Source organism: Vicugna pacos, chromosome 1, assembly GCF_048564905.1.
Source record: "Vicugna pacos chromosome 1, VicPac4, whole genome shotgun sequence".
Classification (NCBI taxonomy): domain Eukaryota; kingdom Metazoa; phylum Chordata; class Mammalia; order Artiodactyla; family Camelidae; genus Vicugna; species Vicugna pacos.
Genome location: NC_132987.1, coordinates 105,580,065 through 105,652,153, shown reverse-complemented (window position 1 = coordinate 105,652,153; position 72,089 = coordinate 105,580,065). Strand labels below are relative to the sequence as shown.

Genomic DNA, 72,089 nt, shown 5'->3' with positions numbered 1-72,089 from the left:
TATTCTCCCAATTAAGGGAACACAACCATTTATAACAACATGTCTTTGTCCAAAGCCCCCTTGTGGAACAAAATATTCCTGTCCAATTACCCCTTCATTATGTCACGAGATATATTTAGCAAATTTCCTTTCCAAGTCGTCTTCTGGCATGAGATAGACCAGTCTAATTGTGTTCTATGGCACAAAACAACTCTGCTTGCCTGTATTAAAAGGAAGTTTGAATTTCCATCTTATTCAGACTAGCCATACCAAGTCCTAAAAGTCTATGATGGATTTACCCCTGATCTCATAAGGAACCTTTGGTTGGAGTCATAGGAAAAGATTTTTGATGTAAGAATCAACACCTGCTTGTATCAGGTGATAGAAGTTAAGAAAGATGGCTAGAAGCAGACAGCATGGATTCTCGCACTCAGATTCTGTACAACCATGGGTTTCCACTTGCTTCTGAATAGAACTCTCCTATAAACATATAAGGAATATTGAAGGTTCTAGTGCAGGGTCTCAAATAACCCTATTTCTGACACGTTAGTGGCATTCCATATATTATTCATGATATCCAGGACCATGGCTAATTATGGCAGATGGCAGAAAAGTATTAGTTATCATGAAACAAAGCTATTTTGAAGTTACATAACCAAGCAGAGAAATAGTGTAAATCCTTGCATATGATGCTACGGTTATAAAAATAGATTAAAATCAGTAAAGTGTTATGTGTTTTATGAAGATCATTTTGTCAGTTGATCAGGGAGATAAACTGAAAGATCTAAGGCTGATGATGAGAAAACAGTTAGCAATCAACCGGAGAAATCCAGCTAAGAAATGGTGAAGATTTGAATCCCTGTACAGCAGTGGTATTTTAGAGGGGTAATTGATAATAAAGAAGGAAAATTATCAGAATTTTGTGATTCAGGGAAAGATGAGACATTGGACAAAAAAGGAAGGAAGTGACTACAATAAGTAATAATAGTTTTTGGAAATTTGGTGACCTGAGTAATCATTATCCGACGTAGAGTTTATAAGAGGTAAAGAATATTTTCCCATTGATATATTACCAAGGATCATTTTAACTTAGATTGCAAAAATCAACTTGAAAATTTAATTGCTGCTCATAATCTGAATTGCAGTGGTGGCAAATGGAAGTTGGTAATGTATATGGTCTGAAAAACATTTTACCTATTACAACTAATTTTTTTCTTATTGTTCTAACCACATGAATGAACAGCTTAATGTACCAAAAAAAGAAAAACACAATATTGAAAGAAACATCATCTGGGCCGTGATTCTAATAAGAATTGGATAGTTGTTTTGTCTATAGCTTTTAAATTAAAAATCTAATATATTTTCATCTACATTTAAGTGCGATTCCTAGGTAAAATTGCCCATAGTGATGTAACCAGCTGATTTGGGGCATACACATGTGTGTGCGCACGCACGCACACACACACACACACACACACACACACTTACATTTCAGGAAGTATTTAGCCTTACATCTGGAAATTGCTTATGGAAGATATAAGTCAGGCCTCTGTCATATAGATGGAAACAACTGTGAAAAACAAATTATCTAAACACAATCTTACAATCATAGGAAAAGACTGAAACTAACATTCTCATTTTGTGAGATCTGGGCAACACTAGGTTACCTTGATTTTGTTAGTACATAATAACAATTAGTATCTTTATTCATAAGTTAGCTCCTACTTCTCTCAGCTGGCCACAGGGCCTCTTTAAAGCTATATAATCATTTCAGAAATGAAAATAATTAGGCAAATTCAATTTAATTACTCTTGGACATACACCTTCTGCAAGAATCAGAATTAAAAATAAAACACCTTGAGGTGATAGCAGAGCCCAACAGGAAGAAAAAAGACTCCTCAAGAACTCAGCCAATAAAATGTCATGTTTGTTTCCTATACCCCCACCCAGTTCCTTTCTCCTCTAAAAAAGTTCTCCTTTCCTGCTGAGCTGGGACTTCTGTGTGGCTTGCCATGTTGGCCGACCTCGAATTAATCCATCTTTGCTGGAGAATTTCTAACAGTTTTTTTTTTTTTTAAGATCAACCGGTTTTTAATACTGCTATTATAAGTAGCACATTGAAAATTGTCTAAAGGCTAAGCGTTCTAAGTAGTTTATTATATGATGATTCCCAGAATATCTTTAGGAGGCAATTTTTTTGAATGTGGAATGGAAGGAAGACGTAATTGACTTCAAGGACTGTAAGTAGCCATTGGGGAGCTAGATTTCAAACCCAATGATAATATACTTATTTTCTTTATTTGGGATATTTCTAATATTTTATTGATAGAAAATATTTCTGATTTTGGTGTTGTGACACTTGATATTAATGATTTTAAAATTTACTTGCAAAATAGGCCTCAAGGATTTTATATGGCTGTTTAATTGTTCCTTCAAACAATTAAAATAAATGGGAATCCTGCCTCTTGTGATATGGCTGACATAGTGTTGATATCCTACAAGTTTTGTTTCATCTACTATAATGATGCCCAGGCCCATTCCCAGAAATTTGATTCAGTTTGTTTGGAGTGAGGCTTATGCACTGGTCTGTGTGTGTGTATGAGGGGCCGAGGCAGGGCTGGGTGTTAGGTGATAAATGGTACAGGTATTATTTTTAAATCCAGAAAGTTATTTATATACTTATTAACATATATGTTATATATACATATTAAATTATATATAATATATATACATAAACTACATGTGATATATAGTGTATACAGTTGATAATATAGTTTAGTTACATAGTTATAACTATAAATATATAGTTAAGTAGTTAAATATCTAGATATTAATTCAGCCAGGATTGGGAACCACTGATTTATAGGTTTATTTGAATATTTATTATACTGTTTATATTCTGGCAACAGGATAATGGCAATAAATAAGTAAGAGATAACATATCTGAGAGTGACATTGGTGATTTGTATATTAAAAACATGTATATTTATAAGAAACTCTCATATGTCTTCCCAAAGTGGTTATATATTCTTAAAATTCAACCAGCAATTTGTGAGAAAAAAATATTCCATATATGTGCTAAAAATAGGTACCCTCAGTCTTTCAAATACTATATGCGTGTTGAGTGTAGTGGAATCTTTTTGAACTTTAACTGACATTTTTCTTAAAATGAAATTAATGAGAATACTTTTCACATGCTTATATTTCTACATATTTAGTGAAATGTGTTTTCAAAATATTTTCCTGTATTTCAAGTTCTTTGTCTACTTATTACTGAGCCATTGTGTTTTTGTGTATTTTTGATACAAATTTGTCACACATATGTACTTCAATTACTCTCTCCACAGTAAAGGACATTATGTTTATTGTCTAGTATAATGTATACAATACATCCTTCAAGAGTAAAGGACTGACGTGTTTCGGGCCCATTAGTAAGATTCAGATTCCTTAAGTTCAGTGTTCCTGGGCAGCTACTTAGAATGTATTTAGATCTCTCCATCAACCGTCTCTTCCGGCCTCAGTGATTTCCAACAAAAATTTGCCTGAAAAACAAACATACTCCAGTCTTAGGTTTTAGAAGATTCCAGTACTAGTTGAAGAGGTCCGTCCTGCATTATAACCCCCTACTTATGTCATTATGTAAGAAAATGGGGGGAAATTCTCCCAGTGATAAGAATGTCAGAAGTGGATCTTGCTGAGTACTTTCCTTGGTGTAGAATGTGAGCAGAGACAAAATACACATTGATTTGTACACAGTGGGTAATGGTTGGGTGTATGATCATGGATTTGTTGACTCGTAGATCTGTAACAGGTTTATATTGATAGTAGAATTGAAATTTCAAGCGTATTTTATGTCCTACTTGAATAAACACCAAAGTTAACCACCACAGAGGAGCATCTTGATAATCAGGAGGACCATGCATCCAGTTGTTTGTATGATTGTCAGCTTCCTTCCCTAGCCATACCTTACTTGTTTATTGTCATAACTAGCCATGACATATTTCTGAGTACCACATCTGGCACGATAGATACCAGTACTGAGCTACCAATTTGCTATTTTCCCAAGAAAGAACAATCTGGCTACCTGGTAGCAAACTGGTTACACTGATTTTTTTTTTCCCCCAAAATTGGCAGAGCAGCAATTTTTTTTCTTTATTAGATAAGTGAATTAATCTAAATATTGATTTTCTTCCTTACTACTGAAGTTCCTGTCTACACTGTCACATGTGGATTTCGTGATTATCTTATTCACTGACCTGCTACCTCACACAACACTGCTTTTGACAAGTCAATTGTATAGCAAAGGAGGCAATGAGTAATCCCTCAAGGAAGTTTGTGGTCTTACCTATTAATTAGTAAGAGTTGTAACAGAATATTAAAATATCAGTTACAATGCCAGCCAGGTATTAATAGCTTACACGTTTAGGCACTCATCCAGAAAGTATATAGAGCACTTGGAATCTGCAATGAAAATATAGTACTTTATTCAAAGCCAGAACTCAGAACAAGAGAAGCAAGAAAGAATGCTATCTCAATACGACCCCTAATTACACTCTCAATTATCCTTAAATCTCCCCTCTCCAGGTTTACCCTATTGTGATTTAGAGGTATTGTTTCTCGAGGGTAGTCGTGTTTCTACCATGGAACACAGTAATTGTCCTACTTAACTAGAGATTGATGCCATCTCCTTTCCATTTTGATCTCTGCGTGCCATCTGGCCATTTCAGGTTCTGAAACATTCGCCATTGAAACATAACTGGTAACCATGGTGATTAATCTTTATTATGATGATGAAGAAGAGATGACACTGCTCTGGGGTAAGGGGTGTATGTTTGGAAGACCGCAGATTCTCAAGGGCACCCAGACTTGGCTCCAGTGATGGGTGGATTTTGTCTCTTCCCTTTTGAGGAAAAGGGTGACCATCTGTTTACTTGTGCAGTGGTACTTGCACCATACAAAGTGTAGGCATGTTTTTGGTTATTATTGTTTCTGTACTTTTGTATCTAAGAGGGTGTATTTGAAAGCTGAATATCCAAAGGAACAGATTGTGTGGAATGTTTTCTTTTTGTATTAAAATCTACCGTTGCCCCTCTAGTATCTTGCTGTTTAGCAAGGACTGGAAACCTAGCGGCTACATTTCCCAGACTCCCTTGACTGCAGGATTCCAAATTGAAAACACGCATGTGAGGTTTGAAATTGGAAGAAAAGCACAGTTACTATTCTGCACCTGCAGAAATGGATCAGTTCTTGGGTAGATGAAAGAAATGTTTGCAGTGGCTTCTAGGACATCTGCAATGAGTCACCTTATGTGATGCAGGCAGCTAGACCACTGGAGGTAGCTTCTCATGACTTCTGTACTACCAGACTTCCTTCCTCCTGTTGGTCTTCATGGTATCTGCTCCGCATCCCTTTGCAATGGTTTTGAAAGCAACACATTTCTTCAGCAGATCCCATTTTAATAAAATACCTACAGTGTTTTCTGTTCTCATAACAAAGCCCTGATTTACACATCAATCATCAATCTATTTTAGGGAATTAATATTTGCCTTTTGATTTATGCCTCAGTTCTTTTTAGATTGCTTAGCAGACACAAATATTCTTAATTCTGATGATCTCTAAACTATAATTTAAATTAAAATAAAAATATAAACAACAAATAAAAGCCTGTCTAACCTGCAGCATTTGGTGAGTGGCGTGCTGAGTTCTATGCACAAAAATTTCTATATATCACTGATTTTCAAACTCTTGAGTAGATTAGAATCACCTGGAAGACTAAATAAAAGAGATTTCTGGGCCTCACTCTCAGATTCAATATCCATAGGTTTGGGGTGGGCTATAAGAATTTGGATTTCTCACAAGCCCCAGGTAATGTTCATGCTACTGATTCATGGACCATATTTGGGACCCACTGCCCTCTTTTTATTTTAATACTTCACTGATTTCTCTTCTTTTGCAAATAAGTAATATATCACTTTAAAATTTTCATCAGGCTTTATATTATATTTTTTCTTTTCTAATTTAGACTTACTACTTGTCACTAATTTCACAAGGTCTACTCAGCTAGCTTATTTGCCCAAACCTCATGGTCTCTGATAAATCTCTTCATTACCAACCAGTTATTTTATAAAACAATCTTGTACGCATTCGAAAATATGAAACTTTCATGTTAATATGAATTTTAAAATGATTCATGATGAAAAAAATCTAAGCGCAAGAGAAGAAAATACAAAACTCAGTACACTGGAATTTGATACAACATTGTAAAATGATTATAAATCAATAAAAATGTTAAGAAAAAAACTCAGTTTGGAAACCATGTGCGTGTCAGTTTTCAAATCTGGCTCTAATATTTGACACTCTCCCTGTAAATCTGGAATTCTGGAAGCCTAATCAAGTACTTAAATGGGTCAATTCAGTGCAACAGTCAGTAAAATTGATTAGGTGGTCCTACGAGGAACTAATTAATCCTGTGAATGTACAGTCTGTCCTAGAGCAGTTCATAGTCCTTTAAGGAACTTCTCTAATTGATACTTTAATTAATAGGTTTTATTTCATTTCAATGTGGAACAAAACAAACCGATCAACTTTGTTGATCAGAGGCAATACGATATGGCATTCAAAACATAATCTTTGACACTCCCATCCACCAGTTGCCCTTTGGCCCATTATCACACACACAGTAAAGTTAGTTAATGTATCTATTTCAGTTCTCTTGTCTACATGATAATGATTTTAATAATTAATAAGCATTAATCTGTATGCTATGATTCTATAAAGTGAGTAGATATGAAATGCTTAGAGGATTCAATAAGTAGGAGTTGCTAGACAAAACCCAACCTGATCTGCTAAGAGTATACATTTAAAATATCATCTATATTGTATAGTTTATTTTCAGATTATAAGAAGGAAATACAGAAATGTAATAGTGGAGCCCGCATGCTGTATTAGGTTGTAAACATTTTATCTCAAGTAGTATTATTACCTTTTTTAATTACAGGATTTGTCAAATGTAGTCATCACATGTTTCACATAAATTAAATATTTTCTGAATCTATTTAAAAAAATCAGACATCTGGGAAAATGGAGCCTGGATGCTGAGTTCACACCTGGCTGCATTCACCTGAAACAACTCTCTCCCTAAGAGGTCCTCAATTCTCCACTGCATCATTTGTGATCAGCATCAGACCTTTCCACGAATATCTCAGCTTCCTATGTATCTGCATTTTGGAAATGTGGTGAGAGAAGGGGAAATGTTTTGGGCTTGGTTCTATAAAAGCAAAGTCTGAGGTGAAGATCCAAGTGCATATGATTTTCTGGGAGAGGATTTTTCAAGACATGCGTACAAGGGAGGAGTTAGGCCGAATGGGAAAGCAGGAGACAGCTGAGCAAGGATTTAGTCTTAGATAAAGCCTAGCCTTGGCCTTACCCACAGAGGGAACCCCCTAGAGCATCAGTTGTACCACAAGGTTATCCCTGCTAAAGGTCTGATCCAGCCCTTGTAACCACACATTAAGAGCCATTGACTGAGGGCTGTTGGTGGGAGTGGAACTTCCCTGGTGAGGCAGCTCCGTTCAGCAGAGGACAGTTCTCCAAAGAGGCACCTACGAGATTTAGCAGATGACAAGATGAGAAAAAACAAACTGCTGGGATTATGGTTTGCTTCCAGATTGCTTTATTGCAGTCTTTTGTGGTGATGAAGTTTTGGTATAGTATTGAAGAGCACGAACAGAAGCAAATGCCTGAATTAAAATTCAGACTCTAACACTTATGGATTGTTTGGGGCAAGTTAATTAACCTTTTGTGTCATACATTTTTAAATCTGAAAAGACAGTTGACACTGGAATAATATCTTTATCATAGGGTACTTGTAAAGGTTAAATAAGATCATAAATGTTAAGAATTCCAAACTCTGTTTGACCTGAATTAAACAGTACATGAATGTAATCCATTATCATTATTTTTAATTCTTTATGAAATTATGTGGGAAGATAGGCAGATAACCAGAAAGTATATTAGATGCTCTCTCTCCCCAAAATAGGAGACTACTGAGGATGCTTTTTTTGCAACCTGTTTCTATAAGCTGTATCAGGTGACTTTAAACATAACTATAATAATTTTGTATACATAGATATAATAATTCTGATCAATTTCCCACAGATGTTAACTTTGATTATTTTATATTTCAGCAATTGTTAACAATGTTGCAATAAAATGTTATTTGTAATTATTTTAGAAATATTAATTTTTATTGTTAAATACTTAGAAGTAGAATTTCTTTGTCAAAACATTTTAAAATTTAGATGACTTTTGTCAGATAGTCTTCTGGAATATTTAATAATATTTTACTATAAATAACTGTATCAGAATACTTGTTTCTCCTCAAAATACACACTTTTCCTCCCAGATACACACACACTATATATATATATATATACATATATATATGTATGTATATATATATTTCTTTTTGCAAATCTGGTGTGTTTAAAATATATTTGACATTTTAGTGTTGTTCTTGATCTTTTATTTTTACCATAGTAATATTAAATATTTCCGGCCTTATATTCTGTTGTATAAATTGGTAAGCTTTCTAGTTCTATTGTCTATAAGTATAACTAGTCATTCTCAGTCTATTAATTTATAAAAAATTCTGTATGTTCATATATTAACTGTCATCCATCCATGTTGTAATGCCTCCCCCCACCAAAATATATATATGTATATTTTGGCTTTTCTTGTTCCCTTTTCCCTATATATATATCAGAGTCTACTTGTTAGGTTTTTTTATTAAGACTGAGTTGAATCAGAATAATTTTGTGGCAGTGAGCATAATTCTAATACTGAGTTTTCCAAACCATATACGTGATGTATGATCTCTCTACAACTTGCTTATTTATTCATGTTTTAATATTTTATGAGGGCTATTGAATGATCTCATTTTGTTTTTATTTTTAAATAATTTTGGAAAACTTTATTATCTCTCATGAAACTACTTTTACCACATTCTCTACTGTTTTTTTAGTGGCAATCCAATTCCATATATACTAAGCCTTCCATAACCTTCTCAGTCTCCTCATGTCTGTATCACCATTAAGAATAAGCTCAAATATTACCTTTAGAAAACATCCCTCCTACCCTTATTTATATAAGCCCTCTTCTTAAGCTTCCTAAAATTGTTTTCTTGTTTATTTTCTTGCTTAATAGTTCAAAGCTGTAATCCAGGATCAATTCTATGAGGACAAAGATGGAGCTTGTTTTGTTTTTCAGTGTGTCCTGAGAGCCTAAGAAAGTAACACCTACATGCACTAAATAAACATAGGTTGGGTAAAAAATATATAATCATTAATATTGTTAAAGGGTAAGCTAATTTTAGATCAAACAGGCAGTAAAATGCAGTTTCTTCCAAAAGACCTTTCAAATCCCAGCTCTGCCACTTAATAAATTTGTGCCATTAACAACCCTGTGTTCGGGCTTCAGCTTCTTTATGTGTGAAGTGAGGGTTAAATAATAATTACAGCATATATTGTAGAAAATACTGTATTAACTTCTGTTCATATTATTATTTAATACAATCTGCCACAAAAGTAAAGTTTAACTTAATTCTGGCGAACATGATAATAATATTACATAAGCATATGCTGAGACAAAGTTGTGATTTAATAAGTGTAGAGATATGATGAAAGTTGACTTTCCTGCTCTTAGAGTTACAGATTCTTTTTTTTTTTTGAAATGATTAGTTTTAACCATTTCATTCACTTCTTACACAGGCATAGTTTGTTTTATTGTGCTTCACGGATACAGTGTTTTTTTAATTGAAGGTTTGCAGCAACCTTATGTCAAGCAAGTCTGTTGGCACCATTTTTCCAACAGTATTTGCTCACTTCCTGTCTCTGTGTCACATTTTGGTAATTCTTGCAATGTTTCAAATTTTATTATTATTACATTTGTTTCAGTGATCTATGTTCAGTGATCTTGGATGTTACTGCTTTAATTTGCTGAAGGCTCAGATGATGGTTAGCAAGTTTTAGCAATAAAGCATTTTTAAATCAAGGTATGTACATGATTTTCTTAGGCATAATGGTGTTGTACACTTAGTAGACAACAGTATAACATAAATATAACTTGCATATACACTGGGAAACTAAAAAATTCACATTACTTGCTTTACTGTGATATTTGCTTTATTGTAGTCTGGAACCAAACACACCATATCTCTGAGGTATATCTGTATCTATTCCAGATAATAAAATAAAGGATTAGGACTATTTTTTTAAATTAATCTTGGCAGTTTCATGGGCTTTTATTTTCACAAGTGTGTGATTTTGTGATGGACAGCTCAATCACATGTTGTATGCCTTCATTTATTTTTATGCCACAAACATTATCATTCTAAGCTAGCTTTTTAATAGTGTTCCAAGACTAATTTGTGAGATTAGAATAATAGTATTTAGAACTTTGAAACTGTGTTTTAAACAAAAAGCCATATTAACATTATCTATATCTGTAGAGTTCAAATTTCATAAAGCAAGATCTAAGTTGGTATTACAATTAGATTCTCCTTCAGTGTTTTTGTTGTTTTTGGCCGTTGAAAAAAAAAATGAATGTAGCACAATAGAGATGTGGAAAAAAGTATTTGATTACTATCATACAAGTTATTAACAATGTCAGAATAGTAGCCATGAAAACTATGCCTCAGGGAAAAGTGAGTCAGTAATGGGATTTATCAGCTCAATAGGCATGTAAAGCCTATTTGTTTTAATGGCATATTTTAACACAAACAAGGAAACATATTTTGTGGCAATAATCTTAATTAATTTGTTTTTGGTCAAGCTGTATTCCTTCCCAAATTTAAAAACAACAGCAATCAGAATACTTAAAATTAATTATGACGGTTTATATGATTCACTACTCATTTTAAAATGCCAACCATCTTAATCACTGAATCATTTTGTGCAACTCTAGTCATGCTGAGAAATTTCATTTATAACAATTTGGAGAGCCTTATAACATTCATTAAATACACTGTATATGTGGCCCTGTACGTTTATATATGCTCTTGCTAATAACTATTATTTGAATCTAAGAGAACACTATTTTGATTAAATTGCTCCGTGCCTATCAGCAATCATTTAATCATAAAGATCTATCAGTGGAAAATTTTTTCGATTTGGAAAATCAACAGTTCAGCATCAGTTTAAACTATGTCAGACAACAGGAAGTTAACAGATTTATTATCAGTTATTATAAGGATATAGATTTCAGTGGAATGAATACAATCTCTTTCAGATAGTCATTCAGTAAAAGATAGTTCAACCAACCATAATCCATACAATCACAGTCTTATTGGCAGACTAAATACTGAAATCTGACACTAATTGAGATGAAGTTTTACACTTATTTCATCTCCTATTGCCTGGAGCTTATCTCCACCTTTATCCAGCTAAATTTTAAACTCCATCATGATAAATATGAGTTTCCCTTTTCCTTTTGATACCCTCATATAGCTCCTTACATTGAAATTGTGTTTTCTAAAGCACTTGGTTTTATTTTTATTGTTTTAATAGATTAATTCACATCGTCTTTGCTAGTTCCCTTAAGTTGTAACCAAGGTTATTAAATCACTAGTTGAAAATCCTACCTTTGTTATCCTAAAACTTCAATAACCAATTTTCAAATGATAATCTCTTGCTCCCACTTTGAATTAATGGATATCATCACCCCTTAAAAAGAGAAATGGAAAAATTCCATCAGTAGACCACAGTAACAGTATGCAGACTTCCGCTCTGCTTTATTTTTTCAAACCCTTTGAATCCCCTGATCCCCAGTTTCGGAGTGTGCAGTCTTCTGCGGTGCCTTCTATTTTCTTCCTCTCCCTAGTCCGTCAAATCCGGAAAGGCAAAACTGAGAACTAGTGAGAGGTTTCATTTCATGTGCATTTCCTCTAGGAGTATCTCTGCCATTGTCACTCTCATAAATCCCCATTTTCTCATGGGAGAAAAGATTTTCTCTTCCATAAAGCATGTTCAGCCCTTCACAGGCTTCAGATTTTCAAGTATCTCAGGCTTCTCTGATACGGCCTTTTGCCAGTGTCAGGCCCATGGTTCTATTTTTGCACAACTTTTGAGATTTCGTAGAGAATGAAGCTGAGAGGTGAGAAGGTTTCTTCTCCATGCACCCAAAAATAATGGTATCTGGAACTCTCTAAGCATCCTTTGTCTACCGTGGAATGCTGGAGCCAGCTGGCACTAGCCTACAAGTGGTAAGAGCCAATTTTCAAATGTTACGGAATTTTGTGAGCCAGTCAAACTGGGAGTATTTACTCCATGTGAATCACTACCCCTGCCTTTCAAACTAGTTGTTGAATCTGCACTGACTTTTCGGCTGTATGAGAGGCTACCTGGGGCAAGAAACTTAACGTTCCTGGAAGTTCTTTTATCTAGCTGAGAGCGTATACTAGAAAACACCAAAATTCTTTAAATAGGTCTTAACAAGGAATTTTAGTTTTACTTTTATCTTTAACTACTGCACTGTGGGCAGCTCTTACTTGGAGATTTTTTTTTTCGTAGACTGGGAAGAACAGTTTTATTTTTTAATCCAGTTGGTCCTGCCTGCAACTAAGAAAAGCCAGCTACCGTTTCCTTCATTTTGCCAGAACTGTCTTTAGCAAGGTACATAATCAACTTGGTAACGTTTCTGTTTGTCCAAGTTATGCACCAGGCAAACATTTTTGCTACCTTTTTTTTTTTTACCCATTGTGTGGCACATGTTAGCTTTTGATCTAACTTTGAATGCTGTTGTTCTCACTATTCTGTCCGCCTGTAACTATGATCAGTGTGCTGCCCTTTCCAACTCCACCTGCTGCACAATCCCAAAGTCACTGACACAGATTTTATTCTGAGAACAGCACCAATTTCAATTATCCATTGCTGTATAACAAATCAACTCAAAACCGTCATGACTTGGAAAAGAAGTGGTTTATTAGTTCTCATGATTCTGTGAGAAGCTAGCTGGGTGATTCTCTGTTGGTTCTATCTGGGCCCAGACAGGTGGCCAGATGAAAGTTTCAAGATGGCTTTACTTACAACTTCTGTAGTTTGTGCTGCCAGCCAACAAGGTGTGTCTTGGTTCTCTTCCACATAGCCTTTATTCTCTTGTACGTGATTCAGCAAACATTTTCTGTGACGGGCCAGGTAGTAAATATTTCAGGTTTTGTGGGGCACAGGATCTCTGGGTCATCAGATCTCAATCCTACCATTGTGGTGTGAAAACAGCTATAGAAAATATGTAAACAAATTGAGCATGTCCCAATAAAACTTTATTTATAAAAACATATGTAGCAAACCAGGTTTGGTTAAGAGGCAATACTTTTCCTCTTCCTCTTCTAGGAAGCTATTCTGGCCCTACTTGACAGTCTCAGGGCAGCATTCCAAGAGAAAAAGCTCTGATGTGCTTCTCAAACCTCTGTTTGTTTCGTATTATCCTATTGGGCTAAATAAATCATATGACCAAGCTCCAAATAAGATATGAGAGAACTGAAACAGGATATGGATACGGAGAGGCATGCTTTTGTGAGGACCATTAATAAAATAGCGGTCTACCAGTAATCAGCCAAAGGTAGTTATTTTTATAATTTTATTTAAATTATTCTTTAAATAAATTATTGTCCTTAAGATCTCCATCAACATATATTGCAGCAATATTTTATTCCATGTATGTGTGATATGTGTTTTAATGGTGGTCTTTACAAAATGGCAATACATAATGTTAATATTCATTCATATATTAAACTTAACATATGCTTAATACATTAACATATGCTTACTGTAAATTCCTATTTAAGCATATATATGGCAAGCTATCATTAAGGACCAACGTTTCTGGATAATGTACTGTCGTCATTGTCTAAATCTCAATAGTATGTCTACTATGAAATTAAAATTTATGTCGATTGAACTTTTAAATTTTTTTCTCAAAGTTTAAATAATATATTATCACCTAAGACAGGAGTTGGCAAGCTTTATGTGCAAAAGGCCAAAGAGTAAATATTTTAAGATAGTGGAACATATGGTCTCTGTCACATGTTTTTCTTGTTTTTGTTTTGTTTTCTACTTTATAACCTTTTGCTACTGTAAAAAACATTCTTAGCTTTCAAGTCATACATAGCCAGACCACAAATGAAGCCTTTCAGACTATAATTTGCTGACCCATGGTAAAAAAAAAAAAAAAAAAAAATTCTTCCTCTCCATGTCTAGTTATCTCAATTTTAAGCAATAAAGGAAGATTGATAACCCTACTTATTATAAATTGATTATTTCTATTTCATAAAAGAATATGTACACATACATATATACATATGCATATATATCATGGTTTTATTTAAACTTAGAGATAAGTGTTTTTATCAAAATACTTACTTTACAGAGTAAGTCTATTAAATATTCATTTAAAGTGATATATTTTGCCTTAAATTAGAATCTGGAAAATGGCAACTTCAGATGTTTCCCTTTGTGTGTAAATTATTTAAGTCTGTGTCTGCTCTTATTACACTCCAGAGTCTTTTCCTTGACACCTCACGTATTTGTGGTAGTCACCCATCTTATACAGGCATTTGAATTTGCAATTCCTGCTATAAATGGGCAATAATTCCTCGATTGAAACAATTTGATGCCTTTCTATTTCTCTCTGGGTAAAACCACGCATCCAATTTGTTTTTTCCCCATCTGATGTCCATTGAAGCTGTCAAAGGCTTCTATCCATTCTTGTGTTTCGTCCACACTGGAATTCCTTTAGTTTTTCTAATATGCTTTGCAACCCGCATTCCTCTTGTCTTCGAACAGCCCTGTACTTATTTGTTTTTCTAGTTACATTCTACTCTCCATATCTCAGCACAATCCCCACAATTTCAGAAATAGTCCTCTGATAACCCAAAGAATGTAAATAATAGTAATATTTAATTATTAATAGCATTAGTAAATATTCATTTCCTCTTACTAAGGACCGGTGTTTGCAGTACTATATTTGCATGAACTCATTCCAGCAAAATCCCTAAGCACTTGACACTATAGCCTCGTTTTTCATGAAGTGAGGTTAAAAAAAATGTGACAAAGTTACCTTCCCAGGTTTTGTGGGTGGTAATTCAAGTTTTGAGCTAGAGGTCAGGTTTTGGGGTTCATGATCTTACTCCTACTTGGGCCGTCATCATCTTTTTCTTTATCTTCAAAGCAGCAGTAGTGGACTTTCTAAAAAGCCAAGTGATAACAATAACTAAGAGAACTAACATAAATCAAGAGCTTACAATGTTAAGCTCCCAGTGATAAATACATTCTATGAATATTTTACTTCGTCTCTACAAGAACACTCCTGAAACTGGTTTTTAGTAAAGGGAAAAAGTAATGATCCTTTGGTACCTTGGTAATTTTCTTTTTTTTTTTTTCTCAAAGACTTCCCATCATTATAGGAAAGCAAAACACTTAATCTCTGTTTTTTTGTTTTGTTTTACTTTCTTAAATATAGTGATGTTTGCTTTTAATTCACCTTAGCCACTCAGATTAATGTCACATGTTAGATCTTATCCTTACCAATAACTAGCATCTTTTATATCTCAAATTCTTCACAGAAGCCTTAAAAAAAATCTCCAACTCCAGAAGAATATTTTCTTTACTTTCTCCATACATTTTCCTAAGCAAGTGAAATTTGATAGATTAAAGCCCGTTTTAAAGCTGACAGTTTCACCCTAAATTTACAATCACAAAATTCAGCTTAACATTTGGTACTTCTTACACCATATTACATGTGACATAGTATAATATCATTTGAAAATTGTTTCCTTTAGTTAGGCATATTGCAGTCTCTAGAGTTGTGTGGCAGCCATGAATCACATGTGTCTGTTTAAGTTTATATTGGTTAAAACTAAATAATTTAACCATTCATTTTCTTAATTGTATTTGCCACATCCCAGTTTGTATAATTGCATATGTAGCTGGTGGCTATCATACTGAGCAGTGAGGACTGTAAAACATCCCCGTCAGCACAGAAAGTGTTTCTGGATAGCACTGCTCTAGGATAACTACTATATAATAAATTAAGGAATTATAATTTAAAGCCAATAAAGATAATTTGTAAAGAAACACTTAGAAATTCTCAGTTATACCAAGAAGTGCCAAGGAAATTAGTAAAAAGAATCCAAAAATATGTCCAAATAATTGAATAATCCTTCTTAAGTAATTGAAAGAAAAAGTAAAAAAACACAAATGCATAAAACATATCAACAATGGTCTCAAAAACCTAACCCAGTTCACATTTATTCACTAAATGTAATGACTTCTGACAACTCATTCATTTCACGAATATATGCAACATTCACCAAAATAGATAAATACTCCCCATATAGACTACATATACTAACTAGGGCATCAAAACATGTCTCAGTGCATTTTAAAGGACTGAAATAATGCACCATATGTTCTTGAACAATGATAGTAACAGAATAAAATCAGTATCAATATGTAGAAATATCCCCAGATAATAATGCATTAGTCAAATAATAAACCACTCTGGATATTATAAAACATTTCCAACTGAATGGACATAAATACAATCTGTTGAAAGATGTGAGATGCAGCAAAGACAGTGCTTATTGGGAAATGTAGGGATTTAAACAGTTGTACCAGAGGAAAAAAATGAATTAAATAATAAAGTTTAAAATCAATAAGATAGTTTCTCATCTTTAGAAAGAGTAAATGATGCTCAAAATAAGAAGACAAGAAAGAATAAAGATAAAATTTGAAGATAATAAAATGTTAAACAAAAAAAATCAATGAAAGGAAAAACTTAACTTTTTGAAAAGAAAAATAAGATTGATAAACTGTGGCAAGATTAAGATTTAGAAGAGAGAAAACAACACATATTTCCAAAATCAGAAGTGAGCCAGTAACTGTCATTTGATAAGGTACAGAATTTTAACCATTTTAATGTAAACCACACACACTAGCACACACACAACATTGTGCCTAAAAATTCAACATCTCTGAGGAAGAAAGTAAATTATTTGAAAAATACAACTAACCAAAAAATTACATAATGAAACCTAAAAATCTAAGTAGCATTTTATCATCTATCATATAAACTTGAGTTTATAGTAAAAAAATTCTTCCAAAAAGAAAATTTCAAATCAGATGAAACTACCTAATGTTTAAGAGAAAAACAAAATTGAGCTTACACAAACTCTTTCAAAAAAAGGACAAAAAGTGTTTATCAAGTAATTTTACTGACATAGTCGTAACTCAGCTACCAAAGTCTGATAAGCATATTACAAGAAAAGAAAATTATAGACCAGTATCTTTCATAAACTTAGATGTGCATAGCAAAATATTACCAACTATATACCTGCAATATAGAGGATAATATACTATGTCTATATAAGGTTTATCCCACTCAACATTGGTTTAAAAATGTTTTAAAGATGAATGGATATAATTGAGTACATTAAGGAAAATTTGTAAAAGAATAATTATAAAATATAATTACCTTAATAGGAACAGAAAATAGTAGGACAGGTAAGACTCCATTTATGATTAAACATTGTTAGCAAATCAGTAATAGAAGAGAACATTTTCAATATAAATCAAGGGTGTGTAAGAAAATCAGATACCCATCATCATCCTTTATGTTAAAACTTCACACTTTTCCTATTTATTTGAGCACAAGGCAAAGAAATCTGTTTTCACCATGCTCACTAATATTTTACCAAATGTCATAGTGCAATTCAGCAAAACAAAAAGAGGCAGAAAGCACACTGTCTTTATTTTCAGAAGGTATGTTGAGTAGATTTGACACCAAAAGCGCAGGCAACAAAAACAAAAGTAGATAAAAGGGACTACGTCAAACTAAAAGGCTTCTGTGCAGCAATGGAAATAGTGAACAGAATGGAAAGGCAGCCTATAGAATGAAGAAATATTTTCAAGCTATATATATATAAAATAATGCAAGTTTCAACTATGTGATATCATTTATAAATTCTAACATGGATGCAAATTAAAAGACTGACAATGTCATGGCACTATTATATAGGGGCAGGATTGCAAAGCCAAATGTAACTTTGCATACATAACTGAAGTGTAAAATGGAACCAACGACATGAAAATGCTTGTCACTTTCTTATCAAGTACATAGACAACTACTCTAACAATTAGCCATCTAACTTCTAAATATCTGCTGAAAGAAATGAAGCCATGTATCCATAAAACACTTGTATAAAAATGGTGTTAACATCCAGTTTCTTAACATAGCTCAAATCTGGAAAGAAATGTGTGCGTCAACAGGAGTACATGTATCAACAGGAAGATGATTAAATGGGTACTTTCCTACCATTCACTAGTGCTTAGCAATGAAAAATAATAAACAAATGAAGAATATAATGATATTCATGAATTTGAAAAGCTGTATGTTGAGGGGGTAAAAAAAAGCCTGGTATAAAATACATGATTCAGTTTTTTACGAAGGCCCAGCAACTATAACACTTACCTATTGTGACAGAAATCAGAAATTGAAACTGGTAGCTTCTTTGTGGGGATTCTGAAGAAATGAACTAAAAAAGAAATGCGAAGAAGTTTCTATAACTTAATTTAGGTATTGTTTAGATCAGTGACTCTATAACTTAATCTGACAGTTGTTTACATCCATAATGATAATCACCAAAGTCTGTCCATTTTAATTCTGTGCATCTCACTGTCAATTATAATGCCAGGAGTGGTTTTAAAAGTGAAAGTGTTTCCAGCATCACCCTCCAGTTATTGCTTCATTTTCTGCCCTCCCCATAGCCAAATTCGAAAAAGAATCTTCTAAAAAATGGCATATTTACTACCTCTCATTCACTAGAGAACTACAGTGAGCTATCAGACTGGTCAGTAATCTCATATTGCCACATCTTCGTCTTGCTTGACCCTTCATCAGTATTCTTCACAGTTGACCCAACCTATTTTTTTTTTCTTAACATACTTCTGCTTTACTTAACTGGTCTTCACCACAGTCCTCCCACCCCCATTCCATCCCAGCTCTTCCTTCTTTGGTTACTCTTTGTTTTCTCCTACATCAACCTCTGTTCTTCAAAATTTGTCCTCATTGTCCATACAGTACTTATTTTCATTTTTATATTCTATTTAAATTTCTTCATTTATTTTTCTGGCTTTAAAAAAATACTCTCTATGAAGATGACTACTGACTTGCATTTGTAGCCTAGGTATTTTAGTTATAGATCTTATAGATCAGCTGGCATGTTTGGACATCAGACTGATATCCCAGTATTTTACCACTTAAAATTGAACACTTGTGTCTCTCTTCCATGGACTTTATTCCAATTACAACATTACTTTAAACATATCATCCAAATAGTTATTCAGTAGAGGCAACCCAAAGTCATCCTTAATTTCTTCATTTATTTCACTCATATTTATCCAATCATCTTAGTCATAGATATGAGTGAAATACATGGATGATAGAATAAAAAGTAGGTTTTTTAGTCATAAATAGGTTGACCAATAAAAAAGAGAAAGAGACAGATGTTTATGGGTATAAAGATACATCCTAGTAAAAACACAAATATTTTAATAGCATTACCTAATTACTATATTTTATTTTCAGGATGATCCAACTTGAAGATATTTAAATGTGATATGTACTTAAAACCAAGTTGGAATCACAATGTTCCATTCAAACACCAAGAGTACTCAGCTAAGTCCAAATGCAGTTTACCTGATTGTTCATATTTTTGGAAGAAGAATAAAATAATGTGGCATGCTTTCAACATAGTTACATAAATAGTACAAATATATCTGTACCTTCGTATTCCTAACACAGAAACTACCTGTATAGACTTGTCTAATTTAGGATTAATGGAATGATCGGCTTCTGTTTTCTTAACACATGCAATATGCCACGCAATTGAGCATACTTGTAGTTCTCATGATAACTAGAAGCCATTTCAGATGAAAGTAAAACTTAAAAATATTGCAGTGACATGTGAAGCAAGATAATTGTTGCTCGATAATGCAGAAAATAATGTCTATCACCAGCACAAATTTTCGACTAACACCTGAAGCACATTCCTTCACCCTCTAATTTATTAGTACAGTTTGCACGTTATGCCATAGTTAAATAACATTAAGAAAATTGCTAGGCTCCGAAACATAAAAATAGATTTAATTTACACCTGTGTTACAGACCCTGTATGTTTGCTTCTATTTAGTATGGTTGAGAACATGGAACTATGCAATTATCCTGTAGTACCAATTTTTATGGACTCAAATCACATCAGGAAAAAAGTTACCTTTTTCTGAAATTTAAAGTTTTATTTTAAAAAAAAGATTTTAAGGCCTATTTAAACATATTTTGTTTTCATTTGTCATATAAAGAGTTATTGTTTTTCATATAAGAAGTAGCAAAAACATAAATTATGAAAACTAAATGTATTGAAGTTGCAAAACTAATGTATATATAAAGTAATGCCAGACTTTGCAGTTAAGACAAATAAAAGCTCTTTTATATCTGTGGAACATATTATTCTGCAGGATGAAAATTAACAATTTTTAGTCTTTTCTGTTGCACTAACATTAATCAATGGAAATATTTAAAACACACTTAATTATTGCTAATTTTTCACACTTAGATATTCATATTTTCATGAAATGAACACTTTATAATAATTATTTGTTATTTGAATATTTCCCTTAAGAAGTATGATTTTATTAGTAAATGTTTTCCCTTTTTTCTCCATTATTAGTAATAGGACATATTATTTAAAGGAGATGTAGATGTCTTTTGTCAATATAGAAAATTAGAATTTCTATCTGGCAAAAGTTATTAAAAATATAGTAGCTTAAGAATAAATTTTAGGCCATAGGGAAGAAATTAATTAGAAAAAAAATCCAATTAGGGAAATTAAATTGATGAGCAAAATTTTAGAGTTTCTTAATTTTCTATATTTTAAAATAACTTTTATAAATATATTAATTAAAAGAAAAGTTACTTAAAACTCAACATTTTTAATAAAAAATAAAAACATTAATGCTTCTTGTAATATCTTTATATCTTTGTGAAAAAATAAATTTTAAAGTAAAAATAAACAAGTGAATAAATGAATGAATGAGTGAATAATATGTTTCTAAATCTTCCCTATGCAAACCAGGTTTCTCACTCCTGGTCTTGTTCCTGCATTTCATCTTAAGTGCTGGAGCATTAGACTGCTAAGTGCCATACACTAAATGAATGAAGAAAATTAGGTAAAGAGATGTGTAAATAATTTCAAGTCACAAAATTAGTGAATGGCAGATAATTTTTCAAAGACATGACTAATTTAGGCTCTTTGTCCTTTAAACACTGCACTATATCATCTCCATATTCAGGAAAGGACTTAACCTTTGGTGGCCATTAAGACTCCACCATGGTTTTGATTATTGTCAAACTTCATAATTTATTATAAACATCCTAAATTTTACAGTTGAAGTCAAGCTTGGTTTATAGGCTACTATTGTAAGGTAGGCATTTCCTTATGAGTAAGTGATGACTCCTGTATAGGCTACTATTGTAAGGTAGGCATTTCCTTATGAGTAAGTAATGACTCCTGAAAAAAACCTAAAAGTAAAATTCTCACGGACAAGAACTATAGAAACTAATTTCCACATTACATTTATTTTAAAAAAAATCTTCATTTTGGATTAACATATATACATTACTATATATAAAGCAGATATCAGAGACCTACTGTATAGCACAGGGAACTTTATGCAGTATCTTATAATAACCTATAATAGAAAATAATCTGAGAAAATAAATACATATATTCATAACCGAATCACTTTGCTGTACACCTGAAACCAACACAGCATTGTAAATTAACTATACTTCAATAAAAAATGTTTAGAAAGTGAAAAAAATTACTGTGCTCAGTAAAATAAAAAAATCGTCATAGGTGATTATGTTTAATACAGTCTGATGACATATGTATTTTGTGATTAAACTTGATGAGTAAAATAAAGCAAAAATTGTTGAAAATATCAAATTTATCCAGTCATTTAGAATCATGTAACCCTAAGCCTAAAAAAGCACACTTGAATCTAAGAAAGATGAAATGCCATGACACTTCCTAAAATACTCGAAGTAAAAAATAACCATGAAAATTTTTGTAAGACTGAGATAAAAAGAGGAAATTATATTCAATTACATAATGAATATTGACCTGAATGGTTATTAAACAAAGCATACATATAACCAGCTTCACTTTTGATAGGCAATCATTAATTTACTAATATCCACTTACTGACTTGTCAAATAAATATATGTGTATAATATGTATAATTTATGTGTGAACCAGTGAACAAAATGGAGAAGGTACAGTGATTCATTTCAAAGACCTCTAAGTCAGTTCTGCTCTTCAGTACTAAACAAAATACACATTATTGCCAAGTGTTGATAGGTCCAGTACAATTTACTAAGTTGAAATTTATTTCAATACATTTTATCTAATAATCATACTTAAGACTATACTGTTATTAAAATCAAAAATGGGAAAAAATTGGATAGTTCTTGGACTTAAAATGAGACTTAATTGGGCATTTAACAAATAAGGCTTATGAATTAAGGGATTTGCTCATATTTGTAAGCTTTTCAATTATTTGTAGATTGAGTGAATAATATGTTTTCCTTACATTTATTTTACTGCTATGACATTGTCATGAAAACAGTATCTTCTGAACTCTTTTTATTGCTTTGAAAAGTCCACTTACCATAGTTGCAAAAAATATCTGATTGTTTGTGAAGATTCTGAGAACAAGTTTCCTATAAATGAAAATTCGTTCAAAGTATGTTCATTCACATGTGTCCCTCCCAAGTTACCTTTTCTAAGTCATGACGCAGCACTATTAACTTTGTCACTTAAATCAATATATAAGCCAGTTTATAATTCAAATCCCTCCATATGTGTTAGTATTGCTTTAATGGAACTTATTATTGTAAGTGTGCACCTACGATGATTTCAAACTTTTACATTTCCAGTAGCATCAGTTGTTTTTACAAATTTAATCAAACCTACATAATACATTTGAAGACAGTGACAAAGCAAAAGAGACACTGCTTTCAAATTTAATAAGTGTAACTCTTTGTTACGCTATTATCCTTATGACTACTCTACAAAAGTTGAAATCTGGCTGTGTATTGACACTAAATGTAAGTGTACCTGTGAAAGATGATGCCAACTCTTCTGAAAACCAGGTTACAGCTGCTACTGTGGCTTCTGCAGCTGCTGACCTGCCATTCCATTGCCTTGAGATCTGCAGGTGGTAACTATTACTGTGCAAATATTAATTCAGAGGAAGAAAGAATCACATAAAAATATATTCTATATAGAAGATGTATTTTTTAGATATAAGTAGATATGTGTGTATGTGTGTGTGTATGTGTGTGTGTGTATATATATAAAATTATATATGTATATAATTTTAATGATTTTTTAACCTCTCTGAATAGAAACAAACTAAAAAAAGCATAATCAGCATTCCTAAATTGTCTATTGAGGGTCCCCAGATGGAGTACATTCTGCTGTTCAGCTGTTAATTTTTGAATACATCTTTTAGTTGCCTTGAAATGATTGGGGGAAAAAAAGTTTTGAATGACAGCGAATGTTTATACTGTAATATTTTCCAAAAATTAAGTGAAAGGTGAAGAGATCATGTGTGGTCTTTAAGTCTCCTGGTCTTTGGCACTCATCTTTGCTACCGCTCCCGTTTGCAAAGTACAGTTGAGGATGCTCTGTCACATCCTTGGCCAGAGGCAGGAAGAAGAGAGTGAGAATGATGGGGAGAATGGCACCAGAAGTTACCCTTTTCCCAGAAGGAACACATTACTGTAAAAGGTGCTTTTAATTTTCAGCCGTACTGTTGATTTTGAAGTCAGCATGAGTCATTCGTGAAAATATTTGTAGTTTAGGTATTTATTTAAAATGGAAATAAGAAATGTGGGCAAAAAAAAGGCAAAGAGGAAAGGGAGCTAGAAAATGTCATTGCCTCTTGTCTCTTTCATTTAGGCAAAAATTACGTAGGAATGTAACCAATCTTAGTACTGACAATATTTTACTTTATATTTCTTTTATCTATTGATGTACTTACATTATTTGCTACTTGAATTGTGATCAGCAGAATGAAAGCTTTAGTGTCACCATGGAGTTTGAAATAAGTCTTCCCCCTCCTCTCCCTACATACTGAATTAGAATTTGCTTTTTAACAGGATCCCATGTGGTTCACATGCACATTAAAAGTTGAGAAACACTTTCTGTAGACCTTGAGGGGCCTGTAATTGAATTATAAACTTTATAGTTATTTATACCATTGTTCTCATAAGGTGGATTAAACACTGTACCTGTAAAAGCAGACGAAAACACCTCAGTACCATGTTATTAGGGACACAGGTATAAATGGTACATATCATCAATTATAGACAACAATGAAAATGATTTTAATGATAAAAACAAAATAGACTTTTCTAACCCATTATAAGCTTGGTATGTATTACTGGCCTTCATTCATTCATATATCAATACGTACTGTATGGTAAAATAATATATCACATAACCAAAAAAAAAACCATGGCTAATCTATAATTAAAGAATTGCTAATAGTGAAAATTTAGCACGTGTTCATGCAAGAGGTGAAAAATAGACATGATTAATGCTTACGGGCTTTTTTCATCCAGTTATTGTGACTCATTTGCCCTTGGTGTCCGTATCCATGTTGACCACAGGAATAAGTCAAACTTCACTCTGGCAAGGTGAATGATTTATAGTTTCCATCCTGAAATTTAATACCTGAAAGTGATTGCATTGTCACAATAAACCATTCTCAGACCATCCCTCTCATTGAATGCCATCTACCAATTGTTTATTTTACAACAAAAACCATTTAAAGTTTTGACTCAACTAATAACAGTTCTCTGAAACACTGAATCTAGGAAGGAGTGTCATCCGGGTTTATAGCGGAAAGTATTAAGATTTGAGAGAAAGCCCTTATTTTAAATCACCATTTCTACTCTAGAAACCATACAGCTATTATTATTTCAGTGATTGGAATGCAAATGGACAAAATGTTAACCCTCAGTCTCTCATTTCCTACCCTTAGTAGAAAAGAGTAAATCCTCACAGATGAAGTGCTGGAGGAGATCAGTGATCGCTTCCCCCCTGGAGTGTAATTCATCCACCTACACTCTGTCTACTTGAACATTCCTATAGAACAAGGTTGCTTTGACCTTGTTAAAAGAAAAGAATGAAGTTTGACAATACGAACTTTATTATTACTCTGTAATGGTTTTCCAGCAAGTACACTTTAGAAAGTATGCAGCTCCCTATCATGTTCAGGAAGGTATTTTATTTATACGGAATGATAAAATGGTCGCTACCCTCCATCCCAGCAGCTACCTTCCTCTTTTTTATCAGTTGTAGCCATACCATTAGCAAAAACTTAAGCCTCAGTTCATCAATTTATTTTTAATAAAAGTTTTCACTTTCTCAAAAACTGTCCTTAATCTCTATTTGAATTAACAAGGTTTGAAAAGAAAAATTAGCAGTCATTACCAACAACAATTTTAAGTGCCTTGATTTGACAGAGCATATTTGGCAGGTGGAGAGAATTTGGGTTTGGGTGGAAACATCTGGAATTAGAAACCCCGTCTCCATCCAGGGCCACTGAGACTGAGGCCAACCCTTGAAGCTGCAACTTGGTCCAAGATCTTTGAAAACATCTCTGAGCTTACTCTTCATAACTCACTAAACCATAGTTTGATAAACCATCCAGCCACATTGGCTTTCTTTCTGGTCCTTGATTGTACTGAATTTTTTTTTAATCACTTTAGAACCTTCATCCTATTTTCTTCTACTTGAGAAGTTATTCTGTTTAAATAGCTAATTCATTCCAGCAGTTGCTTAAATGCCACCTTCTCCAATTGGCCTTCCCTGACCATCCAACATAGAGTAGTCCTCAGTTCTCTCTACATCAATTAGTTGATTCCATTTATCATAGCAATTATAAAAACTGGTTTTCTCTTGCTTACCCAGTTGTTTAATTTGTACATTGACTATCTCTGTTAACTAGATAGTAATGTCCAAGAATAGAGTAATTTTTCTGTTTTGTCCATGGCTGTGTCCTAAATGTTTTGAAAAGACCTCTCACGTACTTAGTGCACTGTAGACATTAACTGAACACGTGAACAGAATATACTCCGTGTTTGAGCTGCATACACTGTTATTCTGACTGGGAACATATTTAGCCCACAATGAAGGATTTATCCAGCTATGAACAGCTACCAAACTCACAAGAAACCAAAATCAGATAACCTATTCTCTAACTGGTTTAAATTTTTTTCGTAGCATATGTATTCAAGTGATAACTACAACTCAACATTTTTCCAGGTAAAAAAATAAAATTATCACTCCCCTTGTAATGAGAAACTCAATCTAAATCATGTTATTTGGGGTCCTTTCCTAGCTATGTAGAAAAAAGGAATAACTAGATAATTTGAGAATTTCCTGGGACTTTATCATGGTCAATTTTGCTCTTTTTTCATGGCAGTGTCCTTACAAATAATGGACACTGAAAGCTTTTGTAAGTATAGGAGCTGTCCATCACAAGAGTCTTCTTAAATGAATGCAGGTTCAAAATCTAAACTGGGTGGTAAGGAAATATTCCTGATTAGTAGAATTTTAAGTTTCCCGTTGTGCAACACAGAAGCAATTAGTAATTCCTAAATCTGTGCCCTTGTATTTAAACACTGAGGCTTAGCCACTTTTTTTACATAACAAAGAAGAAAAAAACTCATTATTTCATATTTATATAACAGAGAGAAATAAATAGTGACATGTATATAAATTATAATTATTAAAATGTCTAGATGCAATATCCAATCGTTTTTGGTTAATAAAACAAATTTCTTAGTTTTGCCCATTCGTAATAATCTTTTCACAACTTATCCTTCATTAGCAAAATGTTAATACCCCAGTCATTTTACATGTATTTTTTACCAGTTTCATTTTACAATTAATACATTATTGATTCATGCTTGAATGATGAGAACTATGATCTACATAGCTTTTTCTCCAAGTAACTGTTTAGAGCACATGAATATGAGCTGCAACGTAGCCAAGTTTTACTGGGGCTGCTGCTACGTCTGTGGATGAGGTCAGTGGCCTGTGAAAAAGCATTTAATCAGTAGAGATCATCTAGGATACTGAGGACCATTTCTAGTTATCACTCAAACTGGAAGTATATCCTGTTCTACCCAAAAGCCAAAGACGCTCATTAATGACATCAAATTCCTACCCAGAGTCCTCGCAGAAGAAGAAAAAGATGATCCCATTACGCAGCTGGAATGGACATCAGTAGAAATTTACGTGGGGGCAGGGACCACCTACGCCTACAAGGATAGCTGGTACTTGGCGGACACGTAGGTGACATTTGTTCAATACAGGAATGTGTGCGTCAACAAGTGAACAAATGAATAGAGGACAAACATGTATCTGGCACTTGCAGAAATCAGAACAGTAGGAAAAAGTGAGCAGAAAATGTGAAGAACAAAGAAAGAGCATAATGAATATGTGCTTGGCCTCACAGTCCATGAGCACCTATGCCAAGGCTCCTCCTCCCTAAGACCATACTGTATAGGAACTTCAGTATGCTGTTCATTTGTCTTGTTTATTTCTCCTTGTTTTCATATACTTAAACTTTACACTTTTCAGTTTTGCTTTTCATTTTATAAATTCTTTCAGAGGATTACCATATAATTTATAAGTTAATGATCTCACATAAAATCGGCCTAAAACTTTAAGAAAAAGCACCTCAAAAATAAGTTCATTTTAAGCACTGCTGCCCTATGGACCTGCAGTACAATAAGTTCCATAAATAATTTTTATCTCTTTTAATATATACAGTATCCCAGCTACCTTATGGACTTATATATCTGTCCAGTTGTTATAATTATCTATATATGCATGTCTAAAATGCATCACCTTTCAGTATTAAAGTTTAATGACTTTTCAATATTATAGAGAAGTACTGATTATTAATCACTTGGAAGAAAGATGCAATGTAATTGATTAAAAGTAATAGTTACATTATAATTATGAAAGTTTTAGAGAAGGTAAACAAACACTGTGGTTTAAACAATGTCCAAAGCCAAAAACTAATATAGACTTCTATTTATTTTTTTAGTGATTTCCTTTTCATCTAGTCAAAGAGACATGCATTGTTATCTTAATGGCATCTTTGGAACACTGTGAATCACTGTCTATCCTTATTAAATCTATTTTCACTTAGCTTTTTATCTAATTCAGAGAAATTGATGGGCATGATTAATAACTGAATAAATGCACTTTTGTGGATATATTAGATATAACAAAGAGAGTTCATGATTGTTTAGTAAGCAGTGGAAACAAAGGGAAAACACATCAACAATGCAAGGTTAAGGGAGCTTGTGAGAAGCAGCAATATTTGCTTGATACTGAATGCTAAAATGAGAGTTAAATTACTGAAAGAAAGCTCATATTTTTATACATGCAATATTCATATCATTTTGTTCATAAAAATAGTCCAATTATATATTCATAATAAACTTAATTTTAGAACAGTTTGAAATTTATGAAATTATTAAGAGTATAGTACAGAGAGTTCCCATATATTCCACATCCAGTTTCTTCTGCTATTAATATCTGACATTAGCATACTTGTCACAATTAATGAGCCAGTATTGACATACTGTTTTTAATTAAAGACTATACTTCATTCAGATTTCTGTAATTTCCCCTAATGTCCTATTTTCGTTTCAGGATCCTAGACATGACACAGTACTGCATTTAGTTAACACATCTCCTTAGGCTACTCTTGGCTTTGACAGCTTCTCAGACATTCCTTGTGTTTTATGACGTTGACAGTTTTGAGGAATACTAATCAGATATTTTGCAGGATGCCTCTCAATTGGGGTTTGTCTGATGTTTGTCTCGTGATTAGACTGTAGCAACGGTTTTGGAAGGAGGACCAGGGAAGTAAAGTCTAATTCTTTTGTCATTCTGGGTACCCACTGTAAACGTTACCTTCACTTTTGATGTTGACTTTGATCACCTGGATGAGGTAATGTTTGTCAAGTTTCTGCATTGTTGAAGGTACTCAATCCTCTTTCCATATACACTCTTTATATAGAAGTCATGTTGTGCAGCCCACACTTAAGGAATGGGAGGTTATTCTCTACCTCTATAAGGACAGAATATCTGCATTCAGCGTTTGGAATTCTTCTACATAGAAGATTTGTCTAATCCATTCCATTTATTCCATGATTTGTTTATATTATTATGGACTTTTGTTAAATTACCTTAAAATCCCTAGCCTGATAATTCCAGTATCTTTGCCATCTTGGTCCTGGTGCTTACTCTCTCTCCAAATTGTGATTTTGCCTTGTGGTATGCCTGGTATTTTTTCTTGATAGCTGGATATGCATGATGTACTTGGTAAAAGGATCTACTGTAAGTAGGTCTTTGTAATGGGATGGCGAGGTGTGAAGGGAGGGAACGCACGGTGTAGTCTCATGGTAAAGACACGATCTTGATGAGTCTGTGCCTCTGGACTATGAACTTCACAAGTATTTCTCCATGTTTTCCTTCCCATTTAGGTGGGACAGGATGGACTGAGCAGGCTGGAGTGGGGTATTCCCTTCCCTTAAGTCAATTAGGCTCTGATAATATCCCAAGAGGTTAGGCTCTGGTTAACTAGTTTACCCTGAGGGCAAGCCTTGTTAAGGATAATAGAGTACCTGGGGTATTTCAAAATAGTTCCTTTCCTGCTCGCCCTGCAGTAGCAGAAGAATCTCAAAATAACTTGGGGGCTCTTTAACTGGATCCAACTGGAGTTTTTAACTCTTAGACATGTCCACACTGAATTCCAGCAATTCATCAAGTTTAGTCCAGTTTTCCTCCCCAGCACTGGTTTCCAAGGCAGTTTCCCTGTCCTGGCTCTCTATCTGGGTAAGCCGTGACTCCCTGTATTTACCTCTCTCTCCAGTTCTGGTGGAAGAGGTTTGCCCTGTGTCCATCCTTCTCTTAACTGATCCAAGAAAATTTGGAGATTTGACTTTCCATTCTGTTCAGCTTTTTACCTGTTGTTAAGACAGAGTGGTGGCTTCCAAACTTCTTACATTTAAGGGAATGAAAACCCCTTAAATTATTTTATAGAAGTTTTGGGCCATTGGGAGTTCTTTCAGTTGGTTCCTGGGACTCTTTGATGTACCCTATCACTGTGGGATTTTTTTTTAATTTTCTGTTATTTTCTGGCACTACAAGACACTTCCTAGAGCAACTTTTCTATTTTTTGCCCAAGACCTAGATTCAGCAATTGTTCCAAGAAACTCTGGCTTCTTTTGGGGGAGAATGGTTTTAGAAACAAAGATCCGGGTGCTGGCTGTGCTTATTACTACAGGAGGGCCATGTGTGTATAGCTATAGATATTTCTGTATAAAACCATCTGTGTCTGTAGTAGGCTAAAATGAATTCATACTGATATTTCTGATAGCTTAGAATCCGTCAACGCATGGGTAATTTTAGTATCTTCCTCCTGTTTTCTGTAACAACTTTCACTCCAACAGTGAGGAACTTGGCCTGGACGTGCACCAACAATTTACTTATTTGTTCAATTCCAGACTATATGTGTAGTAGATTCAGAATAAGTAACCCACGCTCTACGGGGAAGGACTCTATTAAGTGCTTATGTGCAGTTCAATCCCCACCCCCCTTGTTTAAGTCTTACAGACTCCATTAATTTCCAAAGTTTGTTGAACTTTTATTTCCCTACTCCCTTAACTGAAGTTGTTTTATTCATTTGTAAGGCATTTAGATTATTTTATCACATTCTTTATTCAATTTTTCAATCTCCAAACTCTAAATGGATGTTTTAATATTTGCATTTGTTAAGGTTGCTCTTTGAGCTGTAAAGATCTTTAGGTTTTGATGCATGCTTGCTGTCTGGAATTCATCATTATAATATACCAAATATTTTTTCTCTGCCTTAAAAATTTCCTTTGATCAACTGTTCACTTCATTTCTTCTGAATCTGAAGAAAGCAGTGGTCTATTTACTGTTTCCATAGTTTTTGTTTTTGTTTTTAGAAATGCATGTAATTGAAATCATACACTATGCAGCTTTTTCAGACTGGTTTTTCTCACTTAGCAATATGCATTTAAATTTCATCTATGTCTTTGGTTTGATAGCATTTTCTTTTTATCACTGAATAATATTCCTCTGTATGGATGAACTACAGTTTGTTGTCTGTTCACATATTGATGTATATCTTGGTTACTTTCAGTTTGGGGTAATTATGCATAATCTGATATAAACATCTGTGAGCAGCTTTTTTGTTGACATAAGTATTCAACTCAGTTGAGTAAATACCTCTGAGCCTTATTGATGGATTATATAGTTAAACTATGTTTAGTTTTCTATAAAAAAAAAAACTGCCTAAATTTGTTCCAATGTGGCTCTACCATTTGCATTCCCTCCAGTAATAAATGACATCCTGTGCTCTGTGTGTTTGTCAAATTTCAGTATAGTCCGCCTTTGGATTTTAGTCATTCTAATAAGTTTATCATGGTATCTCATTGTGGCTTTCCTTTGCATTATTCTAATAACAGATGATGGTGAGCATCTTTTCATAGGCTTCTTTGTGACCTGTATATTTTCTTTGGTGATATCTGCTCAGATCTTTTGTTCATTTTTTAAATTGAGTCATTTAGATTTCTTAATGTTAATTTTTCAATATATTCTGGATACAAGTTTGTTTTATTTTTTTACTTCAGACATGCATTTGCAAATATTTTCCTTTAGTCTGTTGGTTCTGTTTTTTCTTTCGCAATATTGCCTTTTGAAGAGAAGTTTTAAAAAGTCAAACATCAGTTTGTTTTGTTTTTTGATGGATTTTGCTATTGGTGTTATATTTAAAAACACATCATTAAACTAAAGATCATGTATATTTAATATTTACTCAAGAAATTTATTATTTTATATTTAGGTCTAACAGCCATTTAGAGTTAATTTTTGTGAAAACTAAGGCCTATGTCAAGATTCGTTTCTTTTTTTTTCTTTTGCATATGCATGTCCAATTGTTCCAACATCATTAATTTGAAAGACTATCATTTTTTCACTGACTTGACTTTATTTCTTTTCAAGGATCAGTTGATTATTATGTGTAGTGTATTTGACCTACATGTCTATTCTTTTGCCAGCGATGCTCTATTTATTATGATAGTAGTAAAATCTTGAAATGAGGTAGTGTGAATCCTCCAACTTTGTTTTTCTTTAGTATTGTGTTGACTGTTCTAGAGCTTTGCCTTCTTATGAATTTGGAATTAATTTGTCAAGATATAAAAATAGCTTACTGAGATTTTGACCAGGGATTGAATTTAAATACATAGATTGTGTTGGGGAAAATTGACATCTTAACACAGAATATCTTTCCATTTATTCAGATCATAAATGACTTTTTCTCAGTGTTTTATAGGATTATGTGTATTAGGTTCTGTACATTTTTGTTAGATTTATAAACCTAATTATTTAATTTGGGGGCAGTATTTTAATAAATGGTAGTGTTTTCCCTTTAATTTCAAATTCCAGTAGTTTATTTCTCATGTACAGGAAGGCAACTGACTTTTGCATGTTAACCATGTATCATGTGACCTTGCTCTGCTTATTTATTACCATTCAGTTAATTCCTTGTGATTTTCTATTCAGACATCATCTGCAAGTAGAGGCAGTTCTTCCCTTTTCAATTGTATACATTTATTTCCTTTTGTTTTACTATTATACTAAATATGACTTCCAGTGTGATGTTGAAGAGTAGCAGTGAGAAAGGACATCTTTGCCTAAGTATATGTTGTATTGCATTGATTAATAATGGAAACTTTAACCAGACTTGCAAACTTGGTGATTGTCTATAATTCTTTTTATAATTGTTGTATTCAGTTTTCCAGTATTTTGTTGAGGACTTTGGCATCTATGCTGAATGAGAGAAAATTGGTGTGTTGTTTTTATTTTCATTTGTATCTTTATCTAGTTTTGCTATTAGGGTAGTATATTCACATGGAAATATTTCCTCTTTATTTTTCTGTTTTCTGGAACAGATTGTGGAGAACTGGTATAATTTTTTCCTTTGATGTTTTGTAGAATTCACTGGTGAAACCAGCTGAGCCTGGAGCTTCCTTTTTTGGAAGATAATTAATGACTGATTCTGTTTCTTTACTAGATATGTATCTATTCAGGTTACCTATTTCTCATTGTTGGAATATTGGTAGTTTGTGTTTTATAAGGGATGTTTTCATGTCATTTAAGATACCAAATTTGTAGGCAAAAAATAGCTCATAGAACCTCTTTATCGTCTTTTATTTCCATGATCTCAGAAGGGAAGCGCCTTCTTTCATTTATGATACTATTAGTATTTCTTTTTTCCGTTTTCTTCTTTGATAGCCTTGCTAGTGGTATATCGATTTTACTGATTTTTTAAAAAAGAACTAGCTTTTGGCTATGTTGATTTTCCTGATTTAAAATTCACTGAATGCTGTTCTAATTTTTATTAGTACCTTTTTGCTTGATTTAGACTTAAATCACCCTTTTTCCCCTGGTTTCCTAAGATGGAAGCTCCAACAGGGACTTTGTTCAAGCAATTCTGACATCAGCTGCATACAATTCAACTTAATTCTGAGACTGTCTGCCCACAGGTCAGAGTTCAGTTCTTCGAGACCGCCCCCTCTCCAAATATTAGACACCAACTGCAAGTTCAAGTTGTCACCTGTGCTTCTAATCGATCAGCTGTGGGTCAGAGGTCACTACGATGCCCTCTGTGGGCTTGATTATTTTGCTCAACTATGTCACAGAATTCACAGAAATATTTTAATTACTAGATTGCTGATTTATTATAAAATGATACAACTCAGGGACAGCCAGATGGATGAGATGCATAGGGCAAGGCATGGGGAAAGGAGGGCAGAGGTTTCACGCTCCTCCAAGTGCAGCCCCTCCTGTGTTCAACACCTGGAAGCTCTCCAAAATCTGCATGTTGAGGTTTGAGGGAGGCTTTATTACATAGGCATGAATACTTAAATTATTGGCAATTGATGATTAAACTCAGTCTCTAAGGCTTTTCATCTCCCTGGACCTGGTTGGGGGTGGGGTGGGGTGCAGGAAATGTGGCTAAAAGTTTCAACCTTCTAATCACTTGGTCTCTCAAATGTTGTTGAAAGGGGTTTGTTAGTAATAATATCCAGCCACCTTTTTCACTCTTATCACTTAGGAAATCCCAAGGGTTTTAGGAGCTCTTTGCCAGAAATGGAACAAAGATCAAATATATATGTGCGTGTGTGTGTGTGTGTGTGTATGTATATGTATATAATACATGTATATCAAACATATCTATACATACATACATGTATATATGTATATATATTTGTTGCTATAAATCATAGTATCACAGAAGTTTAGATTACTGATTTTTTAACTTCTTTCAAATATCTTCTTTAATATAAATTTCTCTCTAGGCACAGATTTTGCTGCATCTGACAAATTTAGACAAGTTGTATTTTCATTTTTGTTAATTTTTTAAAAAATTAATTTGAATTTGCTTCTTTGACTCATGTGCTACTTAAAAATATGCTTTTTGACTTTGAAAAATCTGAGTATGTCCCAGATATCGTTTTTAGTTTTTACTAATTTAACTCCACTGTAATCTGAGAAAATACTTTATGTAATTTCAATTAAAAAAATTTAAGATGTGTTTTATGTCCCAAAATGTGGCCTATCTCGGCAAAACTGTCATGCAAACATGAACAGTATGAATTCTGCTGCTTTAATGAAAGAGTTGTCCACATGTCAATCAGATCAAATTGAGTGATAGTGCAGTTAGACTATAGTCTTAATGATTTTATACGTCCTTGATCCATCAGTTAGTAATAAGGAAATACTGATGTCTCCACCTAAAATTGTAGATTTTATATTTTTACTTTCCATTCTATCAGTTTTGCTCCACATATTTGGATAACATATTTTTAGGCATCATTAAAACTTGTAAAATTAACCTCTTTATCATTTTGTAGTATCTTTTTTAATCCCTGATAATTTTCTGATTTGTCTGAAGTTAATATAGCTCTCCCAGATTTTGCTGGATCAAGGTTAGCCTGGTATATCTTTCTCCATCCGTTGACTGTTAACCTTCCTGAATATTTAAATGTTAAATGGGTTTGTTACAAACAACATATTTAGGTCTTCTTATTTGATACTTTGTGCAATCTCTGTTATATATGGATCCATTTACCCTTCTTTCTTAAACGGTTATATATTAAGATCAATATCAACCAATTCATAATTGTATTCTCTTTGTTGCTGAAGACTTATTTTTCTGCCTTCTCAAGCTTTATTTGTGCCGTCAGGTTTTATTTTACTTCTTGTGTTGTACAGGAAACATGTAACAGAATATTCTCCATCCCTTTCCCATCTCTTACTGTATTGCTGTCATTCATTTCACTTAATATGCACTATCGTCAACCAATACATTGTTACTGTTACTACTTTAAATACAGTTATTCTTTAGATAAACTAAAAATAAGACAAATGAGATTGTTTTCCCTTCATTTACTCCTTCATCAACCCTCTTTGTTTCTCTATTAAAATATGCTTCTGACTTCTAACTTTTCCTTCTGCCTGAAAAAGTCATTAACATGTAATGTCAGATGGCAGTGAATTCTGTCAGTTTTTGTCTGAGAATATCTTTATTTTTCCTTCATTTCTGAAGAACAGTTTCTCTGCATATAGATTTCTAGTTTGGTGGATTTTTCTCTAAACACTATAAATACTCCAATTCACTTGCCTCTGGCTTGTATGATTTATGACATAAAGTCTATGATAATTTTTATCCTTGCTCCTATTTTCTCTGTAGATAATTTAAAAAATCATGTGGCTTTTTAAATTGTTTTCTCTTTTAGTTTTTTTGCAGTTCGAATATTGCATACCTAGGGGTAGGGCTTTGGGGGTTAAGGTTTGCCGTTTTGTTTGACTTACTCTGCTTGGTTTTCACTGAGCTTCCAGAGTGGTTTGATGACTCTCATTATGTTCTGAAAGTTCTTGCCCATTATTACATCTAATATTTCTTCTCCATTTTCTCTTCTTCCTCTTATTTTGCCATCAGCACACATTTATAACTTTTGAAAATGGCCAATCTTGCGCCAAAGTTCTGTTCTTTATTTCATTTTCTTTCTCTTTGCAGTTCAGTTTAGGAAGTTTTTGTTGGTCACTAATTATTTTCTTGGCTGTGTCCAGTCTACTGGTGACCCCGTCAAAGACATTCTTCATAGCTGTTACATAGCTTTTGATTTCTATCATTTCCTTCTGATAATTTCTTAGAATGTATATCTCTCTATTTGTGTTATCCATCTGTTTTTGTATGCTGTCTAGTTCTTTCAGTACAGCTCCTTACATATTAATCATAGTAACTGAAAATCCCTGTCCTATTAATTCAAATGTCTGCATCATATCTGAGTCTGACTCTTCTGCTTGCTCTGGGTCTTCAGATTATTTTCCCTTTCCTTTTGGTGTATCTTGTACTTTTGTTGCAATTGTTATTGAAAGCCAGACCTGATTTATCCAGTATTAGGAACTAAAGTAAATGGACCTTTATGGTAAGGATTTATATCAATCTGTCTAGGAGTAAGTTGTGTATGGTTAGTTTATTTATTTATTTATTCTTCTAGTTGCCATATTTTCATCTCCTGGCAACTTTGGGCTTCCCTTAGCAGTCCTCCGCAGAGATAGTCTATATCTCTTTCCCTTGTTTTAATAGTGTCTTAGGACTGCTGTAAGAAATCATCACTATTTAAATGACTTAAAACAACAGACATTTATTCCCTCACAGATCTGGAAATGAAAAGTCAACCCCCAGTGTGGGAGAACACATTTGCAAAACATACACCTGACAAGTGATGTGTGTCTATAGCGTATCAATTTCTTTTACCTCTTAGTCTTAAAAAACAACCTTGCTGAAATCTGGGTAATTTTGAACAGATAATTCATCCAAGAAGATGTCCAGATGACAAATAATAACATGAAAATTGCTCAACAGAATTAGCCTTTAGTGAAATGCAAAATAAAATCAGGATATATCAATACACGGCCTCTAGAAAAGTGAAATTAAATGATTCTCCACACCAACTGTTTGGGTGTGACTGATATTTTCTCACCCTCAGGTCCTCAGGAGAAAATCTTTGGGTATGAGGTGTCAAGGGATATCAGTACTATCTTTCCCCAAATAGGTCCACATACATGCTCTCAAACTGAACATTCCTAAAGAAATACACTGACCAGCTTTTCTGTCAGTGTGGAATCAGTTGTTACTTCTAAATTCTTGATGAATGGAATCATACAGTATTACACTGACATTGTCTGTTAATTAAATCGGTATCTTTCTGATAAATGACAACACCTAGAATATATAAAGAATTCCTAAAAATAATTAATGAGGAGGAAAACAGTACAGTTCAAATTGGCAAAATATTTGAGCACATACTTCATAAAAGAAGACAGAGGGATTGCCAGTTACATGAAAAGATGATCAACATAATTATTTGTTGACTCACTTTTGCATGTTAATTTTTTTTTATTCCTGATATTCCATTGTGTAGATATGAAAACACTTTTATTCATTCAAATTTGGTAGGCTTGTGAGTTGTTTCCTGTTTCGGCACTTATGTGTAAAACTGCCATGAACATTTGTGACCAACTATCTTTGTGAATATACAGTTTCATTTCTCTTAGGTAAGTTTATTAAATGTGATTCATTTAAATATCATAGTTTTATTCACTTGGATAGTAATTTCTTCCTTTATCAAGTGTTGAAGTTAGTATTGACAGGAAGATTAGTTACTTGGAAATCATGTTGATCCTTTCAACATTTATATTAAGGTCTGATAAGATGGATCTAGAGTAGGCATACTGTAAAGCTGCTTAAGCCCTAACGTTAATGACTAGCTTTGTATGGTCTATGGTTGCATTGAGTGTTCAACAAGGTGTCCCTTCTTCAATTAGACAGAAATCAAATGTCTTCCATTCCTGCCTGAGTTTGAAAAATTGTTTCATTTATATCTCTTCAGCATCTTGGCTGGGCTTCTTGGAATTTCCCCTTACATATGTGAAGTTTAATATTCAGCCAAAAGACTCAAGAGGATACCTATAAATATTTTTGGAGCTCTGTACCTTCATAGATTCTTTCTCTTCAGTAGTTCGCCTTCAAATTTCATATCCCTCAGCTTCGAAAAATAATTATATATATGTATGTGCCCTCAAGTCAGTGGAACAGCAGTGCTTTGTTTTAATTATTTCTCCATGGGCTGCAAAAAATGAGTACAGGCAGAAAGCCTTGGTCAAAGCAGGGGACACTTTGTTTCCTTTTCCTCAGGAACGCAGTCCTGCAGTGCTTATTCATTTGCTAGGGTTGCAATAACAGAGTACCACAGATGATGGTTTTAAACCAGAGACATTTATTTTCTCACAATTCTGGAGATGAGAAGTCTGAACTCAAGGGTAGGTAGTAGTTGTGGTTCTTTTTTTTTTTTTAGAATCGATTACTACTATTTCATAACTAGCACAGTATTGTAAATCAACTATATTTCAAAAAAATAATAAATAAAACAGTGTTGGTTTGTTTTAAGGCCTTTCTCCTTGGCTTGTAGATGGTGATCATTTCCAGTGTGATCACATGGTCTTCCCTCTGGGGCTGTGTCCTAATCTCCCCTTTTTATAAGGAGAGTGGCCATATTGTATTAGGACCCACGCATTTGATGTTGTTTTACCTTGATTAACTCTTTAAGGCCCTATTTTTAATCACAGTCACATCCTGAAGTATTAGGTTTAGGACATCAACATGAGAACTTGGGGGATAATAATTTAGCTCATAACAGATGCCTATTTTCTAAATTTTTGAAAATGATTGTTTTACATATATATATTTATATACATATAAGTATATATGTATATTTGTATGTTTCTAATTGTTTACTGTGGTAGTGAAATTTCTTTACTATGTGGTACCTTCACTATGAGGCATATCTTGGCCTTTTAAAATATGACAAATGTTCATTTTATTTTTTCTTAAAAAATATATGTACCTAATTGGTATATCATCTTGAAATAACTATAATTTCATACGAGTTAAGCTATCTCTCCCTGGATTTTCTTTGTGGAAACTATTTTAATTATTAAATTATTTTATTAGCAGGTATAGGATTATTCTGTACTTTTTAATTTTTATGTTTTTCTTGCTTCAATGTTGGTAAGAGGGTATGTGCAAGGAATTTATCTGATTTAGATACATTGCCAACTGTATGATATAAAACATTTAATAATTTTTTCTTTTTTGATTGTCTATAGTAATTGTGTATGATAATGCATCCTTTTAAAACTTTGACATTAGTAACCGAAGTCTCCTTCATTCTATCTTTTTCTTAACCAGTCTTGAGATATTTTTATTTATTTTTTGTGATATACTTCTATATGTAGGAAAATAAAATTTTTTTGTTGTATAGCTTATAAATCATTGGGAAAAATGGACATAAAATAAAATAACAGCCTATGTAGTGGGAGAAAATATTTGCAAGTTATGCGACTGACAAAGATTTAATTTAATTTCCAGAATATATAAAAAGCTCATAAAATTTAATAACAACAAAAAAAGCAGCCCAATCCAAAAATGGGCAGAAGATCTAAACAAGCAATTCTCCAATGAAGACATGCAAATGGCCAATAGGCACATGAAAAAAAATGCTCAGTATCACTAATTATCAGAGAAATGCAAATCAAAACTATAATGAGGTATCACCTCACACCAGTCAGAATGGCCATCATTAAAAACTCCACAAATGATAAATGCTGGAGAAGGTTTGGAGAAAAGGGAACCCTCCTGCATTGTTGGTGGGAATGTAGTTTGGTGTAGCCATTATGGAAAACAGTGTGGAGATTCCTCAAAAAACTAAAAGTAGACTTACCATATGATTCAGCAATCCAACTCCTGGGTATATATCCAGAAGGAACTCTAATTCAAAAAATAAGTACACCCCAATGTTCATAGCCAAGACATGGAGAAAAACTAAATGTCCATTGACAGATGACTGGATAAAGAAGTTGTGGTGTATTTATACAATGGAATACTACTCAGCCATTTAAAATAATAAAACAATGACATTTGCAGCAACATGGATGACTCTGGAGAATGTCATTCTAAGTGAAGTAAGCCAGAAATAGAAAGAAAAATACCACATGATATAACTCATATGTAGAATATTAAAAAAAAAAGAGAGAGAAAAAGAGGACACTAATGAACTCATCTGCAAAATAGGAACAGACTCACAGACATTTAAACAATCTTATGGTTACCAGGGGAAAGTGGATGGGGAGGGATAAATTTGGGAGTTTGAGATTTGCAAATGTTAGCCACTGTATATAAAAATAGATTAAAAAAACAAGTTTCTTCTGTATAGCCCAGAGAACTATATTCAGTATCTTATAATAACCTTTAATGAAAAAGAATATTTGTATGTATATGCATGACTGGGACATCATGCTGTACACTAGAAATTAACACACTGTAACTGACTATACTTCAGTAAAAAGTAATTTTTTTTTTTATTTTTGTGAAGTTTGCTGATTTTCCTTTTGTAAAATTTGTCTTACATAAAAAATCTTTGCCAACCAGTTAAAAGGGATTATCTCCCATGTATTAATCTAGATATTTTATAGTTGTATATATTGCATTTAGATATATGATTCATTTGAGGTTTTATTTTTTCAAATGTGAATTATGGGTGGAAAGTCTTATTTTCTCTTATGGATACAAAAATCATCACAAAGCTGTATCTTGAAAAGATCATTTTTCTTTTAAATTGAATTGCCTTGACCTTTATTAAAAATCAATTGACTGTGAATTAGTTTATTTCTACTCTCTATTCCATGTGTCTCTGCTTTTGCCAATATGACACAGTCTTAATAATTGCATATTATGGGCTCTACAACTTTTTAAAATCTAAATTCTTTCAGCTATTCTAGTTTCTCTTTTTCTTTCTACATTTTTAAAAGTTCCTTGATCTTTACAAAGAAATACTACTGAAATATGCTTTCTTATTTCCTAGCATTTTTAAAATTTTATTTTTATAATAATATGCACACATTTAAAAAATACAGCTTGGTGAATTCTGGCGTATGTTGATAGTAAACATGCACATCGCTACAAGCAGTTTGCTTGTGGTTCATACCTCTTAATAATCAATCTCTCTCTCTTACCTTCTTAATCCAGGCATCTACTGGTCTGCTGTTGTTTCTATGAATTAGATTGTATTTTCAAGATGACATAAATATAACTGTGCAGTACATGCATTTTTTAAGCTTTTTAAAACTCAACATAAGTATTTTGAGATTTAACCTTGTTTTGTGTATAAATCGTGTATTATTTTTCATTGCTGAGTAGTATTCTATTGCATGGCTAAACCATAACTTGTTAGATTTCCAGCTTTTTGCTTTTACAAATAAAGCTGCAGTGAACAAAGTTGTTTCAGGGACATATGTATTCACTTGTCTTGAGTAAATATGTAGAGTGCAATAGCTTAGCAGTTTTGTAAGTGAATTATTTAAATTTCTAAGTAATTATAAAATTGTCTTCCGAAGTGTTTATGCAGCCATCCCCACAATACATGTATCATAATTGTTCCACATCATTACTAACAGTTGGTACAATCGTTTTAATTTTTACCCTTCTAGAGGATTTGTAGTAGTATGCCATTATGATTTTATTTTGCATTATCCTAAAGACTAATTCTGTTGAACAGTATTTTACTTGATTATTTGCCACCCATATATCTTCTTTGATAAAATATGTATTGTAAAAAAAATTCCCCTTTTAAGTGGAGTTTTAAGACTTTTAATTGAGCTGTAAGATTTTTCAGTACATTTTCTAGGCACAAGACTCATAGGACATATGTATTTTACAAATAATTTCTTCCATTCTATGAGAATTCTACACTCAATAAAAATATTTTCCTTTTAAACAAGGGATATATAAATTTTTATTTCATATAAACAAAAGCTGAGAGGATTTATTACCATCAGAGATGGAAAGTTAAATAAAGTTCTTCTGGCACTAAAATATGATATAGTTAGAAACTTGAGTCTATTAAAAAAAAGAACATCTTAGTAAATGATTACAATTAATTAAAATATTAATGGCATTTATTATTTGTCATTCAAAGTTAAGTAAACATAAGGAAATAAATATTGATGGATTATGTTATGTAATATACAAATATAAAATGCCATAAAAGGTAGAAGAGTGGAACTAGGAGCATATGATTTGAAGTTCTTACATTACAATAGAGCCTTATCTAAGATGACTCAAAGGTATACTCTAATTAATAATATACAAGTCTTTCAAATATCTTCAGAGTGTAATTTTAAGAATGTATTCATTTCTTTGAATTCTTTCAGTGGAAGTATTGGCCTGCTGTGACTATTACCACCTTCCTGGAAGTAGATATTGTCACATTTAATTTTGGCCTTGTAACATCAGATTAAAATGATACTGAAATGTTATACTCAAACAGTACAAAAATAATGCAATATATACACCTTACAAATTATGTTTACCACAGTAATCTGGTTTTACAAGGAAACAAAAATTCTTATTTCAAAAGAGCTGAATCCAACAATGCGTTTTATAAAATAACATAAATGAAAACAAAGCAATAATTTAAGAACAGATAGGATACAACTAAGTGGATATTGCTAAAGCCGTAAGTTGATTTAAAAGTTCTTTCTGGAATAAAATTTGTAAATATAAATCAAGACTGTTATAAATATTTTACCTGAACAGTAGTAAAAAAAATCCTACATTCAGGAATTTATATCAAAATAAAACAAAACAAAGCAAAAAAACAAAAAGAAGAAACCAAATTTGCATAAAGGAATTTTTCATTGTTTTAGCTTATGTCATAATATATTTGAAAGTATAGAATCTTTGCAGAGAACCTCTGTAATATTCAAAGCGTATTAGTCAAATGGAGTATTAAGTAGGCAAAACATTTTATGCAGTTTCAAAAACTGTTCTACCACTTCAAAGAAGAATATTTTGGAAAAAATCACTTTCAGATTGAATTATAACTATATGTATGACTGTGTATTGTATAGTAAGATTTTCAGTTTAAAAAGGATTAAGAATTGTGTAAAACAAGTTCATATTAGGTACAGCACTAGCAAATGCACTTTGATTATGGTACTTGATTATAAATTCAATTAAGTAATGATTTATGAAATAAAAAAAACTGTTACTTGTGGTAGTCTTTAGGTTATCAGGAAAATATCCAAAATAATTGTTTGGAGTAATGTCTTATTCTGCTAAATTTTGGGTTTGTGCACTCCAGTCACTCTACTACATGGGTTTTAAAAATAACCTAAATTATTTCAAACTCTTTCTTCATGGTAAGCTTCTCTACACTAGTAAATTATTTATGGATTCCCAATTAGAAACTAAATAGCATACAGCTTTTATTATGTTTCAATTTCTCCTGTCTCAAAAGAAAGAAAAAATGTTGAATTTGTTTTTAAGCACATTTTAAATATCATTAGTATAGGTAGAAATTCTAAATTGGGAAATTATAAAATGATGAAAACTTGGAAGCCCTGTGTAAATAACAGGTAATCCTGAGTGTAACAAGATATGGAAAGAGTAGAAAATATACTCAAATCTGGACCTCATTCCTACATTGGTAGGATAATCTCAGTGGGCATATTATGGGGCTGAGGGTTTTTTTTTTAAAGGAATTTATATAATAGTGGAGTTAGATGATATTGTAGTTTTCCATGCAATTTGGTATTACTAGAGTTGTGTTGACTTATGAATGGAATTTCTGGCATTTATTTCAATGGAAAATGTTTCATAGAAATTGCTATTCTGAATAGAAACACTTTTGTTCTGTAAATCTCAGTAATGTTATATGCCTATTCATTGCATCAATTTAATCAAACAGTAGAGGTGGCAATAAATATTTTCATTTGAAGTTTTAGGGGCCTAAGATTTTTAAAGGATTGGATTATAGTCTTTGGATAGAATAGTTTTTTCCTTAAAGTCTAGAAAAAGAGTACAGCACACATATACTTACAAGCATCCTAAATCACATCAGCAAGTTTCCTTTGAAACTATTCCTTGTCAAAGATGAATGTTTTTCCAAACAAAAATGAATAATACAGTTTAACTTAACATACAATTTTTATGTCAATGGTTTTTTTAATATATTTACAGAACATCAAAATACTTTGAATAGTAGGTAAAGTTGTTTGAGACTTAATGACCATAATTTCCTATCTGCAGTTTTAACAGTTACACTCTTTAAAATTTTGAGTATATGCACAGTTTTTTCTGAGTAAAATTGAATATGTTGAGTTGATTTCAGTGTCCAGAGGAACCAATTAAAGGTGTGATACTAACATTAACAGGAATGTTTCACAAATGATGAAATTATTTATCCTCTATTTTTTCATATTGTAAGATAGATTGTTTTCCCTCTAAAGCTGAAAGCTTTATACATTTTTTGGCTTATTAAAGTATGTTTTTTTAAAGTGAGGATGGAATAGCTCTACATGTAATCATCCTAGTTGGAATTAGAGGAAAATGAACCCTCTGTAAATTCATATTTAATCTGTCCATCTCTTAGCATCACGCAGAGAAGTATTGCCAGTGGAAATTCAATCAGAGAGAGTTGCACACTGGGACCAAGCTCCTCTTTAGAAAATAGCATTTCCTGATTATGCATTTGGGACCACATTTTATAGAGGAAATTATATAAATGGGATTAATCTCTCTGAGTTCCCTATTTGAAATGTCTGGTATTCATTGGTTTTCAAATGAATATAAATAATACAAATGTAAATTTATATATTTACATAGTTTTAAAGAGGATTTTAGTTTTTGATACCTAGATACTCCTAATTATAAGATATGTCTAATAAGATAAATAAAAGTGAGGCAGGTAATTCTATGAACATATTTAAGAAAATTGAAATAGGTTTCTAAAACTGTATGCTGGGTGTTCACTAAATCAACAGATTCACAATTGTCCTCTTGCACTCTGCCCTCAATACACTCATTATTTAAATGACTTGAGAAAACTGCTTGCTTTGCTCTGTTTTTTGATTATCACAGAAAACCATATATTGCTAAGTTACTCAATTTTATCAGCTCAGTATAAAAGCCTAAAATGCCATTCATCCACTATTAAAAGTTAAAAATCTGAATTGATTGAAGAAAAGTAAAATTAAAGAAATTGAAAAGCGTTTTAAAGTGACTTTAAAATAACATTAATTTGGGATGCATTTAACAAAAAACTTCTGCTTAATAGCACTAAAATCATGCAAGTAATTTTATAGTCAAATACAATGATGGCCAAAGAAACAATTGATTCAGCTTCAGTATTATGCTAAAGTTGTATTCTGTTTAAGCTTTAATATTCTTTTTAGTTGTATCTATTAACAGGATCTAAGTATTACATACCATCCTTAATCTCAATTTATTTCATGTTATGGAAGTATCCTTAAATACATTTCATGTTTCCATATGACTTATTACTCTCTGCATCAGCTGGATGTTTCTTCCATCAGTTACTAATGTCAGTGGTTAAAAATAAGGTAGTTTGGATAAGTTCTTAGAAAATTTCAAAACACCAATTCAATTGTATTGAACCATTCTTTCCGATGATCTTTTCTAAAAACTATTTCACTCACATACTACTTATAACTTTTTCACTGTGTAAAGACTTCTATGTTTAGTTTTGTAAATAAAATGTTTCTAGAGTCTGAAAGAAATAGTAAAATCAGTAGTATCTTATTAAACATATAAAATAATTCAACTATGTGTTGCTATCAAGCTCTTCTGCCATTCCTTAAAATTACTAAACCAGAAGTACCAAACTTTCATGGTTTATAGCACTTTTAATTTCTTAGTAATTGTTTTTCATTGGTACCCCAGTCCAAAACAGATAATGCCTCCATTTGTGAAATAGTTACAATGCTGTTAGAACACACAGTATCTAAGTAGCTCACTGTATTTCACTAAAAGTTTAAAACATTCCTTAGTTCCCTATGAGTATGCTGTGAGGTCTTAGGACACTTTTTGGGAACTGCATTATTAACTAGTGAATTTCCTACAGTTTCTAAGAAATTTTTGCAAAGCTATGTTTACTTATTTTTCATAGATACAGATGGAAAAATCCTATATAAGGGATTTTTCCCTAAATATACACAAAATGCTTTTTAAAAATAATACATCATTATGAAGTAAGGTTTAGTTCATAAACAGAAAGCATTATCTAAATATTAAATAATTATTAAGCATTTCAGTATTATAATGAACTAAAATGTGATAAAATTATATGTTCTCAAAGCAATCCAATATATGTTTATAATTTAAAACACTTTTAAATTAGGAAAATTACACATTAACCTAATAAGAAATAAGTATAAGTAGTATAAGAAACCATTTAATTAAACTTTGAGTAATGACAAAAAAAAGAGGCAATACAGTAGGGCAAAGATAATTTCTTCAAGAAATGGTGCTGTAAAAACTGGGCATCCACATGGAAAAAAGATAAAGAATTCTGTGGTGTAGTTGTGACTTTAGATGTAACACCAAAGTTACCGCCCATGAAAGAAATAGTTGATAAGCTGGACTTATTTGTTAAAATTAAAATAAAAAAACATCTGCCCTACATGTGACAATCTCAAGAGAATAAGAAGACAAGCCACAGACTGGTAGAAAATACTTGCAAAAGACATCTGATAAAGTACTGTTACCCAAAATATACAAAAACTCTTAAAACTCAACAAGAAAACAAACAACTCTATTAAATGATGGGCCAATGACTAACAGATGTACCTCACTTAAGAAGATGTACAGATGGTAAATAAACATATGGAAAGATGCTCCACATCATACATCATTAAGGAAATGCAAACTAAAACAATGATATACCACTACACACCCTTTAGAATAGCCCAAATCCAAAACACTGATCACAACAAATGCTGGTAGGAATGTGGCACAATAGGAACTCTTACTCATTCTGGTGAGAATGCAAAATGATACAGCCACTTTGAAAGACAGTTTGGCAGTTTCATACGCAGCTTATTATACTGTTACCATACAGCCCAGCAGTTTTGCTCATTGGTATCTACCTAAAGGATTTGGAAACTCAGGACCACATAAAACCTGCATAAGGCTGTTTATAGCAGCTTAATCAAAACTTTGAAGCAAATAAGATGTTGTTCAGTGGATAAAAGGATAAATAAAGTATGGTATAACCAGACAATGGAATATTGTTCAATGCTAGAAAGAAATAAGCTATCAAGCCATGGAAAGCCATGCACTTAGCATATAGCTCAGTGAAAGAGCCAATTTGAAAAGTCTACATACTGTATGATCCCAAGTATACAACATTTTGGAGAAGGAAAACTATGGAGAAAGTAAAGATTTTAGTGGTTGCTAGAGGTTGGGATGAGGGAAGGATGAATACACACAGCATAGAATTTTAAGGCAGTGAATATAATCTGTATGATTCTATAACAATGGATATGGTGTCCCTTATACATTTGTCCAAATCCATAGAATGCACAGAACTAGGAGTGGACCCTAAAGTAAACTATTGGCTTTGGGTGATTATTTGTCAGTGTAAGTCCATCAATTGTAACAAATGTCTCACTCTGATGAGTGATGTTTATCATGGGGGAGGCTTTGCTTGTGTCGGGGTAGAAGGCATGTGGGAAACCTCTGTACCTTCTCATTATATCTGCTGTGAACCTAAAGCTGTTCTAAAAAAAAATTAAGCTTTAAAAATAGGAATTTTATTCCTTATTGTTTTTGAACATGAATCTGGCAGTTCTTGCCAAAAAAGTTATATAAGAAAATAAACTAGGGCATATTATAGGAAATGTAAGAGTTGGGAAGAAATTGGAAAAAAAAATACAGGAAAAGAAAAAATAATACATTACAAAAAATTATTGCATAAAATATGTTAAAGTAAGTTGTTAAAGGCAAGCTTGTTACAAATACAAATATTTCCAGTGCAATTAAACTTTATTTGGAAAAATAAATCTGAAGTTTATACAAGTTCCTTTGTGGGAGCATACTTTTTTAACGTGTACAGACACATAGCTTAAAGCAAATAAAACTTAAGTCTGAACGCTATGAGCAAAAACAAAACAACAAACTTGAAGCCTTTATTGGCTGGGAAGGAAGTGTTTAAATATTTTCTAAATGCCAATTAATTACATCAAAACTACTGTGATAATTTATTTAAGGAAAAGCTAGACCAGTAGCATATGTCCTTCATGTGTTGTCAGGGAGAGAAATAAGTCATCAAAGTCCTAAAGAAAAGCCTCTAGTGTCCACATAGACAAATTTAGCCTACCAACTTTTAGGAGGCACTGTGACATAGGATGGCTATTTATGTGTATTTTTAAGCAATACTAAGTTAAAAAAAGTTTATAGTACAGATTTCTTTCAAATAAGAGTGGCAATTATGGTGCCTTTAATTATTTAAAGGCGTATATATTACACCCTATGAAATTGTACTCAATCGTTGATTAAGAAATGCATAATGAAAAGATTTTGCTGTAAGCATTATGTTACCAAAAAAAGGTTAAAATTTTCATGAGTTTTAAAATATTTTTAATGAAATATTTACATATTTTGATGACTAGAGAAACATACATACATAGAAATACAATTCTATATACTTGTATACATCTCTAAAATAGCAACTCAAGATGTAAGTAATTTTTCATATCAGATCAGAATCTGTTTTTAATGTCTTCAATATTTAATTTGACCAATCATTATGAAATCTCCATTAGTAGTTCTTTACTCTTGAATTTTCTTCCTTTTTTGTCCAAAAGCACTTACTTTAAGTAAAACATATTTCCCCACATGTTTTTTAATGCAGTTTTGAAAGGTTACTTTTGATTTACAATTATTACAAAATATTGGCTATATTCCCACATCCCTGAGCCCATATTACACCCAGCAGTTTGTACCTCCCACTCCCCCATCCCTATATTGACCCCACACTGGTAGCCACTAATTTGTTCTCTGTATCTGTGCCTGATTCTTTTCTGTTATATTCACTAGTTTGTTGTATTTTTAGATTCCACATATAAGTGATATCATACAGTACTTTTCTTCCTCTGTCTGACTTACTTCACTTAGCATAACACCCTCCAAGTCCGAACGTGTTGATGAGCTCTGGTGGTTTTCCTGTGATGTCTTTAGGATTTTCTATGTTTAGTATCGTATCAACTACAGATAGTGGCAGTTTTACTTCTTTTCCAGTTGAATTTCTTTTATTTATTTTTCTTCACTAGTTTCTATGGCTAGGACTTCCAAAAATATGTTGTAACTTTTGAAAAGTTCTAAGCTATTAATACCTTAAATATTTCTTCAGCTCCATTTTCCCTTTTGTCTCCTGGTACCTCTAAATATTGCATATTTTACATAATTTGAAATTGAATCTCAATTCTAGACCTTTCATATTAGTTAGCCAAATAACCTTGATAAGAAGAGCTAAACACTCCACACACTCTGTTTATTTGACTCCTTATCTAAATAGGTTCCAACTGAACTCACTGTCTCACTTGTACATGAAGTCCAATTTCAACAGACATCAGTTTTTAGTCTTCATAGACTGATGGAAATAATGTTTTGAATGATTTTCTTTTACTATTTTTATTTCACTTTAAAAACTTCCGACCAGATGTTTACTTAGATTTGGTAAAGTTTTTATAAATGAGATATTAAACTGTTCCTCACTTAAATTTTGTGCCCTTGGATTGATCTCATTTCTTCAATTCAAATGTAAAAAAAAAACCCTAAAAACTACAATTTTCTTATTTAAATATTTGTAATTAATCAATAGAATTACTTTCTCTGAAAATATAGCAATTCTTTCTTTAATTCTAACATTGTTTCACCTTATTTAGCCATAATTTGTCTTCCCCAAATAGAAAAGAAACTCTAGTAAGAAGTTCCTGTGTGTGTATGTGTGTGTTTGTGTGTGTATTTGGGATTGCGTGATATTATTTAGCTAGAATAATCACTGAAGGTAAGGGATTTTTAATAAATGATTTGTAATTAAATGTGTTTCTTTTTATTCCAGCAATTTTAAGACATTTGTGTTGTAGGAAATTTATTAATTATTGAGGCCCATCAAATTTCTTTTCATAATTTGAGCTGCATCTATCAATAAATTCATGTTGGAAATTAAACTGAAATTTTCTGTATTATTTATTATTAGTAGTAATATTTATGTATGTATTTAAAATAACAACAGTAAATTTATTGCATGTTAACGTAAATAATATACTTTTCAAATATAACTTTATTTTCTAAATCAAACTAAATTAAGGAGAATACAGTATTATTTTATAATTTTTACAGATCTCTTTAATGTTTAGCTTAAAGAAAAGACCTGTATTCTCATATCTATTTTTGTATTCATTCTATTTGCTTCTAAAAAGTTTCACTTTTCACTCATAACAACAAAAAAGAGTAGAAAGGATATATAATGTTTCAGTGTGTTATTATAAAAATAGTTTTGACTTCATGGACATCCTGAAAGGGTATTTTGAACCCCCTGCATCACATTTGAAGTCCCTTGGTATAGATAATGAGTAAATCATTAAAAGGGTTTTGATTTTATTTATATCAGATTTATGACTATAAAGCAATGCCTGTCACATTGTGAATGGCTGATATATATGTAATATTAACTTACTGTGGAGCCCTGACATATATATAAACAACTTTTCAATTTAAATGCAACTGAAATTTATATTTATTCTTGCCATGATTACCAGAGACTAATGATAAAAGAAAGATCGAAACTAGAAGATACTTGTGGGTAATGACTTTTGATTTCTCTAAAGTAATAATTGATAATCTACTATGTATCATAAGCAAAAATATTTCTATTATTAAACATCTTTCATTTTAGTGATTTTTCCATAATTGCTTCTGATATTTAGTTCATCTGTGGGTTTGATAACTTAGTTCAGTCTTCCCGCCTGAAAATTTATTTTTCAAAATATTTATGCATAATAAAAGATGTTGGTTATAGAACTGATCATAATTTTTAATACAGTGGTTTCTGCTCTGGGGCTTCTACTGGAAACATAGGTAAAATAGGGAAGAAAAATGATAAATCTTACACATATATCGTTAAAATTAGCTATGGCTTTCCTCAACATCATCAAATCAAAATAATGCCAATATCCATTTCCCCTTGATAGAATGCCCTCACATCCATTTTTGGTGATTTTCTGCCTTCCAATTTACCTGATGTTGGGCTGAGAGAAAGTTAAGTAAGGAAAAGGAAATACAAAAAAAAAGAAGTTATAAGGGTGTTCTCTGCAATAAAATCACCAAGTACAAACAAGAAAATAATAGTAAAATCCTAGGACATGAAGAGAAGATCTAAAGCCTCAGAGGCACATGCTCTTAGAGTAACTAATTTCAGCTTTTCATTGCTGAATATGTTGGCTGCAGGCTTGTCATTATAGCTTTTATTATGTTAAAAATATTCCATCTACACCCACTGTGTTGAACGTTTTTGTCATAAATGGATGTTGAATTTTGTCAGAAGTTTTTTTCTGTATCTGTTGAGTTCATCGTGTAATTTTTATTGTTCAGTGTATTACTGTGGTGTGTCACATTGACTGATCTGCAGATACTGAATCATCTTTGGATCCCTGGGATAAATCCCACTTGACGGTGTACGATCCTTTTAGTGTTATCGTTGAATTTAGTTTGCTGATATTTTGCTGAGAATGTTTACACTTATATTTATCAATGACATTGGCTTGTAATTTTCTCTTTTTGTTGTGTCTTTGTCTGGTTTGGGTATTAGGGTGATGCTGGTGCTGGTCAGAATCGTTTCTCTCTTGTCATTTTTTGGAATAGTTCTAGAACACAGATTGAGACAGAATGTGCTCATAGTGTCAGTAATAAAAGTAGGTGCATCACTACAAATGATACATATTTTTAAAAGCTAATAAGAGAATATTACTTTATATAAATAATACTTTATTAAATTATAATATAAAGTTGACTCTATAGATAAAAGGGACAAATTCATTAAGACATAAACTAACAAAGCTTACTGGAAAATAAGTTATAAAAATTCCCCTGTATTTTTTATAAAAATTTGAATTTTAGTTAAATATATTTATATATACACACACACACAAACCCTCAAGCCGAGGTGGTTTCAACGGTGAATTTTACCAAACAGTTAATATGAATATAATACTAAATTGATGAGGAGGGAATACTTCCCAGATCAGTCTAAAGGTTAGCCTTCACCTGATACGAAAAAAGACAAAGACATGAAAAGAGCAGACGACTACATACCAATATTCTTCATAAAAATAGACATAAAAATTCTCACAAGAAATAGTTGAAAATCCAATTTAACAATATATTAAATGGATAATAGAGACAGTCAAGAGATTTTCTCCTGTGAATCAAAGCTAATTCAACATTCAAAACATCAAGCAATGTAATTCACCGTATGAGCAGACTTACCAAGAACAACCACAAAAAATTCAGAAAAAAACTTTTGAGCAAATTAAACATCTATTCATGATAAGAATATTCAGTAAACTAGAAATAAAAGAAGATGTAGTTAAGCTTATTAAATGCATTAAAGGAAATTCTAAGCTAATTGCATCCTGAATAGTGAAAGGCAGTGCTTTCTCTGTAAGTTCAGGAACAAGAGAGGAATGTCTAGCTATTCAGTTTCATACTGAAGGTGCTGGAAAACACAGAAAGACAAATCAAAGCCATAGAGACTCAAAAGCAAGATATAAAAATCTCTGTTTACTAACGACCTACTTGTGTGCATAAAGTTCTTTTAAAAGTCACAAAAAGTTACTAGAACTGAAAAATGAGTCTAGCAAGTTACTAGGATATAAGGCCAATACAAAATTCAATGTGATATTAATATAGAACTGAACACCGTTTTTACATAGTAGCAATAAACTATTAGAAATTGAAATAAAGGCAAACGCTACCATCTACAATAATAGTAAAAAATGAAATAATGAGGTGTAAATCTTCAAATCTTCATAAATGCAATACAAATATGCTAAAATCTGTAAAATAACTGATGAATCAAGAAAGACAAATGGAGATACCATATTTGTTGACTGGAAGATCGATACTAATTATCTTCATAATTATCTAGAGATTTGAGGCATTACAAGGACATCACTGCAACATCTTTGCATGTATATAATATTAGTAACTTTAATCTAATATATTTGCAGAAAGGCAAAGAAATTATAATACCCAAAACAACTTTGTAAAAGAAGACCAAAGTTGGAGGACTTTCACTACCTGATGTTCAGGGGTCTAAATTAAAGCTACGTTATTTAAATAGGTTGTTATTGGACAAAGGATGGACATCTAGATTGAAGGAATGGTGTAGTAAACTAGAAAATACATTCACGTATATTGGGTCAGTTTATGTTCAGAAATGCAAACTCAAATATTAGTAGGTAAATGCCTATAAATGCAAAAAAAGAACTTATAATTTTTTGCATTGAATCAGTAACCTGAGTGTGAAGCCTAAATCTATAAATCTTCTGAAAGAAAACACAGGAGAAAATTTTTGTCACTTTAGGTTAAGCCAAATGTTGTTACACATAATGCCAAAAGACCAATCTATAAAAAAATGATACTATGGACTTTATTAAAATTAAGAAATTCTGGCCTTTTAAAGAGACTGTTAAGAGACTAACAGAGAAATAATAGACTAGAAGAAAAATATTGTGAATTATAAATCACAGTAAAATGTGTTCATCATATATAAAGAAAACATAATGTTTAAAAATAAGAAATAAGTCAACTTTTAAGATGGGACAAAGATCTAAATATGTACTTTGCCACAAAAGAGATGTGATTTAATAAAAGAGAGACATGGATAGCAAACATGGAAATAAAAAACATAAGCTGTTCAACATCATTAGTCATTAAGGAAATGCAAATGAAAACCACAATGAGTTATCAACATACAGCCATTTTAGTGAATAATATTTAAAAAATTTTTAAAAATCATACCAAGTACTACTAAGGATGTGGAAAAAATTGAGTCTACATACATCAGTGAGGGGAACGCAAAATATTATGACCACTCTTAAAACTGGAAGATGCTAATGAAGTCAGGGGCTTACCCAAGTGAAGTGACAATCTATGTTGACACAAGTTACAGATGCAAATGGTTATAGTGAGTTTAATGGTAATTTGTTAAAACATAAAAACAACATAAATTTACCTCAATTAGGGAATAGATAAGTTACAAACTCATAAGATAGGCAACAACATGGAGGGATCTTAAATGCATTATCATTAGTTTAAAAAAGGCAAACAAAATGATACATACTGTATAATTCCATATGTATGACTTTCTTGTAAAGACAAAACTTTATGTGCAGAAAAATAGAACATGATCTCTCATATGTGAAATCTAAAGATATATATTATGTAAATCTATTCATATATCTATTAAATATGAATATATATATATATATATATATATGTTTTATTTTAAAAAGCAGATAGATACAGAGGATAAATTGGTGGTTGCCAGAGGTGGAGGTGGGGAGGAAATGAATACTGTTTTTTTTTTTTTTAAGTTTAAATAAATTGAATTTTAAAATATTAAACAGATGGGGAAAGCCTATGCTTGGGGGAGGTGTTTCTCTACAAAAGGGAGAGGGGAATTTGGGGAGTGATAAAAGAATTCTTTGCATCAACTCTGTTTCTAAGACTGGTATCAAATCCTTAAGATACATCTTTGATACATATGTGTTGGACCTAGAATCTACATCTACTCCAGTCAAGTGTAGCTGGGTGCAAAATAACATATTGGTATTTTTGACTGTGAGAAGGAAATGTTCTATAAAATGTACCTCCCACTTAGCAGATTCATGACTTCATTAAAGCTTTTTTCAAGGGAAGAAAGTAAACAATCTAGTTAAAATTTGAAAATATTATGGTAACTGTGGCAATGACATAATTTCCCATGAAAATTACAATGAGAAAAATTTGAGGCTTTTTCCTGTAAGTGCAATCTCTGTAAAATATTTATGGAGTAAGTTTAGAAAAGTATCTAAATTTGGTACATACAAATCAGTCCTTACATATTTCTAGTTTTTATGCTAATTTTGAATATATTAATTATCTATCACTGTGCAATACGTTAGTTATTTAGCAGTTTAAAACAACACATATTTATCTCATAGTCTGAGTGTGTTTTAGCTGGATCCTTTGCCACAGGGTCGCTCACAAGTCTGCAGTCAAGTTGCTGGCTAGGGCTGCAGCCATCGCAAGACTCCACTAGGGGACAGATCCTCTGCTACACTTGCTCATGTGCCTGTTGGCAGACACAAGATCCTCAGCTCAAGGGCTGTTTTTGTTTTGTTTGTTTGTAGCCATCAGTTCTTTCCATAGTGAACCTCTTCAAAGGACTGTTCGCAGCATAGCAACTTCCTCCCCTTAGAGCCAATGCTGTGAGAGAGGGAGAAAATCACACATTTTATAACCTAATCTCAGAAATAACATCCCATCACTTTTTCTGTATTTTATTCTTTAAAAACAAGACATATGAAGTCCAAGTCCTGAGAATTACGCAAGTGGCAACAGGTCACTTAGAGCCTTAGAAGCCATTTGTTTACCACATGCTAATATTTGTTTTCAGAAATATGTAATCCTCAAAAATAAATTCCCAAAATATAAATAGGTGTCATCAGACTGATGGTGATCCCAGAAAAAATCAGAAATGTATAAAGACAGAAACATTTCATCAGTTTTGAAAAACGGCATGCCTTGCATCTGTCAGAAAGCATACTTGTAAAATCAGGTCCAGGAGAAGGGATGACGTTTCAAATTTTCTGGGCAATGTTTTAACGAGACAACATGTGGGTATCCTTTAGAGCTATTGCTACCAGTATGAAGATGAAGAAAACATTTATGATGGCAGAGTGAAAGGATTTCGAGACAAGAACTCCAAATTAGATACTACAGAGCACAAATTACTACTACTGTTACTACTAGTATTACTATTGCTGCCACTACACTACTATTACTTCTACTACTATGAACAATGAAAATAATAGTCCAGATATTTTGAGTTCTTATGTGAATTCCTGTTCCAAATGCTTTACAGAAATTCTAAAAATGTTTGCATGTGAAATAAACTATAAAGAAATTGCTATTATATCAATATCATAGAAAAGAAAACTGACACATGAAGCATAAAACACACAGCATGTCTTATGCATAATTATTGATTCACCTTGGAAATACTCATATATACCGTAATTTTAATTATTTACCATCCCTTATGAATAAAATAACTTTTTGAGTTGCCTCTACCTTTTATTTTCTATGAGATGATTTCTATGAGGTATGAGATTTCTCTGCCTTTTAATTTCCATGAGATAATGGTTAGTGAGTTTCCTTTGCAGGTGAGACTATAACTACAAAGGGGAAATTGGTTCTGTCTGCCTTTCTTGTATGTTGGCAATGCCTTTAGATTTTATGACAAGAATGACTGTGTTCCACCTCCTTTCACCTGGGTCTACCAGCCCCTCTCAGACTGATCTTTGTCTCAGTTCCCAATCAAAAACAACATTGTACTTTTCCAAAGTAATTTTTCAAATTTCTTCTCAGATTGAATTGAGACATTTTCTACTCCTGTTTCATTGGCTTTATTTATATGCTTTTGTTACTCCTCGTACTTAATTCTCTCTTTTTATAGTTATCTCCCCAAGAAATTAAATCCCAAATGAGAATATACTGGAACATAAGTTGTTAAAATTCACAAAACTGTGATCAGAAATCTAGTAATTACATTAGAAAATTTTGCAAAATGTATCTATATATAACATCATATAAAATTTGTGTGGCACAGGTATAACAAAGCTAAACAAATAGATATGTAAAATCTGAGAGATTGGTTTAAAATGTTGAGGAGATGAAATTATGTGTTTATATAATGTTAATTCATTTGGATAGGTAGATAACTGTATATAGGTTAATTCCTTATAACTATTATGTTTATAGTCTGTGGGAATTCAATATATCATGATATTTACATGAAACAGCCATGTTAGAGTCTATCATTTTATTCTTGGGTTATTTTATTAAAAATAAAATAATGGTTAAATTTAGTTAATTAAAAATATATTTTTAGTATGTAACAGAATGATATAAAGACAAAATAAGAATTCTTCTAATCCAACTGTCAAAATAATGTTGTTGATTTGAAAGTAAAAGCAATAATACACACTGAAATCCAAATAAAATGAAAAAATTCTTCTTCCCTCCAGTAATACAATTTCCAAGTTGGTTTTTATTAATGCTGTCCTATATAATTTTCCATGAACAAAGTATGTCTGTAAATGAACTGAAGTACAAATTTTGTTACTCTTGGTATTATTATTCTGAATGAGTATTGATGCCAAACAGAATAAACAAGACCCAAAATCTAGTTAAGACTTGAATCTATATATTTTTCTAATTTATGTATTTATAAATTCATATATTTATAGGATATATTTATTATTTTAGTGTTAAGGAACAAATATATTCTGCACATTATTTGCCTCTATTTTTAGTAAATAACATAGAGATTATATTACCAATATATTCTGATTTTCATTATTTTATGGCTGCATAATATTTCAGTATTACAGTGTATGGATATTCAACTATTTATTTAACTACTGAAGGTAGAAAGTAAATTTAAATACTTTGTAGAAAGTATTCAGAATAATTATGTCTCTATTGTAGTTATGCTGCTGTGAACATTTAGGTATATTTAAAGCATGTATATAAACCAATGTTTAAGTTAAATTTTTACCAATTGGTCTGTAAAAGGGCATGAGAAACCTAATTTTATACTATTTTTTAATTATAAAAAGTATAAATCATCCATGTATAATTATTTTATAATTGTTGGGGCTTTCAATATTCTACTTTAAATGATACTGCATACACATTAAAAATATAACTTTAGAGAAAATTGTAAGTTAGTATTTCTTCTTCTGTTATTCAATGAAAATACAAATGAAAGGTGCAATGAAAGGGTCAGTGACCTAAAGTTAAAATACGATAGCTTTCAAGAGGAGAAAATGACAAGCCTAGTACTGCGTAACCTCCTAACACGGCCGTGGCCCGACTTGTGAGATGAAACCCCAGGTAGCACTCAGGGTAGCTCCCATTATGCTCTTCAAATTGTGTTACGCAAGGAGTCATGGATTTTTACATGATGGCTTGACCTAAAAATATTTTTAACAGCTTACAAACCATGTTCCAATGTGTCATTTAATATTTTGATGGAATAAAAAGGCAAATCTGATATTTCAAGGACCATTTGAAACACAATTTTTTTTGTAATTTTACTTATTTTGCTCTCCATATTCCACTATTGAGTATTTTGTTGCCAGGTTTGTTTTTTAGGGAAAAAAAAATGTATCATCAGTCTTCTTATATAAGTTTTTCTCTTAAGAAAAATAAAAACAAAACTATAGGCATTAGGCATGTACTTCATTTAAGTGAAAATCTTACATCCTAAGTATTTGTAACATTTTACTTTTCATTTAGCAGTAGATAAGAGTTCTCAACCCTCCACTTTCTCATTAATATTTGGTGTGTCAGTCTTTTTTTAACTCTTCTATTTATTGTGTCCTTTATTGCCTTATTTGTGTATTTCAGTGTTTTATTTTTTCAAATTGTTTGGGTTATTTTCTTTCCATATTCTCTCAGTGAATATTCTCTTGCATGTTCATGTAATTTTAAGAAGCAGCTTTTCTCCTATTTTAAAAAGGCTTATTGGAAATTTATTAGGATTGTGTTTAATCTATGTAAAACCAAAAAAACTAACATCTTATTAAGTCTTCCAAACATGATACATGATGTTATCTTTCTATTTGTCATCTTTAACTTAAAATTTTAGTACATTTACATTTATCATTTTGTATTGTTACATATGTATTTTATTTCTAAGTCTTTACTATTTGTTGATGGATTGTAGAAATAAAATATAATTATATATACAAAGTAGTATGAATATATAGAGTTATCTTGTATATGCCCATGGTGTAGATAATATGTATGCATTTGTGTTTGTGTGTATGTGTGTGCGTGTGCACACAGAAGAGAGAGGGCACGTGGTTTATCCATAATTGTATGCTATCTTGGAGCTTGAAGAAGGATAATTTAAAGTTAAATTTAAAATGCAATTTGCTAAAGTTGTAAATTCACAGACCACAAACCTTTTTGGTAAACTTTTGAATATTCTTCTTAATAAATTTGTCACTTAATTTTAGAAAGAGAAATATTCGAGCAGAGCAGAGCCTGCTCCTGAGAAGCAACATTTTGTTTTTTTCTCAGTATGCATACTTATAAAATGTGTTAGAGGGATGCATTGAATGAAATCATTCAAAAAAAAGGGATATGCTATATTTTTCTGTATTTTTCAATATGCATGTAATATTCATGTGAAACATGTTAATAGTGCATATTTGATCTTTGTTTGACTTCAGCTTGTACTAATACCATGTTAAGGAAATACTGTATTTTAATTTCTGTCCTCTTTTGTCCTAAGCTGATGCTTACTCTCATATAATTTTTGTTTCTTTTTCTAAGAGCTTCGCGATGACTGTCAGTGATTATAGCTCACGGTTTGTACAATTTCGTATTTCTGAGGATGCCCCAGCTACCAGCATCCTATTTTCTGATAAGCTGAACATGATCAGTTGCTCTTCGTGTAGTGGTATGCTCTGTTAGCCACACAGAACAGCACCACTTTCCTACAGACATAATTATTGAAACTTCTATCAGGAAGGTATTTTGAAAGTGTGTGAGCAGATAGAGACAAAATTACCCCAAAAGTTTTCTTATGCCATTGTTACCTGGTTTGTTTCTCACCTGGGTTATTCCAAGTTTCAATAGTTTTACTCTTCGTCATAGGCAACATATTTGGAAATGATGAGGGAATAAAGAGGAACAAGATGTAATGTGTGTACTAGTTAAGATCATTGCCTCAAAATTAGACCTGGGTTTGAATTCATTTGTACATCTAATTGTAGAACCTTGGACAACGTTTTAAATCTCTCTCAACAGTTCAGTATCTGTAAAGTAAAGAGAAGTACTAAATTTACTACTTTGAGGATTATTAGAGGCAGTAAATGTAAATTATTTAGCTCATTGCTTACCAATAAATATTAGTTACTGTTTTTATTATTAGCTGTTATTCAAAGGAACTATATCAGGGGCTCCTGGACAGTTTTAATTTTATTTCAGAAACTAAGATGTCTTGGAAATTTACCAGTCATCTCTTCCTGTATAACAAATTGCCACAAGATCCTGTGGCTTTAAACAACCAATTTATTTGCTCATAATCTTGTATGTCAGCAGTCTGGGATGGGTTTAGATGGGCATTTCTCCTGCAAGACTTGCCTGAGGTCACTCATCAGGCCATAGTCAGCCTCTGATTGTACTGTTGCTAGATATTCTAACACGGGCTTACTTGTTTTGTGTTTGTGGTTGTCTATCAGTTGGTGGTCAGATAGTAGGTTTAGAGGAACTCAGCTAAAATAGTTCTGCTTAATGTGATCGGTGATCCTCTGATAGGATGAAAAGGGATTTTTTATATAGCAGCTTTAGAGCAATTTGCCAAGAGGGTGAGACTGGAAACCTCCAGTCCTCTCCACGCCTAGCATCTGAAATCCCACAATGCACTTCCACTGCATCTTACTGGTCAGCACAACTCACAGACCAACCCTGATTCCACAGGTGGAGAAAAATCTTTTTGCAAAGGGGAAGGATGAATTTATAGCCATTTTCTATTTCAATTTTATATATTTTAATTTTATTTGATTTCTCCATTTTCGCTTTTTGTCATAGACTATTGCCTAGAATCTGTCCCCTGGACTTACGCTAGATAAATATTTGTCAATTCTCTATCACAATAAAATCTCTATTGCATTTTCTGGAAATGGTAAAAAGTCCTGAGTATCTTCTCTCTAAACTAGTGAAAAGAGTGGTGTTTGGTACTGGTAGAGTATTAATAAGAAATTTTAGGTTTTATGTTTTCCTGTCAGAGAAATAATCTCATTTGTATCTACAAGGAATTTTTCCATGGAATTATTTTTGCCAGTGTAGTTATAAACAACATACACATCTGAAAATCAATGAAATATTTTATACGTATATTGTAGTAAATCAATACTATTTAAAATTTTGACCTGGTAAATTATGTTTTAAGTGTTTATGGAAGTGCTTGCTTCTATCAGAGAATAGGAATTACATTTTTGTGCTTTGTGTTGGTTTTCTGATTTTTCTAGTATTATCAAGTTACTCACTTTAATAAGAAAATAAAACGTACTATATTTAAGATATTTACTGCATTTCACATTTTAAATATAAATCATTCTTATTAAAATTTGGAACATATAATAAAAGATATAAAAAATTTCAGTAATTCAATCATTTACAGATAGTCACAGCTGGCAGACTATTTAAATTTCCTTTAAGTTTTTCAGACTCTGGGTTTATCCATTTTATTTACTTGAGGTTGTACCATATATTAACTTCTGTATCTTGCTGTTCCTACTTAAGCTTAGCATACTTTTACTATTCCATACACTTCTCTGTTATAGCATGTGTCATTGTAATTTTGCATTTGATTAATGTCCCTACCTGTCACTACATTAGAAGATCTCTCTGTCGAGACTGTATTTACTATATTGCCATCATTGTTGCCTTTGTCATGAACAACATTTATATTTTTCCTGATAAATGTTGAATGAAAATGGAAACTGAATACTTTAACCCCCATACATCTATTGAAACTCAAAAACAACTTTTATTTTCCTAAAAAAGAAATGTTTGCTTATTAACAAATATCCTGGTCATGGAATAAAGGCCACAGTTCTCTGTGATGAAGGAATAATGAGTAACTAAATGGTTTAGGATTGTAATGTATTTCTCAGGACCAGGGGACTAAAGGTACTGATTGTTTTCCTGCAATTTAGCAGTAAATGGGAAGCTCATGAGGGCAATTGGCTTTTTCTATCTTCCTCTGATAATAGGACAAAGTCATTACTACCTTTACATTGCTTTTCCTCTCTTGTCGAGCGCCAGCATCCTGTACATTTGCTGCCTGTCCTATTTAGCAGTTGTGGTCTAGCAGAAACCAGGCTAGGCCTATCTTGTGCACTTGAACTTTCCGTACCCTATTTACCAAAACACAGACTGATTTGATTAGCCTTTGGCGTGCTTTCTTTGCTCATCCAGAGATGTGAGAGAATAAGCCACTCTAGTGAGCTCTAGAGGTTGCAGCTTGAGAAGACATTAAGGCCATAAGAGACTATATCCAATTTGAGCATCCAGCTTTGAAAATTCCTACCCAAAGAGTGAGAACGTGCTTTTGGCTTCATCAATATTTTACAGTTGTTATTATGTCAGGCAACAGTGCCTATGAAGAACTGTACAACAGACTACTCTTTTTTTGTGAGTAAAGAGGAATAGGATAAATGACATCTAGGATTTATTTTTAAAAAGAAAAGGAGAGACTCATTTTAGAGTTGTGCATCAGCCATATGGGCCACATGTCAACGGGTGTGTAATCCAGTGAAGTGACTTTCCTTTGAATTTATTTTAATGAAAGCAGTCTGCTGGAGAGGCAGTGCTGGATATGGCACTATGAAAAACATCACCCATTCTGCCTCCCTTGCAATATTTCATGATCTAAACACAACAGTCTTATGTACCATATATGCAGAGAATATGTGTTTGGAGAGAAGTTTTCCCATCCATGTTACCTAATCATACATGATTTTAATTTCGGCATTTCCTGGTGTAAACAGTCAGCTCCTTGCATGCACCATGAGTGAACCTATCCCCAGAAACAAAAAGAAGGAAATAAACAAAAACAAACATGAATAAACTCTTGAGTTCATTTGATATCGTGGAAAAATTAGACCAGATAAGTTACAGAGGGAGAGAAACTTTATTCAAGACAGTTGCAGTAGGAGAGAGAAGGCTAATTTAAATGATACTGTAAATCAGCAGTCAAAACAAAATGAGAACCTCAGTTGTTAACTTGGCAATGTTACATAAAATTATTTCTTGTAATTACTTTAAGATATTTAAATGTAATTATGAGACGTAATACAAAGAGACTTAAAAACATTTTAGTGCCAAATTTGAGACCTGCATAAACACCTTAGTTTAAATGTTTAATCTACAAAGTAACAGTAATTCATTTATTCACAGGGTTTAGTTTTTATTTGTTCCTGAAATTCAACTGAATATGTTGGGAAGTATACTACTGCATTATGCATGTCTACATAAATATATACGTATCATTGATATCATCTGTATCTATATCTGCATCTGTATTTGTATCTACATCTATATTTTTTGTCTGTACCTGTAGATACATATTTTGACAGTATGATAATTCTTGTATTACCTCACACTTTTTTAAAATGTTTGCTTTCTAAAATTTTGGGGACATTCGTGAAAGTGATTTTAAATCTATGCATTTACCTGTCCTTTTCCACTTTATCATTACCCTGCATCTCTCCTACTGTCCTCCATTCTGTCATGACCATAAAGGTTTTTTTGTTTGTTTGGTTGGTTGGTTTTTCTTTCTTTGTGTGAGCATAGATATACTCGTTAAAATCTTATGCAGCCATTGATTGAGAAGCATTTCAACCAAGAATAATTTAAGGGAGTAGGTTTTTTTTTTTCCATTTTTAACATTATGTAGTTTTGTTTCCTGTCACATGCACCATTACCTTTTATAGCTTTTACTTAACTGAGGAAATGTGAATTTAGTTTTTAGCATAAATATGCCAAATTTTCCTATGAGCATGATATACCCACGAGATACGAATTTTTAATGTATTTAATGGTACAAATAATCTAAATGGGAAAATCATGGTTTCCAGAAGACCCATGTGGTGTTTCAGATTAAACCACCTACAAAATCTTTACACAAATAAGACAATTTTTAGAATATGCATTGAGGTACTGATAACCTTTCTACATGAGAGCACTTACTGCTTGGTGTACTTGGGTATCCTCCCAGGGGGCCAGAAAATGGGGTTATTTCTGAGAGTAAGTGCTAGTAACATCTAGACTGTAGGATGTGACAGTTCAGCAGCAGAAAATAAGTTTCAGCCTAAACTCTGAACACAAATACCTTTGGAGCAAAGTGCTTCTGAGGCCTTAATGTTTGATGTCCTTAATTGTCAAGTATTCTCTTATTAAACTTTTGATAACATGAAGGTTGGGAGAGAGAGGGAGAGAGAGATTGTGGGAGGTTAAGAAGGATCTGGATTTTAAAACTTTAGGTACCTTACCCTGAATATGTATTCTTGTTACTCAGTTTTGTTTGTTCATTGCATAAAATAGTTACCTTGTTGCTCAAAGTTAGTAAGTAATTTGATTCAGTTTCCCAACAGTTGACAACTGATTTCATCTTATCTGAAAGTTGAGAACCTCTTTGATGTGTTTGTTTTTTTAATAAAAAAGGGCAATCATGAATTTTCAAATTTAAATTCAAGTATTTCTAAATAAATGTAACTTACTAAATTCCATTTTTGATTAGAAAGCAAACAGTGGAGGGAAAGATTCTACAGTCTCCTGTTCAATTTCTTTTTTTCTTGACATCATGTTTGTTTCTTGCTTCAATCTTCAAACTTTCTCATTTTTATTGAAAAAATTGAGCTGGGTCTTTTTGCAAAATAATTTCAATGTGAGAAAAAATACTTAATTGCAAGGATATGTTTTAGAAGCATATTGTAATTGTCTATGAATTTATGATGGATTGATTGTAGGGATTTAGAAAAAGGGATATGGAGCAGAGGAGAGGATGAGAGGAAACAATGAAAAAATGAATATAAATTGGAGAACACTGAGAGATTTGGGGTGAAAAAGTAGGAAAAATAATTTTGAAGAACAGATACAATATTTGAAATTTGGAGAGATATATAATGACTACTAGGAAATCTAGTTTTAGCCTTTTTTGGAAAATGTCAATAGAAATTTAAGTTACATGCCTGTTTTGAATGATAAGTGTCTAGATGATACCAAAAATTAAGAGCTTCATATTTACTTAATTATATTTATTATATGACATTTCAAGTCATCGATATGTCTTGGTTTTTTAAACAAGTTAATAATCTCCAAATAGCTTGTATAAAAAAAGTCAAACCACTCTACATTAAATATAATGTCAGGTTTTAAGTTACAGTCTCTGATCCTACAGTTGCTTTCAAGATCTACAAAAAAAGAAATATCATTCATGCTATATTATAAATTAATTGCTATTTTGCAAACAAAAAAATGTGGAAAGCTTCTCCTTTCCACTGGCTTAACTGCTGAAATATTTAAAAGTACAAATTTAAACAATCACAGCTATATAATTATATAAAAATTAGATAAAATATATAACTACATGTAAAACTGTATAAATACAACCTTTTTTCTCTCCTCAAAGGCAGGAAAAGTCTGATGTCCCAACCCTACAATCAGGCAGGAGGAGTTTACTCCTGCTTGAGGCAGGCTCAGTCTTTTTGTTGCATTCAGTCCTTCAACTGACTAGTTGTGGCTCACCCACTTAAGGGAATGCAATTCGTTTTACCAGTCAACCTATTTAAATGTTAATTGCACCCAAAAGAGAAAAAATAACCAACGCTCACAGACACACTTAGAATAATGTTTGACCAACTATCTGGACACCCCATGGCCCAGTAGGATTGACACGTAAACATACCTACCATATACATGTCAGAGAGTACAAATAATACTTAGTGATTAGAAAGGGAAATTATAGCAACCATCAGAACCATCAAATACTTTCCATTGTTCTTCCCTACCACCTGAAAATTAGATGTGGCCATTTAACTTGTTTTTGACCAAAGAATGTTAATAAAAGTTTAAAGTATTACTGACAGTTTGAAGAGCCAGTATGCAGCTCATTACTTTGTCTTTCCTTCCATTATAAAGATCAGTAGCATCCCAGAAAGTGCCTACGTTGTGTCTTGGGTCCTGAGTGAAGATAAGACATAATAGGGTTCTCAGACTACTCATGATGGACGTGTGACATGAGAGATAAACTAACTATTGTTTAAGCCACTGAAATTCAGGTTATTTTGTGTATTACCACAAAATAACTTAGTAGTAAAGCTTCTGTTTCTAAAACAGTATTGTCACAATTTCTTTTAGACTTAAAATTTTCATTGAAGATAAGTCTTTAACATTTTTTTGTAGAAAATTGCTCATTTCATCCAGGTTTCACAATTACTTCAAAAAAGAAAGTAATTATTATCTTATATTTCCTTATAGGTTATGATTTTTACCAAATTTTACTTTTGTTTGGTCTAAGTCATGATTTATCTTTATCACTACTCATCTAAAAGATAGATTTTTGTATTTATTATTATATCTATAAATTTCCTGTTATCTAATCCAGTAATTTCTGTTTCCCACCTTTATTTTTTAGGGCTCATTTTATTTATTATATAATTTCTTTTTATGGTTTCTTCTCACTAAATTATTTAATTTCTTGAAAGAAATCCCTTTTCAAAGTTATATTTCTTTCTAGCTCATAAATATAATACATTGAAGCTATGGACTTTTTCTCAAGAAGGAATTGTGTCATTTAATGGAACCTACCATGGGATTATTTTTATAAATCTCCAAGTAGCCTGTAATTTTTATTTTGATACACCTACATCAATGAATTAGATTTATCAGACTATGTTTCATCTACAAATTAGGATAAGTTTTTAGTATATATTACACTAGTGTAATATATTTGAATGTAAAAGATTAAATGTTGTGTTTCAGTAGTTTGATGAAGTAAAAATTAAAATTGGCAGTCTTAGTTCAATAGTGCATACGTGGTAATTCTATTATTGTTTTTGTGCTAAAGTTCAGTTTGACTTCTGGATTTCAAAAAGAGGTAACAGGGGCACAAGTTGTAGATTCTTGTGGAATGTTGAAAGGAATTTGATTTTACTCTATTGAGTTAACAGGCAACTGGCTGATCCTGAGCAGGGGAGTGACAGCAGATCTGGATTTTTTCTATGATTAATCAGACAACTGGCTATTCAGTTGGAACTGACAAAAGAAAAGAGGATGTTTTCAATAAGGAAGGAATGACTGGAAGGTTAACATAATAATCCAGACAAAAGACACTGGTGGCAGTAGAAATGGTTAGAAGTAGTCCAATTTATGAATATATTTTAAAGTTAATAATGACAGAAATTGCAATCAGTGCATTATTTTATTGATTATCTTTTGATCCATTGTTTCTGTTCTTAATTTTTTTACCTATTAGTGTTGTGTTGAATCTCATGGTTTTAAACTGTATCTTTTCCTTTTCATCGTGTATGCTCTAAATATTTTATGTACTCCTGTGGTCTCTCCTTGAATTTGATGATCTTCTGGCATCCATTCATACTTAGAAAATAATTTTAACCCATTTTTTTCTCTTATTCCATTTCGTAAATAGAGCAGTTTCATGCTAGGTCTCTTAGTTGAGTGTAAATTCTCACTGAAAGATCTATTGGAAACAGGAAAGCACAGGGCTTATAAGTTAATAGACCTTGCTAAAAACCTTCCCGCTGAGATGCATAAGAAGGTGGCCTTGCATGCAGGAATTAAATTTCAACACAACAAATCAATCCTTTCCTCTGCCTTAACAAATCACAGTGAACCCAGAGCTTCTTCGCATTTTCTTCAGGTTTCTGCTTCAACCTCTACTGCCTCTTCGAGTTAACACTAAATTGTGTTTTTCTAACTTAACAGTAAATCCTTCCCAGCTGGAGAGAGGTCAGATAAATTAGTGTGCTTAATTTGCTCTCCTGTACATCAAATTACCTGTCCTCCATCACCTAAATCTCTGTGTTAAATAAGCAAATGTAATTCTCCTAAAGGCAACAGTCCTGATAAAAATTGAAATAGGTTATGTATAAATTAACTACATTAATGGAAACACATTTTCATGTTTTGCAATTGCCTATTATAAATGAATTTATGATGTATACGTATATATATTCTGATCAAGTGAAATTAACACTTTAGTAATTTGGAGAGATCAAATTGAGTTTGTATTGCTTTTGCAGACATGAACATACTTTCTATAACTAATTAGTTCTAATAATTACTTATTTTGTTATTTCATGTGTGTTCAGATGGTCTGAATAATGTAAAAAATAAAACTGTGTAGCTTCAAGGATGTACACCAGTTACTAACATCTTCAGTGATCTGGATGTGAGCGACTAATTGAAGAATTTTTCATTCCCAGTGTGTCAAACAATAAATAAAGATCCTATTGTTCAGGGCAGTTGGACAAAGTTAAAACATAATGTAGACTTCCTCTTTCCCATCATTTCCAAAAATGGGCTATTTCTTAAGACCAGCACTTCTCCGTGCACGTGGAACGTCATGTGCAGACAGTGTGGACATTCTGAGGCATGTTCTCCCTGATAGATTCCAGATGCACTGTCCCTGAGGCGTCATCACAGTTACTTTCCTTGGGAGGTACCTGGTAGAATTAAGATAAAACTGATCCTACAAAATTGTGGTAGTCAAAAGGACATCTGGCTTCTGCGCAAATGGGCCCGAGTTTAATGGCTCTGTATTTTTAACTCTTTACATCAAAATAGGAACCAGTCCCAATGATTCCCGATCATAGTATGATGTGGTAGGAATAGTGAGTAATTGCCAGTTTATTTGTTATATCATTCATTGAATTTACACAAATCACTTAATATTTTCCCCAGATTGTTTTAAGTACATAAAAACCTTTCTCAGAATGTGACATTCATAATCACATAATGGTTCCTTAATAGTTCTCTAATTATTTCTTATCTATGCATGTCATTATATTTACACGCAGCTGTCAGAAAGAGACCCAAAGCCAGACAAAATATAAATGCCATTCTCTTTCTTACAAAATCCCTGAAGTGGACAGCCCAGGGCAGATCTGTTAACGCTGTTCTGCATATCACCTACAGAGGGACCCTTTAGCCAAACTGGCAGCTAGAGCCCCAGCTGTCAGATAGGGATTCTAGGCAGCAGGCGGGAGAAAGCTTGATGAATAAAAGGTTCGAGTGTGCGTTAACGATCTTCTGGAGACAATTTCACAAACTTTCACAAAGCACTTCTGCTTATATTGGCCATTACTTAATCACAGGGTCATTGCTATCTGTAAAGGAGACCGAAAAACATTGCCTTTGCACTAAGTAGTCATGTTTCTAGCTTCTCACCTGGTCTTTGATGGCAGTTTCAGCTAGTCTCTCAGTTACAGAATTACCCAGTGAGAAGGAAGCAAGACCTGCCAATTCAAAGGTAATAAGTTACTTAATTAGATGCTCTGCTCATATACCTGTGTGCACTAAAGCCGATACTTGTATGTGTCTATCTAGTTGGATAGACACATATATATACACATATATACATTTATATATATGAAATGTTTTTACCTGTCGTCTTATTTATTTCCTGCACAACCAATTGATAATAGTTACCCAGAAAAATTCTATTTTAGTTCTCAAAATAGTGCTATTTATCTGTTTATTGCTTTTGAAATCTGTTTTTTTTTTTAATTTAGTATTCTCCCATCCTCTACTTCCACCCCCATCAGATAGGAACAGAGACTGTATCTCTTGTAGTGATTGCTAAGAACACATCTTGGCAGAAGTAGATTTTTAGTATATAGTTTAGTGCCTGTAAAATCGAATATATGTAGTCAAACTTGGTAGCTTGCCCTTCTATATCCATGCCTTGCTCTTCTTATTGATCTGAATTTGCCTTTGTCCTTACTTCCTGGAGTATTCTTACACATTCTTAGTCTATCAACCACCTGGCTAACCTAGCTGTGGCTTTCCTGCCTAACTCAAGTTCTCTCTGTGCAGGAATCAGGATGTTCCTCACGACCACTACTTCTTTACTGAATTATTCTGTATAATTAATCTTCCCTGGATATTGTATGTTTTACATCTATTTAGTCCTTTTCACTTTTATAGTCATTCTTTACTGACCTTCCTGTGATTTGATTCCAGTTTCCTGGGAAAGTGGGGCCATACGCATTTAAATCTGAATTGCCACCCTGTCTAGCATACTGTATTGAAAATAGGTTGTGCTTAATTTAATGAGAGATTTGGATTGAATATAATATTTCTATTAAGCAAAGACACATTTTCAATTAAGCACATGTTATTTTAGCAGGGAACATTTTTTGTGAGTGGATCTAGTTGTCTAAAGTTGCATTATATTATTCAGGGTTCTACAGAGAAACAGAACTAATAGAATATATTCATATATTATATATATAATATATATACACACATACACAATGCATACATATATATATGGAATTGGGTCACATGATTATAAAGGCTGAGATGTTCCCACCTGCCATCTACAAGCTGAAGACCCAGAAAGACTGTTGGTGTGGTTCTACTCTTAGCCCAAAGGCTTGAGAACCAAGAGAACCACTGGTGTATGTCCTAGTCCAGGTTCAAAGGCATGAAAACCAGAGCGTTAATGGTGTAAATTCCAGGCTGAGTCTGAGGACTTGAGAACTAAGAGCGTAAGTTGTGTCCCAGTCCAAGGACAAGGATCAGTATCCTGCCTCGTGCAATCAGGCAAAGAGAGAAAAATTCTTTATTCTTCTGCCTTTTTCTTCTATTCAGGCTCTCAGTGGATTGGATAATGTTTATCCACACTGGGGAGGGCAGCCTGCTTTCGTCGGTCTGCTGATTTCAAGTGCCGTTCTTACCTAGAAACAAACTCACAGACACACCCAGAAACACTGTTTAGCCAAATACATGGGGACCCTGTGAGCCAGTCAATTTGACACATACGATTAACCATCACAAGCATTTTCAAATATTTACTTTAATACTTGCTCCCATTTTCTTATTCTCAAACTTTAGCTCCTGCCTCTACCTTCATGAGAGTACCCAATACAAGAACATTTTTTGTTAACAATGTCTTTTGTGGTTCAATTGTTTAACAACCCTTCCACTACTACCCCCATTAGAAGTATTTTAACAAGTTAAAAATATGTAGTATGTTGTTCTTATTGTACTTTTATTATGATAACATTGCTACTTATTTCAGAGTCAAATACTGAGATAAAAGATTTTCTAAGAAGTTTACAAATAAATTATTCATCAGTTGTTAGTGTTAACTGTTTAAATCCCAAAGGTATGAATTTCAGGAAATAACAAAGCAGGCATAATGATTTTATTTATATAATCAGACTAATAATTATCCAATTTGAAATTAACACATAAAGCATGAGACTCTGACATTGCTGATGTATTTATCATGGGTTGTGATACAAGAAAAAATACTTAAATTGCAAGTTAAGTATCCAGTTTCATATCCTAAAAGAAACATAATGAAAGGAAACTGATGGGGAAATTTCATCATTCTGACATGCACCTTCCCAGTCTTCATGAGAAAAGATATTTTTAGCCAAGTATTTTAGTTGTCTTTTGTTATGATTCAAAATTTAATTGAGCCGTGGATTCTGTTAAAATAGTCCTCGTTGTCAGTATATGTAATAATTTCTCAGTTTAAAATACTTACATATTTCAAGTTTGGCATCACTCTAAGTTGCAGTCAGTTAGATTTTCTGATATTTTACTTCTAAAAATTATTGAAAGAGGTAATGAGGAAGAAATATATACTCTTAAGAAGTCATCCTTTAAAAAAAAATCACAATAACATGAAGAATTCACATTTTTTTTAAGTTACTTCAGGCACTGTGCTGTTTTAGTGGCCACATTTAAAACACAGGGTGCTGTCAAACAGTCATAAAAGCAATAAAAAGAACTAATCTGATAAAAGAAACTCAAAAGCTCAAAAAAAAAGTGACAGTC

At 32.4% G+C, this 72,089-nt stretch overlaps 1 long non-coding RNA gene across 2 annotated transcripts; it reads right to left on the bottom strand.

Moving 5' to 3' along the window:
* Positions 1–12,934: 12,934 nt before the first annotated feature.
* LOC140698245 (uncharacterized) lies at positions 12,935–42,977 on the bottom strand. 2 transcript variants are annotated; one of them, XR_012075888.1, is made up of 8 exons: positions 42,931–42,977; positions 24,701–24,815; positions 24,135–24,315; positions 23,207–23,319; positions 22,758–22,809; positions 18,502–18,565; positions 15,091–15,218; positions 12,935–13,250 (listed from the first exon to the last, which is right to left on the bottom strand). It is a non-coding gene; the product is annotated as an uncharacterized lncRNA (long non-coding RNA). The 2 variants fall into 2 exon arrangements; XR_012075891.1 differs by lacking the exon at positions 22,758–22,809.
* Positions 42,978–72,089: the final 29,112 nt, after the last annotated feature.